Source organism: Thunnus maccoyii, chromosome 5 (assembly GCF_910596095.1).
Source record: "Thunnus maccoyii chromosome 5, fThuMac1.1, whole genome shotgun sequence".
Taxonomy (NCBI): Eukaryota; Metazoa; Chordata; class Actinopteri; order Scombriformes; family Scombridae; genus Thunnus; species Thunnus maccoyii.
The window spans coordinates 22,653,492-22,710,272 of record NC_056537.1 but is presented as its reverse complement, the minus strand read 5'-3'; the positions used below and the strand labels follow the sequence as shown (position 1 = coordinate 22,710,272).

The 56,781-nt window shown below is 41.3% G+C and overlaps 2 protein-coding genes across 2 annotated transcripts; one reads left to right on the top strand and one right to left on the bottom strand.

Annotated features, from left to right (window-relative positions):
- Nucleotides 1-11,583: 11,583 nt before the first annotated feature.
- Nucleotides 11,584-14,042, bottom strand: fjx1 (four-jointed box kinase 1). Its single transcript, XM_042412037.1, has one exon. The coding sequence runs from the start codon at nucleotides 13,552-13,554 to the stop codon at nucleotides 12,277-12,279; it is 1,278 nt and encodes a 425-aa protein (XP_042267971.1). The 5' UTR covers nucleotides 13,555-14,042; the 3' UTR covers nucleotides 11,584-12,276.
- Nucleotides 14,043-33,392: 19,350 nt separating this feature from the next.
- Nucleotides 33,393-56,553, top strand: pamr1b (peptidase domain containing associated with muscle regeneration 1b). Its single transcript, XM_042412875.1, has 14 exons — nucleotides 33,393-33,593; nucleotides 41,561-41,737; nucleotides 42,870-42,995; nucleotides 43,578-43,692; nucleotides 46,418-46,569; nucleotides 47,372-47,479; nucleotides 49,998-50,168; nucleotides 50,340-50,531; nucleotides 50,786-51,670; nucleotides 51,757-51,933; nucleotides 52,814-52,880; nucleotides 53,140-53,369; nucleotides 54,929-55,287; nucleotides 55,504-56,553. The coding sequence occupies exons 1-14, from the start codon at nucleotides 33,434-33,436 to the stop codon at nucleotides 56,071-56,073; spliced, it is 3,489 nt and encodes a 1,162-aa protein (XP_042268809.1). The 5' UTR covers nucleotides 33,393-33,433; the 3' UTR covers nucleotides 56,074-56,553.
- The last annotated feature ends 228 nt before the right edge of the window (nucleotides 56,554-56,781 follow it).

The window sequence follows — 56,781 nt, the reverse complement described above, 5'->3', positions numbered from 1 at the left end:
GTATTGTCCCTTATGCTGTGGCTTTGAATCTCTCAGAGTCTAATTGCATTATCTGGCAAAACCAAGTTGATTATTGTGGCTTCCTGTGCGTCATTGAACATTCGAAACCTTCTGCCATTATGTTTATGTCTCTCAGTCCTTTGGAAAAAACAAAAATATAGTAATTGGTAAGTGTAAAGAAGTTTTTTTCCACAATAAATGTTGCAGGATTCTTGTACAGCTATAGAGTGTATGACATGGCAGCTACTCATGAATTAAATAGGTATCACACAACAACTGATGTATACAGTATGACTTGTGGAGTCCTGAATTATGTAGAGTGAATGAAAATTTGGTTACGTGCCTATGTTCAAGTCTAAATGTCTGGATGAAAGAGGCAACAGTAAATCAGTTCAAGTCTAACTGTCAACCCATGCCCGGATTTCATCAGAAAGTGTTCTTCTCTTCCTCCTCTTTGTCTCAACCCCTTTATCTCAGCAATAAAAGATACTCACCTGTGGTCTTTTTTATAGTGCTTACATTCTGATTAATGAGTCGACAATTAAGCAATAAGGTGTTTGGCCAGTTGGCACGCGTATTGGCCAATCCATGGTTGTGGAATTTTGAATGGCAGTAATTTGAAATGGCAAACAAGTGACTTTATGTCAGATTGGCTGTAGAGGACCGTGTGCAGTGTGTTCCAAAAGTGCCATGTTGAATTGCAAATTGGGTGCAAAGCAGATAATGTGTTTAGTGTTTTGGAGACTTGAGCTGAGGTTTTGCTCTCAGAGTGTCAGTTTCAATAATTGTGCTTTATCTGTCATATTAGCATGTTATCAATTGAAAAAAACTGTAAGATAGAAAAGGAAGGGTGGAGGGAATGAGGAAAGGAAATAAAACAGAGATTGTTTGTATATTTAAAGCTGCAGCAACAAGTACAGTTCTGTATTCTCTCTTCCATAACAGCAAGTAGTGAATTTCGAGCAATATGAAGATGTGAAAATTGTACATGAATCATCAATGCTTCTTTATCCTCGTCTTGGGTGGTTACCCTCATGTGGGCGGAAAAAAGCTTGATAACAGCACAGCTTTAATTTAACAAGCAGCACGCTGTGGACAAAAACAGGCCGTCTTTTCCCATGCTATATGTGTAATCTCATCTGTGAAGCTATGTTGCATTGTTAAGAGGCAGCACCCCTGCATGTTAAATGGCTTTTGTTTGTAATCAATCAGCCCAAATGCTACAGGAGTAAAGCAGGGTTCATTACACATCCGGCTCAGAGAAACGACACCACTCCACACATCCATCAACCTCACACACGGTGGGCCCCTGCAATATAACACTAGCTGGTTGAGAACGGAGGGTGCACTCACACGTGCACGTAAATACAAACACACTCACACATATACAAATACTGATAGATGCACACATCCGCGCACTCGCACATTTATCTGTGACCTATGATGTTATATGCAAAGTCACACAAACAAATTCTAATAGCTCAAAAGGAGGTGGCATTTAAGATCAAGGGGGATATTTTATGCAGGTGCAATAAAAAAGCTTGGAGGCAATCTTTGAGGGGTCACCTTTGATATCATGAAAAATGAGAGGCTAAATCTTGTCTGTAATAGTTTTGTGTGTCCGTCGATGTGTAAAAGAGGCAAACTTTAAATATGGCATGACGCAAACTCTCCAGTCATACACAGTAGGTAAAAAAAAAAATGAAATCAAAACTAAACTGTGTATGTAAACCAGTGATTGAGCACTCCAGCTGTCAGAAGCACAGAGGGAGAGAGAGAGCTGTGCATATGTGTACACCAGTGAGCGTAGGAGAGAACAACAACAAAAGCTTCCTCCTCTTTGAAGTGGACCCTATCACCTTCCCACCCCTGCTCCACTCCCCCTCCACTGTCCGTCAGCAAACCATAAATCCAGGCTCTCATCTGCCGACGTGCCTCTGAAGTTCAGGAATGCCCGCATGGGATTTGAGGCTCGATGAGTTATGGGAACACCTGGGAGGGGTAAAGGGGGGACAGGCAGGGAGAGAAAAGGAGGGGGGATTCAGGCATCCTTATACCTATGAATGGCAACATGTTGACAGCCAACAAGGCTGATGGATTAGTTCTGGTGGTCAACTGTCTTAGGTGTGGGTAATATGTCTTTAAATCATGGAATAAGCATGGAATACAAGCCACTCACTCTTATTGTTTTTACTAGATGGGAACATGAGCATGCAATATACTTGCCTGCCCAGTGGCAACTTCAGATGGAAAGAAATTGCAGAGAATTCGGGGATGGCAGAGAGGGGTGTTTTTTAAAAGGCTGTGGGTTATAAAAACAGAACATGGCTAGGGTCACGGCCTGGCCTGACTCTGTCGTTCCTGCACAGCAAGATCACATTCTTTAAGCCTGCACGCTCAAAGTCACCCATCTGCCCCTGCGTGTCCTAGCAGAATCACTACAATGCACTCCATTTGTTTGTCTGTCAGTGAGAGCACAAGTTGGTTTGAATCTGTATACCAGGTGTGCCTTTGGCTGTCTTTCAGTCCCCTGCTCTAGTATTTGTTGTGCACATGTGTTGAGAGTAAGGCAGCAACTATTGTTTTCATTATGGATTAATCTGTCAATTATTTTTTTGAGTGCTCGGTTAATTGTTCAGTCTACTATAAAATGTTAGAAAACAGTAAAAAATGCCCTTCACAATTGACTGTTCACTAAGCCCTGCCCCTCTTTATTACTGCACTGTATGCCTGCAAATTTGCAGTTTACAATGTTAATGGTGGTAGATTTACCACTTGAAATTGTAATTTTTGAAACAATAGTTGCTTGATTTCAGGTAGATGAATGCAGGCCCCCCTTACCAGCCAATGACCTTCAAATTTGCTGTCAGAAATGACAACCATCGCTAACGTTAGAGCCCTGGGTTGGTTGATAATGCTGACTCAATTATAAAACAAACCTCTTCCACACAGTAAATGTACTAGTCATGAATTGGTCTTTTTTAAACCCAAGCTAAGCAACAAATACAGTCATTTAATGATGCCCTTGAAGGTAATGCTCGTTTACTATTGTTGGTAGAAAGCTTGTCAGCCAGACATGCAAAGATTTGCAGCTTATGTAAGAGCAGATAAACACACTGTTTAATCCATTTTTGGCACTTTTTCTTTTGTGTTTATTTTTGTAGACTAAAAAAAAGTAACTATCCCCTGACTCTTTAAATGCCGAGTAGCACTGCTATTACAGTCTCTTGCACATGGGGAGAAATCTAAAGTGCCTAGTTATGGTTGCTAAGCTATGATGATTTGAGGGAGGGGTTTGGCGAACAGTTGAATTACCGAAGCTCAAGGTGACATCTTTAAGTTGCTTGTCATGTATGAACAACAGTCCACATCCCATAGATATTAAATTTGCAATAATTTAAAACAGACTTAAATTATTAATGCAAATGATCACAATTGGTGATAATTAATTTTCTGTTGAACTGTTAATCATATTTCATTTTTGTATGTTGAAGGTGCAGTGTGTAGGATTTAGTGGCATCTAGTAGTAAGGTTGCAGATTGCAACCAACTACGGTGAGAACCTACGGTGGCCACTGAACTCATGAAAAACGTGAAGGGCCCTCTCTAGAGCCAGTGTTTGATTTGTCCATTCTGGGCTACTGTAGAAACATGGTGGTGTAACATGGCAGGCTCCATGGAAGAGGACTTGCTCCTTATGTAGATATAAAGAGCTCATTCTAAAGTAACGAAAACACAACAATTCTTATTTTTAGGCAATTATACACTAATTAAAACATGCTTATGAATATTATATTTCATCCACCCATCTACCAAGTCTGTTCCACTAGATGCCACTAAATTCTACACACTGCACCTTTAAGGGTCTTGAATGAAACCATAAAACTGACATTCTTGTTGCTTCCACATGACAGGCAAAGCAGGAGAATCATTTAAGTCAACACACACAAATGAATAAATCACTGCTCTGTACTCTCTTTGCCCTTGCTGGAGATGTCTGTTTTCTGTCTTAGAGCATCTCACTGCCAATCTCTATACCTTTCCATTTCATGATGGGAGGCCATAAATTTTGCCATTAAAATTGACTTATATACAGTAGCTGATCTTGATGATATATTTCAAACCCCAAGTGTCCAATGAAACCCCCTCTATTCTCTTTTATAGGATAAATGATATAGAATAAATGAGCTGGTTCAAAAAAAAAAATCGAAGAAGTGGGAAAAAATGAAAGGAGACAAAATGAGAGCAAAATACTAGATATTCCCCTTGTGGTAGACAGTGCTATATTACGAAGGATTGTGGGACCCTAAAAAGATTTAGTTTCTTTTTCAGTGGCATTGATTTTGTAGAAGATGTCTTTGTAACTAGCCCGGATGATTAGCCCCCACCCGCAATCAATCAATGCCCACAGGATCTCACAATGGCAATATTTACACAGGGCAAATAGATGTGAAGAAATAGAATGGAAAAGATTGGAGGGGAACCAAGGAAAATGGGTGCAAGAGAAAAAAGAGAGAGAGAAGACCTTATAAAACTGAGACAAGGACAGGGGCCACATCACTACATCAAAGCCTTTTGTTTTTGTTGAATGCAACCTTGCTGATTCACAAAATGATATGGCTCTCCAAATTTCCTGTTACCCCGCCTTGTCTATCAATTGCTCTTTTTTTTTCATTGAGAGGATATTGAAACCTTACTCATGCAACATTTCAGTTCTGGTGCCAAAGGGATGCATGTTATTCAAAGTATAAGGTTAAAACACAAAGGTTTGCTGCTTGAATTGCCTCTTGAGAAGGAAGGAAGTGTACCACTACACCCTGTATTGTTTCCCCTTTGGTTAGGGGTGTCATGAAGTGCTAGACACTAAGCCTCGCCCTGCAGTCGTGTCAAAGCATAATTGCTGTGGCTGCTGGCGTGGGAGGCCTGGATGTCTCAGACTTGTTATTTGAGATGAGTCAAGTTACAGGTGAGAAAAGAAAGGAATGTCTTTGGAGGCAATGGCTTTAAAGTGCACATAATACCATGTAATTAAAGTTACACTGGGAGACAAGGAAAACACAGTATGTCTGTTTTTTAAATTGCCTTTTTTAATGTTCTTGTCCACTTTTCCCAGCTCGGTTTAGTCATAGCTGATTCCTGATTCATATGGTCCTATCATTATCAGCCATTTTGTTGATGTAGAAGTGATGAAGATGATAACGTTCCTCCAGTGATCATAGATACATTAAGAAACATCTGCAAAGCCAATTTTTGGAATATTTAAAATCTTGCATTGTTTACTAGCTTTACTGTATTGTCGTGCATCCTCTTTGCATATTACTACCCACCAACTCTTAATCAGTGTTAAACCAGTGCTAGGATATTTCATTGCTTGCATGCTTATCATCATGCACGTGCACAAACAAAACAGACCTTTTAACCCATAGCGCTGCAAGTCATCAAAAACACCACTTTCAATTAAGGTACTTGCAGTATTTCAACTCTACTCTACCTAGGCCCTCTATTTGTAACATTTTAACCACTAAAGTCCAGCCAAATGACCTAGAATGTCTCTTCAAAACCAGGTAACATAAATGTTTAAAATCATGGCTGGTCCTATGAGGTTTTGAATTTATCAGGGTGCAAGCAATAAGCAACATTGCCAAAGGCATTTTTTTAAATTGTAAAATGTTGTACAGGTATTGCAGAGGACTGAATAATTGCACTTTTTGTGTTAAATTAAAAATGAGAGATTTATCTATGAACAGCTTGTCCATATTCACAGGAAATGTGATGTTTATAGGATAATTCAAGGTAGCAATGCCATTAAGTGATATTGTTGTCAAGGGCAGAGGGAATAACATTGTCTTGCACCATGAGGGCTGAGATTGTCTGGCTCACAATGCTGCCAAAGTTTGTACCCAAGCCTACATTTACAAAATCCTGAGGTAGAACAGCCATGATATGTATGTAATTGTCACAATTTTTATACGTTGCCCCATTCTTTTGTATTGTATAGGAGTTAGTCCCATCTCACCTTCACCAAGGCATGTCCAATCTTGTTCAAATGACAATAATACTGCAGAATCAGCCATAAGCCGCCTAATGTTTGTTTCTAGTGAGCTGTTCCCTCTTTCCCCTCTCTAAAGAGAGAGGCCAGCACCTGGACGCAACCCAAAATGACTGCCTGTTATGCCTGTCCTCATCGCTGCATGCTTGAGTGCTCTTCTCTTCTATCTGTACTACTGTCAACCTATCTACTTAACTGATTGACTGTCATGACATTTTCTCACAGTTAGTTTTAATCATTTCATTGTAACAGTTCACCATTATGGAACGAGGCAAGCCGGAGCATTTGTGCAGTACAACAGCCTACTATGGCGGCACAAAGCGCAATTTACATAGAAATGACCAAATTACTGAGCACTGGCACAGCCAATGGATGCTATAATTCAAAACGACTACTGCAAGAAACCACACACAGGTCTATGATAGGGTACAGCCTCCAGCCAACACTAACATTCAGAGAGCTAGTGGTCAGCCAGCAGGAAGGAATGTGCTGTTTCAGCAGGTTGTAGGTATTTTGTCATCAAGTATCACACATCCTCTTGCCCTTCTGTGTATCGATTCTCTCTGCACTTGGGGCAGGAGAGGACAAAACCCTTATGACATAGTCACAGCCAATGGAGAAAAAAACACAAAACCTCAAACTTCACTGACAAACAAGTACTCCAAAAAACAACAGATATGTCTTGGTTGTTGAGTATTAGTAGGCTTTTATAAAAGTTACTTCAGAAGCTAAATCTAAAAGATGTGTCAAGCAGTGCAGCGTACACCTTCCCAGAATTAGAAAAGTCATTCCCTCAGGCATAAATCCAGCCAGCTAATTTGGACCAATCAACTCTTTCTCTGGCATTGAGACTGATTCATAACCTCTCTTCACAACATTTGCATAGAAATATCTTAATTATGGCCACAATCTCAGCCAGGTGCAGTGGCCATGAGAGAGATGCATTCAACAGCAAGACGATAGATTATCTCCTTGTGAATGCGATCAATTATTCTTTCCATCAAAAAAAGCAAAAAAAAAAAAACAACAGAAAAAAACAGTCATTTCCATAAGCATACTAATTCACATTTACATAGAGATGAACCCAGATGCAAATGAGCAAAACAGTGTGTACTTGAAACAAGTCCCCTGGCTGCACTGAGGCATCAACAGGCATCACCCAGAGGAATATCAAAACCCATCAAGCATGTCAATCAAATGCCATGCAACATTTCAGTTAAAGTAAGGAGGGGAAAAGCAAGGCAAAACACTGGAACACAACAAGGTCCTTACAAGGAAACTAATGCCATGCCTGAGTAATCCCAGATTAAAGCAACAACAGAATTGTAAGACATGTGCTACAATGGCTAAATCTGTAAATAACTCTTCATGTGTCCCTTTTACTTACATCCAGGTAAGGTATTTTGTTTAATAGTTTTGGACTGTGGAGAGCAATCAATCATAATACAATTATTTCATTCATGGCATCACAGCATATACAATTTAACCGTAAAATAGTCTTTTACCTTCTGAAGTATAGCAGTAGTCGACATATTGTCTTTATGTCGTAAAATGCCAATGTTTTACATGAAATTAAACAAATCTTATGACTTTCTGCAGGCTATGCTCTGACATTTTGGAGACAGAGCTTGAGGGATGAAGCATAACAAATAGGATGGAATTAAGTGGCGAAATTAATCAGGATTTATTTTTATGTGTGCTATGACTGGCATGAAGCAAATCGTATTAAGGGAAAATAGAGGGAATCCAAATTGAGGTTAAACAGTTCTTGTTTCAAAAACTGTTAAATGGATTATACTGTATGTAGATCACTATGTCTACATACTGTAGGCTATATTACTGCTCCAAATCTAATAATAACATCAAATTATATAATGAGCAATATAATAAAATATGTCATCTGAATTCCCTTTGCTGTCTGTGTTATCTGATATATTTCTGTCAACATAAACTCATCAAAGATCTGACTCATTAGTAGTCATGACACAGTGAAAAAATAAACTACAGGCTTCTGTGTTGGAAAAGGACAAGTCGAATGTCATCTTTTCCTTAATCTGCAAGCATGGCAGCACTGAAAGCGTGGACAACAGCTGGAGAGATGTATCAGTCTGTCCCCTGTGTATGACTTACTGTGACAGAGCCCCACAAAAGCCAATTTCCCACTCAAGGATGCAAGTTTATTCGCTAAAGACTTTGGCCATCAGAGTTTAGGGAAGTCTGTTGTTTAAGACAGTAGACCTCTGTCACTGTCCTGAGTTTTACATGAGCACACATACACACAGACACCTTCACCTTCTGTTTGTTACTTTTTTTCTGTGACTTTTTAATATTTTATTCACTCTCATGTTTCAAATACATGTGTGCTATCACATAGTTGGCTTTAAAAGTAAATCTGTATAGTAGAAATTAGTGTCCCTCGTGATGCTACCATGTGCACACACTTGTTATGAAATGTTATTACATGCAAATCTCACAACAATGGATGGTTACCAAGTGAAAAAGTAGATGCTGTTAACATCTGTGTCATAGGCATAGACATCTATGTAATAAGTAAAGACAGAGAAAAAGACAGAGGAGAAAAACTTGATTGATTTGGACACACACATGCTGAGGGGAAAAATAGACGAGGTCATTACATTTAACACATTTTTCTTCTCTTGTTAGCTGAGATATGCACAGCCCACTTCTTGCCTGTCTCTGTTGCTCATTACCTTCTACTTTGTCTTGAGCAAGAATGCCCAGAGGCCCTGACCTTATGCTTGCACCCCTGGTTTGGACAAAGCCAGGCTTTGTGCCAGCTCTCCAGGCACACCACAGCCTAGATGTCCAGCCCTTACATTGCCAAAGCCCCTCCAGTCGTTACCCTGGCTCCCCGGTTTACCCTTCATGGCCCGTATCCACTCAGCTGTGACTAAGTGACTCTCCCCCTACTATGTGCCGTGTTTCATAATGAAATCATTCAGTCATGCACAGGAAGTTCCCTGCACTGTGTAGAAATGAAAGAATTTCAGTTACGTCCGTCCACTCACACATGGCAGACCCGCTGGGAGAGGGACAGCCTAAGTCACTTAGTCACCTGGTGTTTGGCAAAACACACAATCTTTTAAAACATTTTTTCAAAGCACCCAGTCTTTTAGACTTGACCATTTTCTACCCCAAACTAAAAAATAAATATGTCAAACAACTATTCAGTATTTTCACAGAATATCTAGAGTTGATCGCCATTATCACTATTATTTGGGTTTTGTTTTTCATTCGGTTAAAGTGAATTATTCTGTTAAAATGTTGCATCAGTATAAATTGTTCTCCTTTTGTATGACCCACAGATAAGACTGACTTTTTGTAGTTTTAAAATTCACAACATAGGATCTCAAGTTAAAACATTCAACTTTGACAACAGTTTTGTGTACACAGCTGGGTCTCCTTTCACTTGCCCGTCTGAGAAGTGTCTGTGTGCGTTCTGCGTGTCCATGGAGATGATCCTCCCTCAGCTCCTCTGGAATGTTTGCAATGTTCACAAAGAAGAAGACGATCGGCTTGAGTACCTGGGGTCTGTGCTCAGGCCTGCTGTGGGCCCCTAGCTGTATGGACTGTCTGAGCCTGTCATTCAGTTTACTGACACAAAAAACAAGCACATCTGGGGAGAACCATAGAACACTGGCATGTGTAAGGGCATAACTAACTGCCATATACTGCTGTGCTGGTGCCATGAGCTAGAACAAGTTATATTCATTAGACCGCGTCACAAAGTTGAGTGCATGAGGATTTTGTTGCCTCAGGGTGAAAAGTAGGGTGGGTGCAGACTTGGACAAGTTTGTGTGGTAGTTTGAAATAAGCCAGGCAGGAAGGGTGGGGGAGGAACATATGTGAATAGTTAAAAGGGTGATTCAACAACCTCTTTGATATCCACCATTAGTGTGATTACAGCTGGCATGGTCCCTGGTAAAAAAATGGCTTGCCTATGCGGAGGAATCCACAAAAAAAAAAAAAAAAAAAAACTAATTAGGAAAATGAAATTTTCATTTTCCATTTAGCTAAAACATGAAGTTGACAGTGATATTAACAGTGAAGACAGATGCATGGCAGGAAGGGCGAGATGTGGGTGAAATACAGAGGGAGGGAAATCGTGCAAGGCAGGGAAGGAGGAAGGGTTGCGAGTCTGGTTTAGACATGCAGACCTCAGTTTGGCATTGTGTTTAATCCCTGGTGTCTGCAGCCTGTCGTAAATCTCTTTGCAGTGTTCAGCATTAACAGACATGCTTAGAGCACGATGCCCAGCTGCAAGCACAGTCCTTGCAACCCCCTTCCCTAAGACACACGTCCACACACTAACCATACACCCGGCAACAAGCACATTAACATGACCTGCTTTCCCCTATACAACAGTCAGTGCACATATTGATCTCCAAATCCCTATTGCAGCTGCAGCAGGCACTTAGTCTGGAAAAAAACCTCCAGTTACACCTGCTTAAACCTGTGCTGCATCTCTGCCGCTGTGTAGTGACCTAGCAGGGTAAAGTACAAATCACTGACACTGAGACACGTGCTGTAAGCCATGAAATGAAGGGTGAGTACGAATTGAGGCACTATTCGAACAAGATGCACTAATCCCTGGCTCATACCACTCTATGGAGCTGTGCAAACAGTAGTGACGTGCCCTTGAGTTGGCCATATATAAAGTTGCAAAAGAAACCAGATGATGTGCAGGATAGTGAGAGGCTGGAAAGAATTAGGCCTTCAAAAGTTTGTTCATTGGCACTCCCTCTGATGTGCTCGTAAGCCTAGAACCAGAAATCAGACACAGAGCTGGGCCAGTGGTGGAACTAATAAGGAAAGGGTGCTTCCAAAAGGGCCAGATTAAAGACTGGTGTGGTGATGTGAAGTGAAAGCATGTAAGGCCAAATAACACTGACCCTCAGACACTATGTGTATATACATGTGCTTTACTCGCAACTCTTGAATGCTTCTCACAGTTACATTCTGACGGGTGGTCGCTACAAATTCAACCATTGAAAAATGCTGAACAAAGGCCTCCTCTGAGAGAAGAGCTCTCATTAATTGTGGGCTTGGCCTCTCAGCATGCACCCACTAATGGGGTTTTCTTACTTTTCAGCTGTACAGACTGAACCAATAAGTGATCCAGCCTTGGCTGTAGGTTGACTGTTTATATTACCAGCATGACTAATATACTGTAATTTGTCTGCTGGCTCTCAAAAGGAGCATTTTTTGATATAGTTAGGGAACAGTAAATACTTTTTTCAAAGGATGACAAATGATGTCAGTTGTCTCCTTCAGCTCATCAATTCTGGGAAAGAATATAAAGGGGATTAGAGGTTCCTGTTGTAGCATGCCTGTGGCTGACAGAATGGCTCCTGGGGAGCACTGTGCCAGTACAAGATATTTCTACAGCACTGTGAGAGCACTGTAATGGGCAAGTACAGAGGCTTGAAAAATCCCAGTGCTTCACACAAACTAGGTAAATATTTGATGCAACCTAATAAGGCAGTTAAGTACAAACCACATACAAAACACATAGTCCGACAACGGTTTACATAAATTACAGTGTATTTATCAAAAAGGACAAGAGATCTTGGAATGTTACAATGCACATTAAATTAGTGGAGCATCAAATTTCCCAAAACAGGTTGGCAGACAATATTTACAACATACTTACAACATGTACAGTGGATATGTTACACCTGTGACTTTAAGGCTGAATATATAATCCAATCACAATAACAGGAGTGCAGGTGCTGGCTATGACAATTGACTGTGCAAACGATTTTCTATAAAAAGCGAGCCAGATGTCAACAGAAATATAGTATTCGAGAGACTTATATTAAGGCTTAGGAGTTTATCTTTAAGATTATTGAACACAAGGCAAGAATCCAAACACACATATGAAGGGCTGCATTATGATACCCTAGTCACAAGTATAGCCTACTCTTAACATTTATTCCTATTCAGGTGGAGTGAAGTAAGACAGGATAAACTGTCCTTAACCATTCCTCTCTGTGAGATATACAGTGAAAATCTCAGCAGGAAGCTTAGAAACATGTGTCAAATTTTCTTCTTTATAAAGTAGGCATCACATTTTGTCCACAAGAGGTAGTTCAGCTTGATATTCAAGACAGTTTTGTGTAATGCGCATCAGTTTAGCACAGGTGCGTTTGCATTGCTCATTATACTGTGCAGACAACAAATCCATCACCTGTGCGTGCTGGATGTTCACAGTTGGCTGTACTTCCCTTTGCAATGCAAAATGTGTTTATATAATCTGTCTATCCTGTCCTGGAGAACACCGGCGTGCTCGTCTGAGAGAAATCCTAATTCCAGGGACAAAGGCTCGCTGTCTCTGTAGAGCTCCAGCAGTCTTTTCCTGGAGTCTCTGCGCCTGTGCAGCTCCGCCACGCGCTGCGTGGTCCTTTTTCTGAACACACACACGGAACTCAATACTGTATTGTGATATTTCTCCCACATGTTTAACACCCGAAACCCGTGCACGAGTCCGGCCTCGTTGTCAATGAATACGAGGTCACCACTGGGTGTTTTGAGGAGGTTGTTGGTGTCTCTCTCCATTACGCGCGAATCCCACTGCAGGCTGAACAGATTGCTGACGAGTCTGTCGAAGTTTGCAGTCAGGTAGTCGAATATGATCAGGTCGGTCCACTGCATAAGCTCCAGCAGCTCCACCGTCGTCTTGTTCCGGAGCTCCTCCAGCGCAGGATGCAGCCCGCTGCTCTCCTGTCTAAGCGGCGCAGGTGTGACCACCCCGGTCAGGTTGGAGACCCACTCGGTGAGAGAAACCACGGCTCGGTCACTCCACTGTAAACCATCTATCCGTGTCCTCACCGCCGCCCATTGTTCACTGTAAGTGTTCAGTTGAGACAGTATTAAAGGAGGCAGGTTCGTGATGCCTAGTAAGCTGGCAAGGTAATATGTCAAAGTTTCGCCTTGCACCTGATCTGCATTTATCCCGTAACGCACACACGCTTTGGTCCCATCTGCAAAAGTAGCGAGCTGATTGGATATCCTGCCGCATCCAGACTCTAGCTTCACTATCCTGTGTGTCCTCGCTCTTTCTCGCCAAGCCCGAGCATATTCCTCTGTGAAGCCCACAGGGAGGAGTTCTTCCAGCCATTCACTCCAAAATATCCCATCCTCCACGGGGGAGCCTAACTTGACCGGGCCCTCCTGCTGCGTTGACCTCTTGTTATCCCCATTCACATGGTAATTTCGATTTCCTACTGAGATATCAGTGAGGTTCAGAGCCTCTAGTCTGCCCCCCAAGTGCGGTCTTTGTGCCGCTGTGACAGCGAGCAATGCCCGGAAAGTTTTGGCGGAGAGGTCCACAGGGAGGCTTGGATAGAAAGACCCTCCACCCGGTACCGAGAACCTCCGTTTGTGTCGCTGTAATCGGTTCTCCAGTGCGCTCCAGACGTAGAAAACACTTGCAAAGGCGCACAGGAAGAGCAGAGCGAAGAAGTTTGCTGAAACAGCCCTCATGGTGAAGACCACCCGTCCCCACAGAGAGCTCCAACAGATTGAAATAAAATAGTACAGAAAGAACCAATTTTCTTCAGTCCACAGTTGAGCTGGAGAGGCTGCGATCTGTGCGCTCCGTGTCCCGTACAACCCCCAAGCCCGGCGGCTCACAGGCGGACTGTTTGAGATCACAGGAAGAGGGTCGCCGAAACAGTGTGAATCTCATCTCCCGTCCTGTTCAGAAGCCTTGTCATATCCCTCCTCTGCGGGAAACATAACGAGCATTTCGGGTCACTGCAGCGGATATCCTCTATTGAAAGCTCTCTGTTGTAGCCCACTGGCGTCGTGTGGGCTCTCTGTCCGCGGACACCTCTCCGTTTCTCATCTTCCTTTCTCTCTCCACCGGGCGCTGGGTGAGTTTGAGTCGTGGTGGTGTCGGCTCACAGAGAGACACTAGGCGATGAGACACGTGACTCCAGTCCCGAGATGGTGGGCGGATCGTGGGAAGGAGGGTTCAGAGAGGAGAAGAACAAGTGCACCGCGCCGTGTTCTGCCCGTGTGCTTGTGCTTGTGTGTGTGTGTGTGTGTGTGTGTGTGTGTGTGTGTGTGTGTGTGTGTATTGTATGGTATTGGCAAAGACAGTCATTATGATAATTGATAAATAGGGCAGAAATACTTTAGAAATAATGTCACAATTTTTAACAAATTATATTCGTACTTGTGCTACCAAGCGGAACATCTGTGTCAGTGAGGCAAATGTATGTGGGGATGGAGTGGAGGGTGAGTCTGTCTGAAGTCAAAATTTGTGCGAAACATTCGCCCATCTTTATTTTTTTTCTTCTTTCTATCAGTTTCTAATTTATGGTGACCATGAGGTCATTATGGATCACAAAAAATGTATCCTACTAAGTAGTATCAGCACTTTTTCTTTATTGCTTGGCTCTGTACTTTAGCACATTCGATTTGAAAAGAAAGTATCACTGTGGGGTTAAAATGCTGACTTCCAGCTTTAAAGCTTGTCTTAGGGTGTTCACATTCAGTGTAAGACTCATTGCTCCTTTTACGCCTCCAATTTTAAGACAACATAGCAGGACTGTGATCCTGAACATGCAGACAAGCAACCATTTATGCCCAAATAGTGGAATGTTCCTGACTGCCCAAATCAGTCACCTGACTTTCATTCAGCTGATCATGTGTTTCACTGCTGAAGACCAGACTGAAGGCAAAAAGTCAGGAAGAAATAAGCAAGAAGTGAAGATAACAGCAACAGAGGCCTGTTTGTGAGTCATTGATTTCAATCACTCACTGAATGAAAATGATTTCAACTAAATACTACTCTACTTTATTTAGGTTTAGCTACTTTAATCAGACAAATACCTTTTGGCCCTGTGTATTAAAAGGTCAGTTATTTCCTGCACTGCTCCTCTGATGTGGGTGGAAAGACCCTCAGATGATAGATTCACCTTTTTTTTTAAGCCAGTCTTAAAACAATAGCCAGGTGTCCATATAAACATTGTAACAGGTTTTGCTAACTGTAATTTCCTCCTGTCCTGATCATACTGACAATCCCATGACGGGGGACAAAATCCACAGTCATTGTTTTAAGAAAAAAATGTATTTACATGTTTATTTGAAGTTAATCTGAGGCTTCAGCAGTCTGACTTAGTTGAATAAAGTCGATATCTTCCACAGTTACAGTCTTTTAAGTCTTTTTTTTCTTCTTCTTTGTGTCTCAATGGACAGTGTTTTCCTGTTCAGTTGCAGTGGAAGGATAATAACAACAAGAGAGTATTTGGTGCTAAAAAGATAGTAACTCTTAAAGATATTGACTTGATGTGACTAATTTGGACAGCTGGAGCTTCACATTAGCTTCAAATAAACTTTTAAATACATTTTTGCACAGAAGGAGGACTGTGGATTTGGTCCCCCATCACTCACATTGAACGTGCATTATGAAGGGATCTCTTAATGGCCAGTATGAACAGGAGTAATTACAGCAACATCTGACTATTGTTTTAGGACAGACTGTGAACTGTGAACCTATCCTTTAAATAATAAAACAGCTATCTTAAATGCCTTGACAAAAAAAAAGAACAATCTCAACACAAGGCCCACTCATTAGCTTTTTCCAGAGCTTTCAAGTTTTCTCTGTCATGAAATAGTCCTAAGTAACACATTTGCTCCAGTATTTAATAGTTCACACCCCTGTTTTGCATTCATAAAGATCTATTATTTCATTTTCTACTGCTTAGTATTTGATCATTTTCCTACTAACACCCGGGGCACAATAAAGTCAGCTCCTGCTCGTTTCATCCTTGTCCAAGGCTTTTGTTAAACCAAATGTAACATGCATGCACACAAACTCCTTTATACACCTGCCTCATTAAATGATTCCTCATTAGCATCCACCCACACTCTTTACCATTCGTCTCATGTTTTCGCACTCTGTATCTTGAACCTTATAGTTTCCTAATCAAATTAATTGGGTCATTTTTATAGCAACATGCTGGCATGCTAAATTGCCTGAGACAGCTGCAGACAAGAATACTCAATTGCACCCAGTAAACTAGAGGTCCACTAATGCATGCTTTAAATGCCCGAAGCCCTGAAACTGTCATCTTCTTGCTGATATTCATGTTATTTTATAGCTCGAAGAGAGCAACCTATCCACACTAGTATAGCCTTTATCATCTGATAATATGCAGGAGTAGATAGGAATCGACTTCTTGTAGGCAGACAGGTGAAATGATTCTGATGTGGTCTTATTGCTCACGTAACTGTCACTTCTGCTCTGCAAGTTTGATGTTTTTTTTGCCATCAGCAGAATCATTTTTTCAATTCCCAGCCAGGGTTTGACTCTGCAAAGCAGATTGGCAGCAGTGGAAGTGCAGAGGGAACAAAAAAATCCCTGGGTTGGTTGTGCATGAGTGGAGTGGCATTTATAAGTCCTAGAATCTTGAGAAGTGGCTTGTGTAGTGGTGCAGAGGTGAGCATGTTTTTCTAACATGGTAGACAAAAGAGTGGGTCCTTGAGGGGGTGTGGTTTTTCCATCTAGTGTTAAAAGCTGCAAAAAACAAATCAGCCATTGCCAGTTGCATGCTGTGCCTGTGTCCCAGAAATACAGATAGTTAGGGCACTAAATAGCCATAATAAATATGTACAAATAGAAGGATATTTAAAGAACATTTGCAAGTTTGAATGCAAGAATGAATTCACATCTACTGTACTGTACTGTATGTACTGTACTAGTCTTATTTTAAAAGTCCTGCTTCACCTTGGTCCACCTTCACTTTCACTTTAAAGCTTAAGTAACAAGACTTAAGACTTCCAAAGTCTAGACATGGGAAATGAAGAAGGCTTAAGTGCATTGCTGGAATTCTGTCTGATGTGTGTTGCTTTTTAGGAGAGTAACTGTATTGACTGGCTCAGTCTGCAGCAGCACAGCTCTGGGTGTCGCTTTTCCTGAGCACAAGTGCGGGCATGTTCACATATCAAACCTATCTGTTTCTTGCCATGTGTTATCTGCAGGTCAGCGAACCTCTGAGCCCTCCCTCTCCCACCTCCTGCCGCATTCCTCCCTCTGCTCTCCTCGTAAATCCCACAGCAGTCCCCAGAGGGCCGTAACACAGGGAAAGCTTTTCCACACCAGTCATGGCTGTCCGTGGTCAAGCGCCGCAGTGACACAAGAGAGCCCAGACCGTCTGTCATTCTGTCCGCAAAGACACAGTACATCCATCACTGGTCGTCTGACCACACCACAGCTGTGATACAATCTCGGGTTCTCTGCGTGGTGCCTGTCTGCCAGTGCAGATGGACAGGGGGAGGCAAATGAGACATAAAGGGATGGGGACAGAGGAAGAGAAAGTGCAGTGAGCTTCTGTCACTTCCCCTCATAGTCTAAGGTTAGTTCACGCTGAGCAATAACTCATAGGTCCCTTGACACTTTGCAGCACTCTGTTTCCTGGACTGAATAATGAATGTGCAGGGCTTCCATTAGCGTTGAAAGCTACGATTATTTCACAGGGCCTGACAATTACTCATGCTCAGGGATTCAGGGACAGGGCGAGGGGGAGATCCATCGGGATGAATTCATCGTCTCCCGGTTTATATGTATGATGAAGATGTCAACGTGTTGGGGTGTGTTTTCTTTGGACATGTGTGTGCACATTTAGATTCTAAAACAAAGTGAGTGCAGCAGATAAAGACAAGGAGATATGGTGGTTTGAGTTAGTATTCTAGTGGTGAGTAGCCTACATATGCACACAGTACTGTCAATACCTGCCTTGAATCCAGGAACTGGGATTTTGCCATCTGTTCAAAAAACCCAGCATGAGCTTCTTTCGACTCAGAGAGACAAAGTTTGCTAGTGGTAGAGTTGCAGCAGAGGATGCACCATTACAATAAAGACTCTGGAGACAGATAAGACATTTCCTTTAGCAGAGACACGCTCTTGTCAGCACGTATCTCGGCACTTATCTCAACTAATGCTTTGGAATAGCATAAATGTGCATAAATTGCACAAAATGGACATGCACGCTATGCTTTCTTCGCTTCAATAAGTAGGGAAGATGTTGCTGGTGAATGAACGTAAAACGTTATGCAATTTAATTCTCAACCACAGTATTTCCAGGTTGATGCAGATTTAAAAGCCACAGCACATTCTCCCTCCTGGCTTTCTCTAGACAGAAAGTGGGGTCTTGGAGGCAGCGAGCAGAACCAAGCAGCCTATGCAGAATTAACCTGAAGCTGTTGCTAGAACGAGAGATCTGCTGCACTGCTGGGACCTGAGCATGACACAGCCCCCAAATGCTGCCTTTTTTTCCCTCCACCATTCACTGCAGTTTCATTAGTCTGCCTTTGCCAATTTCCTGATATGCAGTCTCAAGTTGTTTTTTTTTTTAGAAATGACTGGCCAGTTGCTATTTGCTAATGAATGTGTTATTGTTAATGAATGCTGATTTACTCTCTCAGTCTTGGCTTACGTACTGTACTCCTCATCTCCATCTGGTTTCCATGCTACAGCTGTAAAACTGGGGGGATTTTTAACCAGCTGAGGCGTGGGCCATTGAAATTCAGTGCTACACAGGGGAGACACTCCTGCATGAGAGAAATCAGGAGTGGAGGAAGGAGATGTACTGTCTAGCCACTCGATTAAAGAATCAGTGTCCAATCTCCTGGATTACACCCCTTGACCTGCCTTGCCAAATCCCCTATTAAATAAGTCAAGAATTGAATTCTTTTTATTTTCCCTTCTGCTAACTGGCTTATTGACTCAAGACTGCTCAATGCTTTGTGGCGAGGCTCGCCTTTAAATTGGCTAAAGCGAGAGCTTAAGAACATCTGATCATTATTAGGAGAGTCATGACATTCAAAGCCTTGGTGTATTTTTTTTTTTTTTTTTTGAAATGTAATGCACTGTGTGATATGGTTTTGCTCCAGCTCTCTGAGGGTCACACGGTCAGTTAAGATTAGAGATGGTGGTTGAATGTCCTCCTAACATTCCAGTGAAACATTTAGCAGCTTCAAGTTTAATGGGCGAACAGCGTGTGAAGTGCTTGGTCTCATCATATCACATTGGAATAAATCTTCCGTGTATGTGAGGGAGGAGTGCTGCAGTTTGCATGCACTTTCTCTCTCAACTCCTCCCCAGATTTCAAACCAGTTTAAGCAACCACTAATGGAAAACATTTAGCCTTTTCAGCATATGGCCCTATCTTACACAGAGTGTAGAGGGAATTCAGTCACATTCTTCTGAACAGATGGATAAAGATGCATATCAGCATGATTTATTTTAAAAGAATCTTCAGATAATCACCGGATAAGCCATTCTTTCTTCTTTCTGCACCATGCTCAGCGTTGTTAACGGCAAAGCTAAATTGACTTGGGGGCATTTTGCTCTGTAGATCATAATGTTAGTAGTAAGAATAAAGATAGGAGAAAAAAACACAGTCCATATTTCAAATGGCTAAATTTACAGTCTAAATTCACATTTCCAGGCCTGTGCAGTAGGTTATTTATTTGCTATATGCATGGGGCATAAACATGTGCTGTGACTAAATGCAAAAAAAAAAAAGTCCATTGCCATTAGCAACCAGTGATGTAAGGATCTAAGATATCCTATAATATGTAGACATGTTGGTTAAATTTATTACGGTTGACCACACCTTAAATTGCATTTTAATGACGTAAATAAAACATTTATCACCCAGCAGCATCTGAAATGCTTCTGTTGCAACCTTGAAATGAAAGCCAGAAAATTTTCTCGATATGTCTTCCTCGCACCTGCATCCCCTTTTTCTGTTTATCGTCTCCTAGCGATACTAATAACAGTGTTAGTGGGTTAAGGAGAAGAACAGACCAGAATCCTAGACACATGAGTGACCCCTTGCCATTTCGACCTTTTTCTACCCGCAAGGCTGGAGGTGTTGACAGGGGGGAGGATAAATAAACAAACGAGCCACATGGAAAAGTCTTCCAGGCAACCGCTGCAAGCAAAACAAAAATACGGAAAGCCTTTCTCACACAGCCTCTTGCTCCAAATTAACATGCAATATGGACTGTTTGAGTTAGGTGAATCTTGTTATGAAAAAATATAAAATCAAGTTGCTATCTATCAAGTTGCACTGTTTCATGTTCTCAGCACATAGTGTCTAAATCAGGAATAATCCCTCTTATCTTTTAATCTTTGTTTATTTCCCTGAACTGCGAAGCATAAAAACAACATCCTGCTTGTCTTTCTGTGCCTAAAATCAGTAAAACTGGATAAGAGAAAGCTTTTCCATCATATAAACCCCCCCCCCCCCCCCCCCCCCCCCAGAGAGGAGGCTCAACACTCTGGCCATTTGATATCGGCTTTATTTCACTGGAAGTTGGCTGCAGAGCGGATAGAGCCCTGATCATTTATAGCTTCGGCCTTGTGGAACGAGGCTTTTTCCGTAGGCCTTGATGTTGAGTGTATTTTACTTGCCTATGCTTCACTGGTGCCTGGAATCTCTAATATGGCAGATAGACGCTTGCCACTGATAGATTTGTGTCCCCTGGGACAAGTTTGTATCACTGTTGGCTGTCAGTGCATACATTATGCCGTTTAAGCAAGAATGATCACTCCTATTAACAACAAAGCAGGCCCAATTGAATAATTTAGCGTAGTGGGTAGTGGCAGTGGCTCGTTGCTGATAAAAGAAGGGACTAGAGAATTGATCAAACAGCCCTCACCCAGCTGTGGGAATATAAATAATAAAATGAGATCAGAGTGATTAGTTGTGGTACCCTGTTCCAGTCCGGTGCCTACTACTCACATTCCTCTCTCACTGAGATTCTAGCTGTGGACATCTCGATTCCACTTTGAGCTTGCAACGGCAAATCAATACGTTCCATAACAGATGTAGGTAAGAACAATGGGAAGCACTTCATGTGAAATCCTAGAAAGTGATGTGCTGCAGCACATGGTTCTCTTTTTTCTTTTCACCTTCATCTGTGCAGGTGTTTGTGATCTGGCTGCAGAAGACCAGAGAAAAAAAGAGATTTCTTCCACATTAGGCTGCCTTATGAGTCTTTAAAGGCTACTTTGGATTCCTCTCATGCTTCCCTTGAAAGGCGTTTTCATAGATTTGTGGGGTCTGACTCCCTCTAGAGGGAGTAAAGATTAACAACAGAGGAAAAACAACAACATGCTTCTTCTTCTTAACACTCCCACTCTCTTAAAATATTTAAATTCCTAGCAGTTTACACCAAATTTATTTTCAGTGATGACATGAAAGGACATAAACTGCTACTGCATATTGCAGAAAATTCAAAGTACTCTTTTATTTACATTAGTTGACAGCTTGACAATTGATGTCCAGCCTTGGCTCCTTGTTCCAAATTAGGATGATGAATGAATTTCAATGAATTGTTCACTGATCTTTACTTTAAATATTCCACCATTAAATCCACCCACACCTGCATTTGTACTTAACAGTTAGGATAGCAAACTTATTCATTCATGCAGTCTACAATGTCCCTCTTATAGTCAAGACCAAATTTGCACATTTACTCACACATTGCACTCACTGAAGAGAGGATACATGTACCTAACACAGTCACACAACCTACACCACGCTATGTGTTACATCTTCTGCTGCCAACGATGTAGGAGGTTAGACATCAGTGTGAGTAATGCATGATGTAACACTTCTGTAAGGGTAAATTTATTGGAGACAGAAGCACATCCTCAGCTATCAGGAGGATTTATCAGTTACTTGAGAGCATGGTGCTATTTCTGGCAAAACGTCTTATATATCTTGGAAAAACATGTTTTGATCCAAGATCAGATTATTTTCTAAATTCATGGTTATGTTACTTGAGGATTGATCCAAGATAAGTGCTCCTCTCTTTGACATTCTTCTAATTAAGTCCAGGCCTTTCAATACCACGGCTTTTACTCTACAAGGTTTGGAACAAGAGCTGTGAATTTGTGAGGATCAAAGGCTTTTGAAATTAACTTTATCTCAGACAAAGCAGTTGAATGCCAGCGAAATTACAAATGCAGAGCCGACAATGTTGATAGTGAGAGTCTGTAGTCATTTTTCAGAAATTGTTAACAATTTAAAAGAGCTCCCACACTCTCTGTTCTTGTTTAGTTTAATTTATGGTGTTTTTTTAAAAACTTAATTGCTCCCTCTTCTTCTCAGTCTGCCTCTGTCTCTTATGGACACACACACACACACAAACACACACACATACACATACACAGTCCCTCTTATTCCATTATGTAAATTCTATCACAAATCCAGATACTTTATATGTGTCTATTTCTGAACAGGGACACCCATGTCCCAAAGGCTGCTGTACGTTTTATTTTAAATATGGTGCTGATGAACTAAGTAACATGGCAGAAATATTTTCTTAGATGTACAGAATTTGATTTACACAGAATTCATAACTGTAACATAAATGAAACATACTGCTGTGCAAAAATGCCTTGAAACATAATGTCTCATTTGAGAAATTATGAAATCTGAGAATTTGAGAGTTTAAGTAGGCTAGTCTGTAGTTTTGATGTACACAGATTTTCCTTCTCCGCCACAGCCAAATTGTACCAGTCCAAGAGGTTTTGGGTGCCTTAAACCTCTGGGATTTATGTAATGAGACCGCCCTGATGTACACATTGCCTTGTGGTTTGTTGTAAGGTCAAGACCTTGGCCCATTGATCCAAAAGTTTATGCATTTCCATGCTTTACCACAAGAGGCTGCTGTGCACATGTCATCTTTCTTCTGTAGAACTTTGGCTGACAGAGCACTGTGCTTGAGCTGTTTTTATGTAGTCTGCTGCTGCTCTTTTTGCTCAGACTTCAAGTATGAGCACAGATAAAGGTTAAGACTTGGGGCTAAAATGAAAGACAGGAAAGAAGAGGGAAGATAAAGAAAGACTACCCACAGCAAAAAATGAGAGGGATTGTCTCCATTTGCACACAGTCTGTATTACATTATACATTGTCATTATTTGCTAGTTAAGAGAGATTACCTTAACTTAATTTATTAGCCATTTAAACACAAAACTATTGACCTAAAGTGCTGCACAGGATACTGAGAGACAAAAATAAAATCTAAAAAAAGGCACTTACCCCTCACATAGTCACGTGCACAGTGAAAACAGAAGCCAGTTAAAAGCCAGTTAGTAAAAGCATGATCTAACCTGTTACTTTAAATTTCCAATGGTCTTCACATTCACTTGAATGAGAAAGTGTGTACAAACTTTTGACTGGTATTGTATGTAGTTTCATATGGGTCAGCTGCTAAAAAAGCAACAACTCAAAAGGTTTTGCAAACAACAGCAGGGTAATAATGACATATTTCCTTTTACTAATACATATTTCGTGATATTGTTTATATAGTCCACATGATCTCAATATTTGCTTTTTTCCTAAACCATATCCCATTTAATTGCACTGAGGCATACTACATCATCAGACTTAATATTTGGCACGGCAGAAAAGGATACCACCCTGGATCCAACATTATTGTGGCGGCTGCGGAGCAACAAACCCTCCCATAAAACTAAATCCAATATTAATGTCACTATAAATACACACAAGGGATCAAGTATCGAGAGGATGGAGCCTTACATCCACACCCTGCATGCTGACATCTTGCACGATGAGCATGATTTCTCTCTTGTTTGCTTTGCATGTGAAGCCTCATTAAGTGGCTTTGTTCTATAAAACTGTGAATTCCTCCTGTCAAGTTTTCCATTCCTCACACAAAATGCCACTTATGTCACTGAGAACATATCAAGATCACTGGCTTCTGTCAGGAGACTCCTCAGGAACTATAACCAGTAGAAACGCATAACAAAACACAGAGAAGAGAAATTGCTCACCAGCAGAAAAGTTGGAAAGGAATAAGAGCGTTGGAGCGCAGAGGTGATGTGCTGTAAAATTTTCTGTAAACGTTTCTGTTAATGGACTTTTTGTGGCTGTTTTCCACTTTAAAGTAGCTTACTGGTTCTAATTCTGGTCTCTCACACTGACCTCAAATGTTTTTTCTAACACACTCTCTATTTTTTCTTTCTCCCACCCTCTCTGACTGAATTATTTCCACCATGATGGTGCAGCATTGATGCTCCAGATATGGTGACAGGAAGGGGATACAAAAAAAAAACAACAAAAAAACGACGTCCAAAACAGAAACCTAGTTGCCATGGTGCACCAAAACAAACTCTCCGTGTGAGACAGTTGTCTGCATGGTTCATTGCCTGCGTGGCTATTCTTTGGTAGCAATGACACGAGGGTCACTTTTTCATGAAACAAAGACAAAGGAAAGGAAATGTAATTGTCTAATAAACAAAAACCGAGCCAGGTCTAGAGGACACTGTGTCTCATGTCAGAGACCTCATGACACCCTGCTGGAACCTGTGGCCAGGGCTGATGGAAAGTCTCCTCTTTCCCCTTGAATGCATACTTTCATTCTCTGTTTCTTCCATGTCTTTCTGAGGTTTCCATTAGAGGGACATTTTTTTCATTCTCCCAGCGTGTTGCTGTCTTCCAAGCAGGGAGCTTGGTCAGCAATCCTGCCACTGAAGGAGCTTCAAGTGTTACTGCTACCAGCTCTGGACACTATTCCCCTTCAACAATGAAAATTTCAATGTTTTGTAGCTACACTCTGCTTCAGTATGAGTCTACAGTTGTCCCATAAACTCGGATGGGCTAGGCAAGATTTATGATCATCAGTGCCGTTTGGCATGAGACTATTCTTAGACAAATCCCCCTCACACTAAGTTATTTCCGGGGGGGGGGGGGGGGGGGGGGGGGTCTCCTGTTTATTGGACAATATTTAAAATAAGATTCAAACTTTCAAATCCTAATCAGTTAGAGACAGAAGGAGTATGTGTAATGTTTGCACAAACTGGTAGATATTGTATTTGGACATGCATGGATAAGCATGAAAAGCTGAGGCTTGCAGATATTTTGCATGTGGTGTAATTTGGATGAAGATGTTTCGTATTAAAATAAGTTGTTTCCCATTAAAACCTTTTTTGCTAGTAAGGATCAACTGTGTTCTGATTGAGAGAAAAAAGCCCACATTTCTCTTAAAAGTTCCTGATTACAGGTTTTCAGAAGGTTTACATTACATTCAAACTGTGACTACTGTACATGCAATAGAGACCAACTAGACTGTATAGCATCTCCCTGGCGGTACATATGGAAGAGTTCACACTCCATGCTGGATATTATATGGGTGTGGAGCTCACCAAGTCACACATGCATGTGCATATGCTCAGATATGCGCTGTATATCTCTAGCATCCTATCTATAGTTGCCCTTGAGGATGCTATAATAATCTTTACTTTAATGTGGTGCCCTGCTGTTGCAATCTCCTGCAGATGGAGCTTTTGCTGTGGGATTAACAGGGTGTAATGGGATGTGAAATCAGAGTCTTTGTCATTTCCAGCCAGGGCAGCCATTGCTGCATAGCTTCACTGGGTGGAGATTCAGGATGAGAGATTTAGAGCTTCATACAAAGTTATGTGCAAATGTATTTGACCTGACTTATAGATAAATCAGATCAGATAAATCAAAGCTAGGAAGGGTCAATTTGGATTGTGACTTAAAAGCAAAAAGTGAGTACATGTGAACCAAAACTATGAATATAATATGAATTTCAAGCACTGAGAATGCTTTGAAATATCTGGACTTGGATTGGCAGTGGCAGTAATGTGAAATATAATTCTTGAAGCAAAGTATCTCTCTTAATCAGAATGACATACCTATGGGCATGTATGAAATGTCTAAATGAGAATCATAAGCATGCAGGGGTATGAGTTCCATATGTAAACAGGATCAGCAGATATCCTGAAGCACATACAAATATTTACTGTTTATGTTCTTCCAGTATATTGGTGCTAATTTTGCCTCATTTTCTTTTTCATATTGTGTCATCTAGAATTTTGTAATCATCACCAAGCCTATCTTGCCTCTTTTTGTTCCTCTTTAACCACATAATAAAGGAAAATGACTGGTGTGTTACGTGGGGTGGAGCAGGTGAACTGCAGTGCAGACACAGGTGAGGAGACCAGAATAAGGTAGGAACAAGGTATTTATTTTAAAGCGAGGAAAAGGGAATGCAGGCCCGGGGAAGCTTGGAGTGGTAGCTGGGAACCAGGGGCTGAGGCTAGTAGCTGGGAAACTGGAGTTTGGGCTGGTAGCCGGGAACCTGGGGCAGAGGCAAGCTGGGGCAAGGGGAGCAGGTCTGAAGCGGAATCCATGGGGGGAAAGCAGAGTAGAATAAGGGTCCAGGACACAGAGGTGAGGTTAACAAGATGAGGAACAGGAGACAGGGACTGGAGACAGGGAGCACAACCAAGGCACTGGAGGTTGATGGCCTGAGGACAGAACAGGGGCAGAGCAAGGACCCTCAGGCGGATGGACCAGGGGCTGAAAACTATGACTAGAGGACAGGGCAGATGGGTGGAGTCAATTAGGAGGTCGACTGGAAGACAGGAAAGATGAGCGGAGTCGCTTGGGAGAGCGACAGGAAGGCAGGAGAGATGGGAGGAACCACTCAGGTGGTCAACCAGACGGCAGGACAGATGGGCGGAGCTGCTCTGGAGGTCAACAATGTAGCTGGGACCACTCTGGAGGTCGACAGAGATGTTCAGGGCAGAGACCTTGAGGCATTGGCGAAGCCACCCAGAAGGGCGGCCAAGAGGCTGGAGGTCAGCATAGATGGCTGACTGCTGAAGGTCCACTAGCCGATGGCTGGAGGTCTGGCAGGGCATCGGCAGGTGTGGCCGATGGCTTGGGTGGCTGATGGCTCAGGAACTGAAACACGCTGAGCGTTGGCAGTGGCAGCAGATGACTCGGGAGCTTGAACAGGCTGAGCGTCGGCAGGGGTGGCCAATGGCTCAGGAACTGGAACAGGCTGGGTCTCAGTAGTGGCACTGAGCAGTGAAGACTCTGTGGCACTGGACAGTGGAGGCTCTGTGGTGCTGGGCAGTGGAAAGTCTGTGGTCCTGGGCAGCAGAGACTGTGGTGCTGCCAACTCTGTGGTGCTGGGCAGCAGAGTGGAGCTGGGCAAGAAAGCTGACAGCCTGGGGAACCATTGAGACAACACTTTCTTCTTTCCCATTACCCAGGAAAAAATGGTGAGGCTATACCCATAGAAAGGGTAATGTTGGGGGTGTTCAGGGGCAGAATCAGGCAGGAGGCTAGATGACTTTGGGGCAGAGGGAGACTGGAGGCTAGCAGACCTGTAGACAGATTGGTGGCTAGCAGGCCAAAAGCTAGCAGACTGGAAGGCTGATGGCTAGCAAGCTGGATACCGCCAAGACGGAAGCTAACCCCACAAGACACATTGCAGCTAGCTGAAGAACTGCTTGGCAGCTCCAGGGAGGAGTTGGGAGACTCTGGGAAAATACAGGAGGCTGGAATGGTGGGCCTGAGAGGAACAGGGTTAAAATGACTTTCCACCTGGAGGAAGCCACTCCCAGGGTAAACTCAGGATCCTTCTTCCAGATGACAGTGAGGAGCCTAAAAAAATCTGGCTCTTCATCATGGAGAATGTCTCTAGGCACACCAAAAGCCCCCCAGGTACCTGGCAGTCTGAGCAGGTAAATGTCTGCTGGGTTTATGTCTTTGGCCTTATGTTACATGAGGCAGAGCAGGTGAACCCAAGGGCAGAGACAGGCGAGAAGACAGGGATGAGGTAGGAACAAGGTATTTATTTTAAAGCAAGGAAAAGGGAGCATGGGAAAATGCATTATGCAGCTTGGGGAAGCTTGGACTGGTAGCTGGGAACGTGGGGGTGAGGCTGGTAGCCGGGAACCTTGGGGTTAGGCAAGCTGGGGTAAGGGGAGCAGGTCTGGAGTGGAATCTGTGCAGGGAAAGCAGAGTAGAATAAGGGTCCAGGGCAGGGAAGTAGGGCTGATGAGACGTGGGACAGAAGACAGGAACTGGATACAAAGCAGACAGGACGAGGGACAGAAGACAGGGACCAGAGCCAGAGCAGACAGGACTGCAGGGAACAGGAGACAGGGTTAGATCAGGAAAACAGGCAACAACAAGATAACAGGATAATTGCAGAAGAAATGGCTTGAAGCAAAGACTGACTGGTGCAGGGACTACGAGCTGGCATTGCTGAGTATAAGTAGAGGTCTTGATTATGGAATGAGTTGCAGCTGGTGGGGCTCTGCTCTTCAACACACCTGTCTCCACTCAATCTATCACACACACACAGGGAGAGAGTCACTGGGGAAGTGTCATCAGGTAGGGAGACACAGGACTAAGGCAGGAATCGTGACATGGTGAGGTAAAAGGACAGACATGGCATTGCTCCTCTTTCAGGACAGATAATTATCCATAAACACAGTGGCTGGGCAGAGTGAGCAGTTAACCTTAAAAGAGTTCATAAAAACAAGCTGTCTTCATAAGTGGTGTGCAGCACATAAATGATATTTGGCGTCCAGCTTGACACTGTCCTGCGCTATTAAGTTACTAAACCGCACCTCGTCATGGCACTCTGCTCCTGGCAACAGTTGTTGCTGGTTTTGCTGAAAAGCTGCTGCAGGCATCTTACCTTACCTGTGAGGCAGACAGCCTAGTTTCCATTCATCGTTTCTAATGGAGACAGCAGGTCATGCCATGATAGGGTAAGACCATTAAATGTTGGAAAAAAGGTGCCTGTGTTAACTCTGCATACACTGTGTAACCATAGAAATGGGATGAATGTAATGCCATGATGATTCCTTAATATTAAAACCACATGGCTCCATGACAGACACCTTCATCTTGTCTGACCCTGTTAAAAACCTGGGACCTCTAACACAAGACAAACAAAATAAAACCTAAAGCTATTAACATTGAACAAATCAGACAACATTTTGGGACTGTGCTTACTTTTACAAATAGCCTCTGAAAAACCTTCTGTAATGAATGTGTAGTCAACAGTGGATTTCTCACTGCCTGTCATTAAGTGTAATGGCTCCTAGGTAATTTGTTGTGCCGACTGCACCACATCCTTCATGTACTTGTTAATGAGATTTTACTGTGCGCTTTGGGCAGGGGGCCCATTCTCTTTGACCAACCACAGTCACTGTGGTGCCAACTGAGAAGTTTCTATAATGCAGCCCAGCAAGCATAGCTGAATTGCTCAGGATGAGCATGATCTGTGGGTCATGAGAAAATGTTTCCCTTCTACTACAGTAACATGATGAATGAAGGTATCAGCAGGCTTCTGTTTGTCTGGCAAGGTGACCAAATAACAGTCCACTACAATGTCGGCCAGTGGACAAAACAGACAGGGTGAGTGTATAATTGAATTTTATGATGAAGTTACCATGTGGCCTCCATTGTCAGACATTATTTGCCTCCTGGAGGTTGTATCCACCACCAGTGCTCACAGTTATTGTCAACTGTGAAAGTTTTTTTTAAAGAAAATCCTCTGTCACTATATATTATATGATAAAATGAGAGACACAGTTCTTTGATAAATTTGGTAGATTGTTGTTTAGGGACACATAGAAAGGCTGTATGTACACAATCATGAAATGTTAAACTAAAAACCATCAAAAAGTGTATATGTTTTCTGTATAAAAATACAAAAAAGATGTATAGCACAAAATCTACTCCGTGTTCTGATACATAAAGTAGACTTTGCAGCTGTAGTCTCTCAAAAAATGCAAAACCAGTATCCACATTAACCTGAAAGTCTTGGGTTTCACATAATAAACTATTAGGCATCTGGATAAACAGTAGAGAGGTGCTGAAAGGTGGATAGAAAGCGCAGCGAGGCAGACAATATTTCCTTTTCCCCCCTCTCTTCCTTGATTTTCCATTTTTTCATGCTCTCTCCGTCCATATCCCGCTGTCCTCATCCCTGTATTTTCTTCATAAACTCTCTCTATTTCTCTCTGTTTTTCTGTTTCCCTACCACACACACACATAACACACATACACAGACTAGAGTGCTTCTCATGTGCTCATTCTATGATCTAAATCCTGTTGTTTTAGGAAACTGCTAAGGATATTTGATTCTCCTGCTAAGTCGTTTGATCTGTATTCCCTGTAGGCTCTTGCATGCAGCTTGGAGTCCCAGTGGGCAAAGAACAACAAATGAATTAATTCCAGTGCTGCATCCAGCTGAAATATAACACACAGAGGAGATTGTACAAAATAGCAACCCCCCAAAAAAGCAACTTATTTTCACTGGCTACCTTTCTGTTGTCACAGTTTTGCAGAATAAAATAAATCCCCCCCCCCCATCCCCTTTTTTAGTTATGAGACACTAGTCATTGTGTTGTAGAAGGCCTATGTATAAAAGTTTTTGAAGTGTATGAATTTCTAATAGCTTGTAGAATTATAAGGTGCAGAGTCCAGAGCCACGCTGTGAGGCTGTACTTCACCAAAGCAGTGCTTTGAGCTAAATGCTAACATCAGTATGCTAACACGCTCATTATGACAATGCTAACATGCTGATTAGCAAGTATAATGTCTGCATTTTCACCATCTTAGTGTGTCAGCACGCTAACATTTGCTAATTAGTGGTAAACATAGTGCAGCCAAGACTGATGGTAATGTAGTAACTTTTGTAGGTATTTGGTCCTAAACTTAAGTAAAACTGACATATTGACCTGATGATGGTGCTAGACATTAAGTCAAGGGTTAAGTTAATAGAGTTTATCCTAAGACAGACATTGATGTCTGTACCAAATTTCATAGAAATCCATCCAATAGTAGGGGAGAATGAAGTAACATGAGCCACTTTTTACATTTGATGATTTTACTGCAAAATGAAAATGTATTTGTTTCAAATAATTGTAGCTATATATACCTCAGGTTGTTGTGTACCCATGGAAATTAAAACAAGTTACCTAATTATTATGGTTTTAGAACAATGACCCATCAAAAAAAGTTAGTCCTATGGCACAACTTACCCCAAGGTAGGGGTAAAATGAGCATGGGGATGGGGTAAATTGAGCGCTCTATGGGTAAATAGTGTTACCATTAAGTACTGATATAAAAATTACACAAAATTGGGGATAATTTTGAACTTTATTAATGCCATCAATTTAAAAAAGGCAAAAACTCATACTTTTCAGTAAAATTATATGTTTGTGTCCTGTTATTCAACATGTTACCTAAACACTTTCAGTAAAGATTAATCTGTGATCTTTGTGCGTTAGCCACAGAAAGAATGTGTGTGTAAATGTGCTTTTGTGTATACAGACAGATGACAAATTAAAGGAAAAACTGGTCCAGGTCTGAATGCTTGACCCCTACAGTGAGGGGATCTGGTGGCTTTGTTATGCTTTGGGGGGCCTTTTGCTGGCATGGTTTGGGTCCACTTGTCTCCTTAGAGGGAAGGGTCACTGTGAATTAATACAAAGTTGTTCTGGGTGATCACCTTTATCCTGTGATCAAACATTTCTACCCGGACATTCCCTCTAAAGTTACAGTGACCGAGTCCCACACCTCACTTTTGATAGTACCTGTTAGGAACATTTTCACACGGGAAGCAGAGATCATTAAGTCTTACAATGAGCTTTTGACTATAAGGCAGTGTAACATAATCTTAAGACAATAACATAAGTGTATATGTTTCCATTTCAATGACAATGCCCCATTCACAGGGCACGAGGGGTCACTGAATGGTTTGATGAGTATGAAAATGATATGAATCATATGCTATGGCCTTCACAGTCACCAGATCTCAACCTATTTGAACATCTATGGGAGATTTTGAACCGATGTGTCGACAGCGTTCTGCACCACCATCATCAAAACATCAAATGAGGGTAAATGTTTTGGATGAATGGTGTTCATCTCTCTAGAAGAGTTCAGAGACTTGTAGAATCAATGCCAAGGTGTATTGATGCTGTTCTGGTGGCCCAACTCCTTACTAAGACACTTTATGTTGGCTTTTCCTTTAATTTGTCACCAGTCTGTGTGTACAGCATGTTTGTGTGTGGCTTAAACCTAACATCAGTCAACAATTAGGTATTTATTCATCAACATTGTAATACTTGTAACAGTGATCAAACATTAACATGAACAGGGTCTATAGTCTTTAGAATATCAGAAAATAATTATTGGGGGTAAATTGATCCATTGACTCAACCTGCCCCAATGTCACTGGCACGTTTTACCCCACTACCTTCATTTTGACAAAACTGTTTCACACAGTGGCTCAGATCCACAGTTATGCTAAGTTTATGACCTTGTTTTGTAGCTTACACTGACTTAAATTAACATGTAATAATATCCAAAACGTATCTTTTTTAATTAAGATACAAGACTGATAACTTTAGTAACATGATGAATTCACTTAGCATGACAAAAATCTTTTTTTTTGCTCTGTTTTGCTGACCACTCTCTCCATGTGCTTGAGTCCAAGATTGAGTAATGTAATCTGTACTTTCTTAATTTGTGATCACATGATTACTTTTGCTTATGGTTACCTAGATAAAGGGGGTGGCTCATTTTACCCACTAGCTCTATTTACCCCGTTCTCACCTACTAGTTGTCAAGATATTTCATTCAAAACCACAAATGTCCACCAGATGGTGGCGCTAAAGGAAAAGTCAGGGGGTCACCAATGTCACTGGAATACATCATCTGGGAACCATGCATAGCTGTACAAAATTTCATGCCAATCCATCCAATAGTTGTTGAGATATTGTAGTCTGAACCAAAGTGGTGGATCAACTGATCGACCACCCAGCATAGGTTACTTGCTGCCACTAGCATGGCCAAAAGAGCTCTTTTGATGATACACATGATGTGCGTGCGTATTGCTGTGCAGTTGTTGTTAATCTTACAAAAATCACTGACTAAATGCTTTTTAACAGATGCTGTGCTCTGTGACTACATACAGCTGCTGTTTTCAGGCTTAGGAAGGTGTGAACTTGTGTGAACTTGAGTAACACTGACCTCAAGATTTTTTAGACATGATCACATAAGCAGTCAAGCAGACATAAATTCACATCATCACCACATTTGTCTTGACACCGTGACAGGCTCATATTTGTTCTATGATCTTCCCCTCACTGTGTGTGTGTGTGTGTGTGTGTGTGTGTGTGTGTGTGTGTGTGTGTATGTGCAGCCCTGTGTGACACCATAATGAGTTAAGCATAAAACACTGGAACCTGCATTCATTCAAGAGTAGTGACGTCGTCTTCTGAGCGGAGCTTTTGGGAGACTGCTGCAAGTGGAACTCCTTGCGAGGCTGAGCTGTAACCTGAAGCCAAAGAGAAGTGAGAGAGAGACACAGAGGGAGAAACTGAGGGATAAAGCAAGAGAGAGAGGGAGGGAGAGAGAGAGAGAAAGAGAGAGGGAAATGGAGGGAGGGGGAGGGAAGGACTGAAGGGCCGAGAGAAGGTGATGTCAGCTGAGTTCAGAAAGTAAACAGAGTTCCACACTGCAGCATGCTGTCTGCGGGACGGGGACTGCAGCTGGGGCAAACCCACGGGGGCACCCTCACAATCCCCTGGACCAGCACCTTTATCTGTGGGACAGAGGGCTGGCTCCTCTTCATCTCCCTCTTCATCTTCATTTCCTTACCCCAAGGGACATCATGGCCCTACGGTAAGAGACTGGCAAAGACTTTAGCTTCACCGCTCTTCTTTTTCTCCCTCTCTCTATATCTCTATGTTTGGCACAGCCTCCTGGTTTGTGTTCTTTGTTCTCAAAAAGCCGGCATCAGCACTCTCTCCATCCCCTCTTTCCTTCTATTCTTTAATAGCAGAGCAGCATTCAGCCAGACTTTTAAAAGAACACCCACAGTAGACAATGATGTAAAGACCAGCTTATACAGAGGCAGCAAAGAAAAACAACACTGACAAGTTTGTGCAATCTTTGTCTTTTACAACTCTTAGTATGAGATACAGAGTGAGGGATTGTCCTGTATGGCTTTATTTATTGTGCTATTAAAAAGAAGACTGTGGTCATCATGCTCCTTTCTACTCATTGTTGTTCTGTCAGCAAAATAAAAGTGATCAAAAGATTGTTTTTCTGCTTTAAAATAATAATAATAAAAAAGCAGTTGGAGGTTGCCACACATTCCTTGAGGTAAAGTGAGGCAGTGCGAGTCCTAATAGGGCTGTTCAGACTTGGCACTCGTTCTCTTTTGTGCGAGAGCGTCTCTTTAAATACTTAAGTGTGTTGTGGGTGAGTTCTCTCAGGGATTGAAATCAGCTCTGCCTGTTTACCCTTGGTGACCACTTGAACTGCGGCAGGAAGACATGAGTCATGTTTGAGTCAATCACGTTGGCTCTGGTAATGTGTACACCGTCTCCAAGACTCTTAACCAAACCTCTGCCCTCTGTCTGATTCCTTTTTGCAAGCGCACGCAGCCAACAGGCAGTAAAATAATGCCTTTTATTTGTAATGGTGGTGATTGTGGCAAAGCGCTGGGAAGAGCACAGCTGGGTCCCTCTAACAGACTTTACCTGCTTATGTTATTGTTAGCTGAGTGTCTTCCAGCGAAGCTTGTTTCATAATTGTGTATAATCTGCTGATGATTGATGCTTTCTATTGAACATTGTGAAATTGTAAAAAGCAGAGCAGAGGTTTTTACATGCAAATCCTGACTTTGAGGACATGTCTGTTTATGTGAGTGTGTACATGCGTGTGCCTGTGGTTATGTCTGTTTCTGCATGTTTTAAGAGTCCCCATCTGAAAGAGACATCAGCAAGGCTTTTTTTGATCAATGTAAGGCTTCCTTTTCACAATTCCCCACCCACCTAAACCCTGAGATATTCTTTTCTTCTGACACGCTTCCCTCTGTCATGTCAATCCTTATAGTGTGTTTAAGTAATGTCCTCAGGGAAACTGTTGGGAATACTGGGTTGTGGGCAGTAGGAAATAAAGACCAAAGCTAGATGTAAAAAAAAAATCCATATCAGAGTGGAGAAAGGGAAATCTTGGCACAGAGATTCAGTTACAAGAAGAAAAACGTGGCTTCTGATTGAACATTTGGAAAAATAGCATATCAGACAGAAAGGTTCATTCCAGGTTTATGAGCTAAATGCTGAAAACAAATGTGCACATCTCAGACTCCTGTATGACCTACATATTGGAGTGGTGTGTGTACATACTATTTCAGCAAAGTGGATAATAGAGTGATAGGATACTTCATTGGGTTTGTGGTTTCCTGGCGGAGGGAAGTTTATTTAAAGCAATCTACAGGATGACCACTGGGATCAGTGCTTGGGATCAGGCTACATTCACATACGCAATGCTCACAGAGCTCCCGTGGGACTTTCCTTGTTCCATGATAGCTAAATCACTCCGACCTCAAAATACCAGACAGCTGCTCTGGGCAGTAGGCAAAAGGAATTATACACTTGCACGTGCACACACGTGCACTCTCAGTTGCTATAAAAACAACTATTTTTCCTACATCATGATTAAATAAGCACCATTCTGTCAAGAGGAAACTATTTATTCAGTTGTGGATATAGGCTATAATGTAATCTTACGTTATCTACTTCTGACACACGTCTTTACTTAATTATGGCAAGGAACAAGTATGACTTAAAAATGTTTTGGCAAGGATTGTGCTAAGCAGCATAATCAATTAATAAAGGGTTGGTTCACCCAAATTACAAATAAAAAAAGTTTTATTTCAGGGAAACATATTTTCTCACTTACCCAGTGTGGTATTAAGTAATTTTATTTGCTTTGGTTTTGAGATAACTGTCTCTGAGATCTCTGCTGACACCCCAATTTAATGGAGGTGAATGGAATTTCTTTTGTGGTGCTCAAAACACTGAAAAATGTCCAGAAGCAATGTCCTGGTTACTGCACACTCAATAAACTTAAAAAAATTGTGTGAACCGACATAAACTAGTTATGAGGACAAACCTGAGATATAACATGTCTAACAGAGGTGACAACCACAACACTGTGCTCTATTTGATAAGCATGTTGAACTCATCCTAAAGTTCTCACTGGTCTATGCTAAAACCCTCTGCATCGTATCATGTAGCTGTCTGGCTTTGTTTGGAGTTAAATATAGCTTACAAGACAAGACAAGACTGAAGTTGATAAGATGCTGTTTCTGAGCAGTGAGCAAGAGAAAGACAAATTAGACACAGATAGCAGTACAGACAGCAGATTTCCATATTTTCTCCTGTGAAGTTAAAAAATGGATTTTAAATAACCGATCTTGCCAGCATTAATTTGGCATCTTGATGACCTATTTTTGTAACTCTGGATATATGTATGTAATATTTTAATGTTTGTACTTTGTTTTGTGTCTCTAGCTGAGATGTGTTATTTTGTGTGTGCGTATGCCTGCGTGGATGTCAATTGGTTGTTGGTCTGGTGTGGGGATGATAGGTTTCTTCCCTGCCCAGGGACTATAAATGGAAATTAGCTAGTAGTTAAATCTGGTACAAAGCATCTTTTCTCTTTGTTTGAGATTAATGCATTTTGCACATGGTCCCTGATATAAATACATTCAATAAACTAAACTAAAACACAGCAAATAAAAAGACAGACACTGACCTTGGGCTTGTTGGGTGAAAATTATACAAAACTGAACAATAATGTGACAATGTTTGTCCTTGACAGAGGTCAGGGTTTGCAGGTTATTGGGGCAACAGGGCAGTAAGCTTAGATGCAGGGTCACAGGACTCATGTGATCCGTGGAGGAAAGTGGCTGAATTTCCGTGACCAGTCCTCTGCCCTTGGTAATAATGATGTCAGTCTCTGGATCCACATCAAAGGTGTGCAGCTGAGCCACAGCACCTAACAACGTGGGCCTTTGAAGCTTCTGAATGGGTGGGAGCACTGTGTGACATATGGAGGTCTCCACCAGGCGACATAATGTCTGTCATGACGCCTGTGATATTGCTAATTTCTTTTCTATGGCTTCTTGACATCCATGTTGAGGAGTACATTTAGGAGCTCAACATCTGGAATGGAAAAAGCAGATACCACTTACATAAGACCAGAAAAGCCAAACAACCCACACAAAAATCCTCACGCTTAGCTGCAGGAATGAAGTGGAAAAAAAACAAAAAACTTTGGTGATCTGCTGTTAAATTGTGTTTCTATGGCTTGGTGCCAGTGTCTTCTCACACAAATAATAGTTATGTTTGAACTAGGGAAATACTGAGAAACCACACATAAATATCAGACAGTTTAAATGGAAAGGGTGCTGAAAAGCTATGAGGCACAACAAGAGAAACAAACTCTGTTATAAAATGAATCTCTTTCTAGTTACTGACAACTCTCTGACAACTGTCAACACTGCCAGTTTGTGATTAAGTAAATATTAGCCGGTGGCACACAGCATACACAGCACCCACTGTCTTGGGTTAAATTCCAGGTATGAGGAACAAAGCGTAATGATAAACAGAATGAAATTTGCATGTTGGTGCTATTTTCTCCACACATTCGCACACATTGTCTCACTAAAATACAATGCAAAGAAATAACATTGCTTTTCATAAACCTAAAGCTCAAACACTGAAGGCCAACTCACGCATGCACTATAATGCTTGCACAAATGCCCTCTCGCTTGAAGGGCCTAATCTTGCACATGTGCACTTCCACACCTGTTCAGACCCTCCTAAACTGTCGTAAAATCACACATGAAACTGTTACTGTCCAGTCTGTAGTTGCCTGCAGGTGAGGACATGGAAGCCTCACAGATGTGTTTTTACAAGGCAGCAAGTTTATTGCTGAAATGAATAAATTGTGATTGCCAGGGTGCGCGCCAGAACACAATTATATAAAAATGATCTCCAGTGTTTGGAATCAGTAAACACTTATTAGAGAAGGGGGATACCAGTCCAGAAAAAGATACATTCCAGCATGCGTCCAGCACCGAGAAGGGTGGGGACCTCAGAGTCATGCTTTGGAGAAAAACACAACAGCCTTATCAGAAAGCCAGAGGTCAATGAACTAAATCTGCACGCGTTGTATAAACACTGAAAACACTGCTGCCTGTGTTTATTAAGCTCAAGGAGGAGCATTAAGAAAACAGCTTGTGGAAATTTGGAAAGGAAACTAATCCCATCACATGTATGTCACTAACTGTCGGAGGTGAGACTGAAGATGAATTTCCAGCCCTGGTTGAGCAAAAAAGTTATTCAGTTGTATTTTTTCTATTCTACAGTCATACACTCATAATGTCTTCTATGAGTGAACTGAGGGCAGCAGCAACCACAGGGTGTCATTTTTCTGTCAAGGGACAAGACACACAGCAGAGATCTATGTAATGACATTACCAGGTCAGCTCATAAAGTCTTTTGACCCTTTCACATGTATATCCTATAAATCAGGTTTCACAGTCTCTCAGGCCAGTTTACAAACCTCAGCGAGGAAGCGGCAAAGCTGTCCCATGAGGAGAGGAGATGGTGTCAACACTTCCCACTCCCCATGTGGCAGGCATCACACCTTTTAAACACTGTTTTCATCCTGTACTAACAGTCTGCATTTTAGGGTAGCTATTGCCAGTGGTTTAATGGTGAAATTGGCCAGCAACACAGTTCAAAATGGTTTTGGTCCATCCAAAGTCCTTTTGACAATACCCAGCCCCTGATTTATGTAATTTGTAACCATATTACAAATATAATAACGGTCATAGTTGTTTGAAATGTTGTTGGTTCAAACTGTATTTTAATGTACATCAGGGAATGCAGACAAGAGTTAGATGGACTCCTGGTGTGCAGACACTGAACAAAGTCAGGCTACAGTAATCAAACAATTAGCAGACTCAGTACATCACTTGTTCCATTTTTTTTTGGTCAAATGCCAGATTAAAAGCATGGACTGGTGGTGTTATTGTGTCTTTGAAACTGATTTTACAGAAATATATTGTGTAGAATGATAGTATTCCAACCAAACATAGCTTTTTACTTGCTGTGGATGAAAAAGAAAGTCTGTTTCACTGTCAAAATGCATATTGGTACCTTAATCCCAGCCCTTGCACCGTGCCATCTTCGTCCAAACACGCCAGACATTCCCATGCCATGGATGTTTGTGGTTCTCGTACTTGAACAAAACGAAATCCACAAAAATGACAATCTGAACAGAAACTATGAGCTTCTTTTTTTTGTCTCTTGGGATGGATACCAAGTTAAACAAAAGAAGACAATGCAAGAATGCCAGCTTTAATTGAAAAACAAAGTGGAAGGTTTGTATGTTTACATATGTTGCCTCCGCAAGAAACCATTACTGCTGGTTAGTGTGACCACATGGATGTTGCGTAAGGCACTAGTGTGTATGCACGCAATGGTCCAAAACAATTGAGCAACATTAAATCATAGTCCTATATATATCGTCCAATAGAGATCTATCACATGCCGTACCAGTGATGCATAGGGAGAGCAGACTGACTCCATAGTGTCACAGACTTGCTGAACACACTTTTGAGGTTAATACACAAATTGAACTGAGCTTGTGTTATGAAAACAATAAATGACCCTAGGAACAGACAGGAATCATTAAACAGCCAGACGACTGCAACAGTGCAAACTCTGTTCTTAGAAAACCTGCATTAAGATTGACTGAGTGGCATTGCACAGCTTCTTCGGTTTTCTCTTGGCCTTGTCAGCCATTATGGCCCATTTATTGGGTTTCGGGCGTTGTCTTTTTCAAATTTTTCCTGAGGACTGAAGGCCCCAGAAAGAAGCTGTAAACTAAGACAAAAGACTGCAAAGATGTCTTTAGTCACAAGCCAAGTATCAGTTTAGCCGATGCATGCCTTTTGCCTTTTAAATATTAATTATTTTTGTAATCTCCTATTTTTATTGTATAGTTAAATTTTTTTTAAAGTTTTCCAAGGGCCCTTGTTGTTAGCTTCATCATCGAACTTTGCAGCCTGCAACTGAACGCATCAAGACTGGAACACGCACCTATGCTATGTGTTGGCTGTGTGGCCTCAGTTTAGACTGTCCAGCATTGGATTCAATCTGCTTGGGAAGCACTGAACCAAAGTGCTTAACTGAACCTGCAGCAGTTCGAGGATCACTGAGTCTGCTTCGCCATGCTTAAGGAAGTTCAGCTCATCATCATCCATCCATCACCACGGAAACAGTAGGAAAATAACCATCTGTCATACGTTCTGTCTGAGAGTTGATGCAAAAGAGCTAGATTCTAAATTTTTTTATTGGCTTTAGTTAAACTCTTGGCCCCCTCATTGCACTTTTGACTCATTTTTGATGGCTCTCAATTCCATCTGTTGACAAAAACTTGTTAATTTAATTTAATCCATTCATTCTTTCATTCATTCATTCATTCATTCTAGTTGTATATATGTGTATATGCTTAGCTGTTCCCTGTCCATCCCTTTCATCCCTATCCCTTGGTAGTTCAATAAATATCTCGATTTATTGCCAAGTCATTGTATTTGTATATTCCTTTACACCAGAGATGGAGGTCCCTGTGGTTCATGACTTTCAGATTTAAGACTGATTCATTTGTTTAATCTGTTTGATTAGTGTGAGTGGATGACATACCTCATTGTGTCTTCTACAGTGGAGGACAAATAACTGAGGAGAAGGCCAGCTGGACTGAGATACAATTTATGATATCATTAATGTAGAAGGGCAGCAGGGACGACTCGCAGCATTCCAAGACATCTGTGCTTCTCTTCTCTAGCTGACCGTCTGCAAACAACCACGAAGATATTGATCACTTATGGTTGTTTTTTTTCCATTTGTCGTTCATTTGTGTCTTAAGAGTGTCTACTGGATTATCTCTAGGTTCCAAAAAACATGTGATAAACCTAGTCTGCAACTACGGCTTCACAGATGAAACCAGTATGCAAGTATGTCTGTGTGTTTTTAGGTGGGGGAGTATCAGGAAGAATAAGTCTAGGTTCGTGGGCAGAGAAGTTATGATTGCAGGCCTGGGAGGGAGTATTTACCAAATGTTGCAACAACACCGTGCCAAGTTTAAAGTGCAGCTTCTGTTAGTTCTCATCTGCCACAAGAGAATTTCCACTTGTCTGTTTCAGCTTGTAAATCCACTGTTACATAATAACAACCACACAGGCTCAAAGGTCCTTGAATCGCTGGTTTCTAATCCAATTAAACATTGCATTTATTGGGTAAAAACTTTACAAAGAAGAAGGTTGGCGTTTACATTCACACTCATAAGGCACACTCTCATTAATGATTTGGTTGTTTTTGCATGACGTAACTTTACCATTGTGGCATGTTGCGGAGTTGGCAATGTCTGATGTATTATAGTATTCAAACACACAGAGGAGGTAAGAGACTTGTGGTCCACTGAGAGACTTGTGGTCCCCATAAAGAGGAGCTTGCAACCATATGGCAGTGCAGAGCAGCAGCACCGATAAACACACAGGCAGTAAACACACCAGAATCCTTCCACTGCTGCTGCTCAGCCCTCTGCTGACCAGAACCCATGTCTGCTCGCATTTTCCCACAACTATTGCATCTGACATATTCGCTCTGTGTTTGACTCATCTTCCTTTCTATTTCTGTACTCACAAAGGAATGCTTACATACATGAATGTTTCCTATGTGTTTGTTTAAATTACATCTTTGACCCTGAGGTGTTACCTTCTTTAGATTACAGGTATTTGTACAACCACTGCCCGGGCCCAGAGTGGAACGTTTTGTGCAGAGGCTGTTGTGAGTATGATGTGATCCGCTGTAAGTGCCCCATCCAGGGGACTCCGGTGGGCTATGCTGTGCCCTGCTGCCGCAATGCCATCAACGAGTGTGACCCCTGCATCATCCATCCAGGTACAGTAGACCTTCTGTGAATATCCATATTATTGATATGAGTGTTTCAGTTGACTTGATGCGAGTACTATGATTTGATGCTGCAGTCATCGTTACCTTGAACAGAATAAAAAGTTGGCAGAGTTTTAAAAAGTATAAATCTGTTGTCAGCCCATAAATACGTCCTTGAAATGAAACTTTCTCTAATATCTGTCATGTACTTCATGCAACACCAAGTGCTGTCTAACAGCTGTTAAGCTATTTGCATTGCAGCATGACAAAATGTTCTGAAAACAACTTCTGTATTTGTGTCTGATTTCATTTGTTTCCAGGCCAACCGCACATTGGCTGCTTCTCTTGATTTACTGGCAGAGCCCTCTTGAATTGGCAGCGTACGGGAGTGATCACACTTTACTTTATGAATGAAATGGGAGTAAATCGGTGTATGTTTATAATCAGAGATGAGCATGTCATTTTCTATGTAAGAAACAAAGGCATGACAGTACATGAGGATATAATCGCCTGGGGATGTCTGCACATGTGTTGCAGCTTATGCATCCACACTCTTGTTTTCTGCCTACATGCAGTTCACCTATGGGAGTATGTCATGTTTTCTTCACAGCTTGAACATGCTTATGTTTTTCCTTTATGGGGAAAAACAGCTGTTCAGAATTAAATGGATACCTCTACCTCATGTTTTACTGTAAAACTCTAAAAAATGTACACCAAGCCCAGTGTACAATCATAAATCCCCATGTGTACATCACCAGCCCATTTGCTGTTAAAATTCATACCTGTCCTCAGGTTGGATGTTGCTTTTCACCCCCCCACGGACAGAGCAGCCTCTTAAGTGAAAATCCATCCTCCCAGGAAACCATTTCAGAGGTTTTTCTCCAGATTTCTATTTCAGAGGTCAGCAATATGTTTGCGCATACTGCTGTAGTGAAAGTTGAGCATAATGAGTTTAGCAGAGCTGATTTAAAGGAAATATGGCAAAGGTCTAGTAAAGATGGGTGGCACAGCTCAAGCTCAAGCTCAAGGGAAAGTGTTCACAAAATGATTAGTCCCTTTTGTGTTCTGTCTTGTCAGTCTGACTCCTGCTTTACTGTGATTTTGTTTCCATCTCTCTGATTTTTTGCTCTCCTTCTTTCAGGCTGCAGTATATTTGAGAACTGTAAGCGCTGCAACAATGGAACATGGGGTCCAAGGGATAACTTTTTCGTCAATGGCAAATACTGTGCTGAGTGCCGCCCTGGCTGGTCTGGTGGAGATTGCATGAGTAAGTCTCATCATTCTCTTAATTAGCAGATCCTGCATGTCTTTACTGTAAACAATTTTTTTTTTTCTATAAGCGAAATGAATACCATGAACTCTATGCGCTTTCCTTCCCTGCAAATTTATCTTCATTTGGGAAGACTATGCCAGCTTGGAATGCTGCCATATGCCCAGGAGGTTTTCCATGAGGCGCTGAATGACAAAGTCAAAGTCAACATTCAGGAGTAGCATAATACAACGCATCATGTAAAATTTAGACGCCATAGCTTTTGCCAATATGCAAATACTCTGCCACAAGGCAGAACAAGCATACATTTAATTAAAAACAGAAACCTGTAAAGGCTAATGAATGCTTTTGTTGCCCCTGTGTGTATCGTGTTTATGCTTCTTTACGTTGCATACCAGGCCTTTTACAGTGGCTTTGGTATGTCAAATGCAATTACTTTGGGTTGAATGGCAACCAAAACAGCTGAATATGGACCCTCAAAATAATAGTTAAGCTGCAATTAACAGCCTCTGAAATTTATATAGCACTCTAGTTTCTACACAACTTACAAAATGGAATTCTGTCCTGTGTGTTTTTCAGAGTGTGGGGGAGTGATCCGTAAACGACAGGGCCACTTGGTGCTGGAGAGTTATCCCAACAATGCTCGGTGTGAGTGGACCATACAGGTGGACCGTCCCTTTACGATAGATCTCAGGTATGAACAAAAGTCTTCTGCTTAGTTGTTTATTGTTTATTTATCTGCCTGTGCTATCAGGGCAAATTTTGGATATAATATTATTTAGGATACATCAGCAAGGTCATAATGTAGTGTATTTTGCCTATCACAAAGCATGATGGATACAGCTACAAGTTACATTGTTTGTGTTTTCTGTCAGTTGGAATTTCAAACAAGACTCAGAGTTCACAGCCATGTTTGCAGCTTCTTCAAGCTGTACTTATACACAGTGGCACTTTGATCTAAATGCTAACATTAGCATGCCAAAGTCAGGGAAATCATTTAGTAAAATTTATTACAAATCATTCTGAGGGAGACATGAATAGAAAAGTGAGGGATCACCAAGGCCAGTATGATTCATCCTCTGATGACCATGGATGAACTTTTATGACAATCCACCCAACAGTTGTTGACATATTTCAGTCTGGACCAAAGTGATTGAGCGACAGACTGACATTTCCTTCCTTAGAGCCACGCCGCTAACATTGCTTACAATAACATTAAAAGATTAAAAAGCAAAAAAGTGTCCCAGTTATTCTGAATAATCCACAGACCTCACTGTCAACAGTTTGAATTGGAGCAACTTTCTGCTGAAAAATCCCTAAAAAACTATGGACAAGTCTGTTAGGTTGCATACCAGTTGATATGGATATAATGACCATAGCTTAAATATGTGCCATTAGGAAACTGAAGAATATAGCAAACCTTTGTGTCAATAAGGTTAAAATCACACACTGCCACAGTTTCATCTGGCATTGAACCACCTGTTTTTTTGGGGGGGATTTTCATTGTCCATCTGTAATAGTTATTAATATCTGACCTGCTTAAGTCAAATTTCCACCCGGTTCAGATATTTCTGCAAGATGTATGTCATGGATGGATGGCAAGTTTACAGCAAAGTTTGGAAACCACAACACCCCTTTTTTCTGGAAAGTTATTACATTTCAGTCCCGTGATAACTTCCTATTTCTGTCATTTTCTCCATTACACACACAGCCATTTACAGGCAGGCATTTGTTCAGAGTTTTTACAGAACAAAATCTCCATACAGTTAGATTCAGGCTAAGCGTGCAGTAGCTGACATATGGCAACTGTTTATTGTGGTGCATATAAGACATTTAATGATTCCAAGCCTTTTTTCTGTTATGTGAACTGTGATATGCATAGATTGTGAGGCTGAATTCACTGTGAGACATAGGCATGATTAATATTTCCATGTCATATATTTATGTCCTTATGTCAAATATACACTAAGGGAAAGTTATGTTTATCCCCGAGCATCTTGGGAATTATAAACAGGATTTTCTGTATTTCTTTGTCCTAGCTATGGTAGCTCTTAGTACACTCACATCACAGGCAACATATTTACCGCATTACAACTGGCATTTGTGTGGGAGCTGCTGCAGGCTAACATTTACCATTACTGTATATCTCATTTGAGAATTTGAGAGTATGCCAGTGCCTTGTATAAAGTTTATCAGTCCTTCGTGTCTGTTCCAAGGAGATTACATCTGAAATCACTAAGAAAGGAGACTCCTGTGTGTTTTTCCTAATCCAGCTGGCAGTTGTCTCAATGTCCCAGTCTCACTGCAAAGGAACCAAACAGCTCATGAATTTAGAGCTTTGTAGATTTCTCCGAACAGTTAACATAGTTACCTAAATTCACATTTAAACAGGCCCTAAAGCCACTCCTTCTGGATGACCTGAATGTATTAAAACACACCAAGTTTTGAAAATGCAAAAACATTACCTATAAATTTCGTACCATTAATCACTAAATCTTATTACTGCTACTTGTTTTTGAAATAATGTTGTGCAATCAAAATTTTTATTTGGGATTCATGGATATATTTTACAGACATTTAACAGCCATGGATCAGAAATAACAAGATGCTTATTTAGACTGTGATGGTGATCCTGTTTATCAGAAGTACTTAATGCCAAATGCATAAATTTAATAGCATTTATATGTGCACTTCAATTGTTTAATGGACACAAAATGAGTGTTTATGGTAAATGATGTATTAAACATAGGGGTGAAAAGGTTCTTAAGACATTCCCAAAGCTTGCCAAAGCCACAAAGCCAAAGATAGGCATCAGTTTTTGGCTTAATGTGTAATGACTGTGCTTTATCTCAAGTATTTCATCTTAGCTCATATGATATTGGTAGGTGCATAAAGTTATAATGCACCGACTTGTCAAAGTCATGATCTCAGGTGACTCCTTTCCTTTAATCTTTATAGCCGTGAACAATTAAATTCCTAACCCTATTCATCTTTGTTGCACTTATAAAGTCAAAACAAAACATAAATCTAAATGTTTTAACTGCTGTGGTACCCGGTAAAAATGAGACACATATCTCACACACTATTAAGAGCAGTAAGCCATGTAACGGTGAGGGAAATCACCTTCTGCAGCCAGCGGTTAAAGTATTCAGTACCATTATTGCTCATTACTTGTTTTCTGGCTGAAGATTTTAAAGCGTCAGTACCAGGATGCCAGCTGGTGTGGTGCCGCCAGGGAACACAGGTGCTCTTCTAATCCAGGAAAACATGATTATAACAGGAGCTGGTGTGGTGCCGCCAGGGAACACAGGTGCTCTTCTAATCCAGGAAAACATGATTATAACAGGAACACAGCAGAACTTCCTTGCCTTGTGTTTGTTTGCCTTCTTTTTTTTTAATACCGGTCTTCCTACCATCAGGTTCATGATGCTGTCTCGTGTAATAGGTCGATTCTGTGGGAACAATAGACCTGATCCAATTCAGAGCTCAGGCAACAGTCTACATGTCCTCTTTGTGTCCGATGGTTACAAGAATTTTGATGGTTTCTTTGCCACTTTTCAGGAGAGCTCAGGTAGGTCAAAAGGTCAAATACCACCATCATCTAAGTGAATATTACTACTAATAATACATAGTCCTACTACTATTAATAATAAGAGAGGAATACATGAAGAACAACACCTGATAAAGTACATGTGATAATGGTACAAGTGCAAGGAAATGCACTAACCATCCCCCCCTTACCCTGACCTAAACCTAATTTCAGCCTTAAACCTAAAATAAGACTTTAGTCCTATGACAACTACCCCCCATCTTCAAAAAAGGAGAGAGTCTGTCCTTTCTTTATGGACACTAAATAAAAAGTAACTTTAAAAGTCATACTCAATGGACAAAGCTGCTCTTTGGAGTCATGGACCACAACAAAAGCAAACAAGAAAGAATTCTTCAAGACACAGTTGGAGTCCTAAGTGTAAGAAAAAACCTTTAATGGTGCATGACTGACACCTATGTGATTTGGCAAAGGACTTAGTCAGGGTGTTGAGCCTGCTAACAGCCTGTTGAGAAAGTATCAAACCAAATTGTCCCAGAAATATCCTCATTCACAAGGTCTAAAGCTCAAAAATAGACACACACATACAAGTAAGTTCCAAGCTGCAAAGCCAGATCTAATAAAAGTAAACACAGGCTTTCTGTGTAGAAAAGCCTACACACATTTATAAATGGAAAGTGAAAATGACATTGAAATAGTGCCGGCTGTTACTATAAACCCCTTGATGTAGCTTGGTGTTTCTTTTTGTGCACAGATTATATCTCTACTCTGTTAATGAATACAATATTTATTTTTGTTCCCTTTTGTTGTATTTGTCTGCGTACAGCTTGCAGCTCCTCCCCTTGCCTGCATGATGGGACTTGTATCCTGGACAGTTCTTACACTTACCATTGTGCCTGTCTGGCTGGATACACAGGAAAGAGGTGTGAAAATGGTGAGTCTGTAGCATAACGGAATTCCCCACAGTATGGTCATGCTTGTAAAAATGCTGATATTTGAAAAGAAAAGTGGAGAAACAAGAAAATCAGCATAAACCAGTCTTTGCGGCATGCTGTAGGCAGGACTTGAATTTTCTATCTCATGAGGCATTTGAAAGACATGTGCATACTGTATTTACGCTTATGGGATCCCAGAATTATTTGAGTACTTTAGATCGGAAATCCGACACACCTAGTTACAGAAAATTTATCAGGAATTGACTTGCTTTTCTTCTGCCATTGTTGTTGCCCAGAGAGAGGCAGTGATTCACTGTCACAAGGGAGACGTCTGTGGTTTGGACTGGGTTCAGGCCAGCTGCCTTCCCTTTCTGTGTCAGTCCCATATATGGTTTTGGCCAATTAGATTTTTAAGAAATATAAAATAAGCTTTAACAGATGTATTGCAAATACAACTGGTCACCTAATTTATATGTCTGCATGAATTAAGGAGCATTGAATCAACTAATGCATGAACCCATATTGCTGCAGATAGGCTGAGTGGCAAAGAAACAGACTGATGTAATTTGGGACAAACTGAAAGGAAAACAATCAGATAAAAGTATCAAGAATGAGGAGAAGAAAAGTAGACTGTATTTCTTAGGGTTTGGTAATTTGGTATAGTTTCTGAAGATACACACTCTTTGTCCTTTTCACCAACACTGTGGCAGAGCTCCACTTGGTCATGTGGACTAGTGTTCACTCAGGGTGTGGTTCATCATTTTGGCCCTATTAGGCCTTTTATTTATGGGTGTCTGGACCCTAACTTGTGTTTTTGTACCTAATAAACCTCCCTTAAGAACCTGCAAAAACAGAGTTCCTGAATCCCGCTAGCTTTTTTCTTGCAGTGTGGTTTTCAGGGGTTAAGTTTGAGTCTATAAAACTAATGGTGAAACAATTCTACTTCTATAACATGAGCCAGCTTTTCCATTGGAGGAGACACCTGTAAAAAACAGGCAGGCGTTTCATTTCACACAGTGTGCATTCATCTGTACTCCCAAGAGGACTCCTCAGCTGTTAATTTTAATGAAAGAGAGCTGGAATAACGCTAATGTCTGACATTTTGTAGAGGAAATGTCGTCTACATTTCTGTCCTGGAGTCATATGGAGAATTTTAAGTTTGAATCTGACATCAGACATATTTTATCTCCAATAATCAACCTGTCATATCCTATAAGGCTGAGTTAAAACTCATTCTGTATGAGAGAATCTGACATGCTATCATAGAAACCCCAGATAGGAAATAATTTCTCTCCCTTTTCTTTTCGCTCTCTGGTACAGTTTAATATATTCTTGAGTCTGGATCTGTTTTGGAGTGTTAAACATAGTTTCCAAGGCATTAACGAAAGGAATGATGATTTACTTACAGTGTGCATCGTTATGTTAGCATTCCACCCTAATAACTCCAGACTCATCCCATCATGTCTCTGGAAGATGGATCATTTTAGCAAAATACAGCAATGCCCACAGCACCTCAGGGTGTTTCATCTTTTTTTTTTAAAAAAATCAACAAACTATTCAAAGGAGGTCAACTACAGTTTAGTTTTCCACTTTTGGTTAGCCAACAACATTCTCCATCCCCCAGGGGACTGACGGTTGGAAATGCCGTAAGGCAAAAACTCCCAGATTATAGGGAGGGTTCCTTGGTTTGGAGCAATAAAACCACAGTCAGTGCATTTCATGAATCTGACCCATCTTAAAGTCAACAGAACAGCAAACCTCCTGAGAGATCATCTCACAGAGAGTGCTGTAATGGTATGATAGCTGTAGTACTAACATGTGTGTTTGAGTTTTTGTGGACTCACTTGTGGGTGGTGCAGGCCTGCGCTGCAACATTTGTGTGCTCTTTTGAAAATTACAGAGGAAAGAAATGGATACTTTATTCACAAAGAAACAGCACATCACACATTGTGAGAGGACTTACACAATTATTTCCATATTTATGGTATGGATAGTAGGTTGTCATATAAAGGAGTTACATACAGTATACCAAAATGACATTACCAATCTCTACTACCCCACTTCATAAAATCCACTTTTACAACACTGGAAAAATTAACAGTTTGACTAAAACCCTTTTATTGCATCTATTTCTTCCTCATTTGCTAGACATTGTGTTAAAGCCTTACTGTGAACTGTTCACACTTTACCACAATGAGTGAAATAATTCATTAGTGAGCCTCTAAGGTAGAAGGCTATTAAAGCTCTGGACATTCTTAAATTAAGAGTAATGAGTCTGAGAGCTGAGACTTTGGTTTTTGTGGACTACCTGTCTGACCTGCCAACACCAGACGGCACTGAAGTTCTATTTGTGTGGTCTTTTACAGCAGGAAGGTGCAATGAACTGATGTTTGAGGAATGCTGTAGATGCTCCCTAAACACATCTTCATTTTTGATGAGCCAGCATTTAGTTAAGAAAAGTAGCATAAGACAACATGTGTTCATAAATAAACTGTGCATACCTGTATTTCCACTCAGTGGTGGGATGCCGCAGGCCTCCGGTGCCCACCCATGGATCCACAGAGGGTGTGTTTCATCACTCGGGTGCACGCATCACTTTCCGTTGTGACTCTGGCTTTAAGCTGCAGGGACATCGAACTGCCATCTGCCTGACTGATGGCACATGGAGTGCGCCTGCCCCACAGTGTGGTAAGACAATGATGTGACTTGTTTTTCCTGCCAAATAATTACAATTTTTATTCAGGGAAAACTATGTATATTATTGGCTTGTATCTGAATGCCTAACATATTGCCCAGAGATGATGAAGATTGTGGAAAACACTTATTTGCAGCTTCTATAAGTCTTTTTGCTGTCTCCAGTGCCAGTGGAAAGAGTCTGTCCTCTACCAGCCAAGCCGACACATGGTGACCACATCTTGGTTTATGGACCCAACGATGTGCTCATTGCTCTACAGTACCTATGCTACCACCCCTATGAGCTCAGTGGGGGCTCCCAGAGAACCTGTCTGCCTAACAACACCTGGAGTGGGACTCCTCCTGTTTGTACCAAAGGTCAGACAAAGTGTGTTAAATAATTGGGATTAGGGCTAAAATGGATGATGCAGTCATGAGGAAATAGTGTGAGGGATGTAGAGTTCATTTTGCTTTATTTTTTACCAGAATAACAGTCTAAATGAATCAGAAAAAATTAGTCAGTGTCTAGAGCCACCCGGCATGACGAAACAACTTAAAACAAAAACATTTGCAATCAACTGCTAACTGACGATTGAGTAACAATCTTTGTAAATGTTTTTTTTTATCCACAGTGAATAACACACTCACTGAAGCAGATAAGGACAAATACAAGGCAAAAGAGGAAGAAAAAGAAACAGAAATATACACTGACAAAGATATCAGCAAAACTAAAGAGAAAGGTCAAGTGAACACAACTGGAGAAAAAGAAAGTGTTAGAGGGAAAGATATAAACACTGGCCACGGGAATACAACAGCTGTCAACAGAGAAGATAAATATAATGGTACTGTTCCAGAGAAAACTGTGGCTGAGGATACGAATGATGGAAAGCCAGAGGAAAGAAATACTGGGTCAGAAAAATCTACTGAAGGTAGCAAAGATAAAGTGGATACCAAAGACCCAGACAACAGCCTCAACACGGTTGAAAAGAAAGAACCTGAGGTCGTAATGCCCCCTGAGAAAAAAAAAGGCAGCACAGACACAAACTTGGAGACAGGAAAGACAGATATCACAGAAATAGTGGTGATAAAAGACAAAGGACAAGAAGAGAAGGAGAGGAAAGAGGAGCAGGTGAATGGAAAAAAAGATCCAGGCAAAGTCGGCCCCAATGACACCAAATTCCCGACGGTATCTGAGGGAGGAAACACAGTGGAGATATTTGAACTGGAAATGACAAAGAATAACACATTTACATATGATGTCAATGACATGAAGAAAGAAAACAATACAATAGGTTCCCCAGAGCCGGGGAGGAAAATCATTCCCACCAGAGTCAATATTACACAGTATACCATGTACAGAGCAGGAGGTGAGGAAAGTGGGAAACCAAAGGAAAAACCAACAATTAAAGAGGGCAGCACAGAGAAGAATTCTGCTGAGAAAACAAAGGAGGAATTGGATAAGGAAAGGGAGGAGAAAGAAAAAGAAAAAGAGAGAGAAGTCAACCAAAGCTTCACCGGTAAGAGATTCATTTAAATAAATCATATTTCACATTTTCTTTGGCCTTCACTCTCCCCTCATATATTAACTGTTACACTCCTCCAGAGAAGAGTTGCCCGCCTCTACCTCGCCTCTACCATGGCTATCAACAGCTGGTGCCAGGGGTAGAGACTGAGACAGTGGAGTTCATGTGTAACCACTCCTATGCTCTCAGTGGTGACGCCCGACGTAGCTGCCAGCCAAATGGTACCTGGAGTGGCAAACAACCCCACTGTGTTAGAGGTACTGTCATCTGTTTTTTAAATTTGCTTATTTACTGATGGTCAGTAAATAAAAGTATACATTTCTGTAGCCATGTGCAGCATTTTTTTTCTGATTGCTGCAATGATGAATAGGTTGGCCTGCCACCTTATGACAAGGTCCTTTCTAAAGGGTTCATAAGTCCTAACATGCGGTACTGCAGACTCAGAATTAAATTAGAAAGAGAGTAAGTAATTAATAAAGGGTCATGGGTTCCAAACTTTATAACATGTCATCAAGCTAGTAGCTTTAAGTGCTAGTAAATAAAGGTATGTAATGGGTTAATAGTAAGTAATGGGTTTTTCCAGTATAAAGATCAAACGAGTCTGCAACTGTAAATTCAAAATGAGACAAACCAGGTTGTTTTTTTGTTTTATTTTACTTTCCATCTTGCATTTTAGTAAAAACATTGATCAACATTTTAGGTAACAAAAGGTTGTTGGAGGAAAATCCATCTGCATCTCTAAAGCTCTAAAGCACACATTTGAACACTTTTTCATATGTATTAAACAAACAAAATACAATGTGTTTAGCAGTGAGTTTTAGAGGTGCAGGTAGGTGGATTTTGTTTCTTTTGGACAGAGTCAGATATACTGTATGTTTCACCATATTTCCAGTCTTTGTGCTAAGCTAAGCTAACTGACTGCTGGCAGACATTAGAATCAATCTTCTCATCTAACTCTCAGCAAGAGAGTGAATAGGCGTATTTCCCACAACGCTGAACTATTAACACTTACAGCCCAGTCATTGGTCCAGTTACATTAGTGCTATACAAATCACAGCAGCTGGCTCACAGCAGATGTTAATGGGACTTTGGTGTGTGTATTTTATGTGTTATGTGTGTCTGTGTGTGTATTTGCAGCCTGTCGGGAGCCCAAAGTTTCAGAATTGGTTAGACAGAGAATTCTTCCACCTCAGACACCATCCAGGTATGTTTACCAATGCATTATCCAATATAACAAATATGATTGTTAGCATTAAAAGCTTGACATCCATTAGTATACTATACTATATATACTGGTATGGCGCATACCAAACTTAACATCCATTATTATACTATACTATATATACTGGTATGGTGCATATCAAACTTAACTGAGGAGAAAGATAGAAAAGAAGCAATAGCTCTCATGTCATACAGTCAGACATTTTTTCTAAAATCATACCCTTGGCCTCTTCTCCCTTCAGAAAGACACCTGTGCACAAGCTCTATTCCTCTGGGCTGGGCCGAAAGCTCCAGTCTGACGGTCCCACTAGTAGCCCTCCAGTGCTTTCCCAGTTGCCCCAGGGCTTCCATCACCTTTACACACATATAGAGTATGAGTGTGCTTCTCCTTTCTACCAACACTCTGGCAGTTCTCGCCGTACTTGCTTGAAGACTGGGAAATGGAGTGGGCGTCATGTCTCCTGTTCACCAGGTGAGGGCAGCAGAGGACCACTAGTTATCTACACCACTCTAACGCTTCACTACTGGAAATAACCTTCACTGTCACACAGGAAAAATACACTGACACCGAGTTGAATAAGTCCACTATGGACAACTGCTGCACTTTCTAAAAGTATAGTGGTTGCCTCTAATTGATGACATTGAGCAATACCTTGGGCTTCTTCAACCATCTCTTAGGCATTCTTGTCACCTCTAGGGCCCTCATTACTAGTCAGTGAACATTCCCTAAGCTACTAAGTAGAGACGCCAAAAGCTAACAACTGTGATATATGCATTGAGAGTTTAAAACACCAGCATCTTTGATTAAAATGACTTGTAAACAACTTATGTAAAAAAAGTTAGATCACATAAAGGCTCTGGTATACATAACAGTCATTCATGCATTGCAAAGATTCAGTAACAGGTTGAGTTTAGTTGGAAGTCAGACCAGCCCCCACAGTAGCGGAGCACGTGTCCATTTTGCTACTGATGATTTGGCTTTAACTCTTGCAAAGTTGAGACAGTTTGGTCATCTTCATCCAGTATATTCAGAAGATGGGACAGTCTTGTTGCACTGTAGATGCATTCCCACCTAACCTTCCTGTTAATATCAAATTGTTGTAAACTTTCCATTCATTGATAATGCTGAAATAATGTCCTAGGTTGTTTTGAGTAAAATATAAGCTACACAATTCTGATACCATAATATAAATGGTTTCCCTTCTTCCTTTTTTGACATAGAGTTGTACTCTTTCAGGCTTTCACGTCCACATTTAATCACTCAAGGAAAGAGACTTTGATGAGAGTTCTTCATGTTCTTCATTACACCCTCCAGGCCTCCTTCTCTGTGCAGTGTTGAAGAGAGGCACACTGGGTCAGGTGTTTTAATCAGTATTTGTAGCAATTGCACAATGGACTGCTCTTTATGGCTCTGTGAGCAACTTTAATAAAATAGCTCTGCACACATCTGTAACAATGTCAACAAACACTGGAAGTAGATTATTTTATTTTAGGGAGCTGATCAAAGTATTGTGGAACAAAAGAGCAAACTCAGCTCAAAAGTCTAAAAACTTATGCCTGAAGTCTTTGTCTTAAGTTTGTTCATTTATTCCTTGGCTGATCATAAAGGGTATGTTTGAATGAATCCCCTGGAGTGCACTGAACATTTTGTAGGGGTAAGTGGAACAGATATACATCTATGTTCAGAGACTATTGTTTTCATTTAAAAGATTCAATACTCTAAGGCTCCTTTCATGAGTCAGAGACTCATATTTCACATGTCTGTGTGACTTTTAAGTGATTCATTTGTTGCCTCATCTATGGCACTACTTTACATTTTGACAAACAGTCTTCAAAATAGCAGTCTTCTGAGCATGTGTAAAATAAAAGCCTTCAGAAGGGAAACACAATTTAACGAAGGTCCCACAGCGCTGTGTTGACACAGCCTCAATGTAAGTCTAATTTCTTCCTGTCTTCCTTTTCCCCCTCCCTTCCCCTTGATCATGGTCTTTCCCTCTTCGCCCTCTCATCTTGTCACCTCCTCTTTGGCAGTGTGTGGGAAGCATCCGACCTTTGACCCAAAGAGGCCGGCAGAGACTCACTGGCCTTGGCTGGCAGCCATCTACCGCCGCTCCACCAATGGAGTTGCGACCAAGGTGACCAAGGCAGACAGCCAGGCAGGGTCTCTGAAGGAGGATGGCGGAGCAGGAACTGGCAACCCAAATCAGGCCTCTGACTGGCAGCTGGTGTGCAGTGGGGCTCTGGTGAACCAAAGGAGTATAGTGGTTGCAGCCCACTGTGTGACAGACCTGGGGAAGGTGTATCCTCTAGATGCAGCCAAGATCAAGGTGGTGGTGGGGAAGCATTATCGTGATGATCAAAGGGAAAATAAAGGTCTTCAACACCTGAGGGTAAGCTATTGGAGATCTCCTTCATATTTTCCATTTTAGTTTAGTGATTAACGCTGAGCTTCTTGTTTTGTTTTTACAATTATATTCCCCATAATATCCATTCTGTGTAACACATTGAATCTTTAAATGATTAGCTTTCCCCCATCTCTTTTATGTTTCTTCTAATGATCCTTTTCAACAAAACTTGCACAATAAGTTTGTCTTTTTCTCCTTAAGGTGGCCTCCATTGCAGTTCATCCAAACTATGACCCCCATATTCTTGACTCGGACATTGCTGTCGTCAAGTTACTAGACAAAGCAAGGATTGGGGAGAAAGTGCTTCCACTCTGCCTTTTAGACAACCAGGGAGAAGAGGTGACCTCTGGGCAAGGACTTGTGACAGGCTGGTCTCCACTGCCCGATTCAAGTTTAGGTGCTGATGAGAGGGCAAGGGTTGGGCTTGTTGAACTTGCTGATGTAGTCCCATGTGAGCGCCAGTATGCTCGTAATGGCGTGCCGGTCAGCGTCACAGAAAATATGCTCTGTGCTAGCCAGAAGCCTGACTATGGACCCTCTAACATATGTCCCTCTGACACTGGGGGAATCCTTGTCCTCCCTGCCCTCTCTGAGAACAACCAGATGCCTTCTCTCACTTTTACACAGGTGCAGGGGGAGAGCAAAGGGCTGTGGAGACTTTTGGGACTGGTGAGCTTTGGCTATGACCAAGGGGAGTGTGATCCAGACCTCTACACGGTCTACACACATGTAGCTAACTTCAAAAACTGGATAGAGAGTAATATGAAATAAAAATCCTACTGTATGACTCACCCTATTCCCACAGTGCTTCTAAAATATTTAAATGCCTTTATATTCTACTGTCCTCTCCCTTATGTTTGTCTGCTTTTCAGTCTATTCATCCTCTCTAATCTTATCTTTTTTTCTCATGCACAAGGGCATTTTCTTACTAACTGCAGAAGCAACACTGGACAACACAGTGCTCTAACTGAAGGGGGTGCTAACACATTACATGTGTCGGACCTCAACCTTACATCATTCAGTGTTCAGGTCCCTCAACCTGAGGTTACAGACTTGAAAATGACCAGAAAACCATTCAAAGTCTCTGGCTGTTAATGGTTTTGTAATGGTATTGTACTCATTGCTATGTATATATGTTGTAATGTACTGAATTATTCTATCAATTCATATGATGCAAGAGATGTATATATTGTAATGAAAGACAGAAAAAATCATGACGTTTTTAATTAAAGGAAATGTGGGTGTGGTAAAGCTTGTCAGTGTGATTATTATTCGTCACAGTGTAAAACTCAGTCAGTATATTTCTACGTGAATCCATACTTACAGTACAGAATTAAATTAAACATTAAATTGAGATGGTATGAGACGAAACACCTTCTGCTTGCTCTGTGAAGCACACAGTCAGTTTTGTGCTGTGAAGCAAATGAATCCAGGTCAGAGCAGCATCATTTTCACAACCATAAACGGAGCATGTTATTC

Coding starts and splice junctions, on each gene's coding strand:
- fjx1 (XM_042412037.1), bottom strand. CDS start 13,554: ATGAGGGCTGTTTCAGCAAACTTCTTCGCTCTGCTCTTCCTGTGCGCC.
- pamr1b (XM_042412875.1), top strand. CDS start 33,434: ATGCTGTCTGCGGGACGGGGACTGCAGCTGGGGCAAACCCACGGGGGC. Junction 33,594..41,560: donor AGGGACATCATGGCCCTACG/GTAAGAGACTGG, acceptor TACCTTCTTTAG/ATTACAGGTATTTGTACAAC. Junction 50,169..50,339: donor TGCGCCTGCCCCACAGTGTG/GTAAGACAATGA, acceptor TGCTGTCTCCAG/TGCCAGTGGAAAGAGTCTGT.